The sequence below is a fragment of the Stegodyphus dumicola genome, chromosome 9, assembly GCF_044657685.1.
Source record: "Stegodyphus dumicola isolate Sdum_Otavi_A_Nest chromosome 9, ASM4465768v1".
NCBI lineage: Eukaryota > Metazoa > Arthropoda > Arachnida > Araneae > Eresidae > Stegodyphus > Stegodyphus dumicola.
Genome location: NC_140776.1, coordinates 162,452,545 through 162,524,633, shown reverse-complemented (window position 1 = coordinate 162,524,633; position 72,089 = coordinate 162,452,545).

Here is a 72,089-nt window from a genome sequence, read left to right as displayed (position 1 = left end):
AATCAAAGCGTCCCCATGCCGCAAAGGCATCATACATTTACAAACATCTACGCCTTCTCTGGGACTGGAGCCTAGGCCAAGTATAGTATCTCAAATGGACTGCTATAATGTCCTTAATAAGAACTATAAATTTAGCCTCTATAAGAGTCACAACGGATAAAAGAATCACTTCATATTCGCAGCGTACTGAAAATACTGTTTTACAAAAGTAATATATCGGTTAATAAAAATTTTACAATCAAGACAGAATTCGAATTGAAAACGTGAAAGGAAATGAAGAATGTTCTCACCTCTAAAATGGGTTACACACAAAGCAATATAGAGACGAAAGAAAAAATTTATTATTCCTCATAGAAATGAAAAACGAACTACAGGAAAATACAAGATCCATCAAATTTGCCTCACTAGAGTTTTAAACTGAATAATGATTTTTCGGGATTTCCACAAAATAAGTTAAACTTTCTCGTTTCTCAAATTCAGTTTTTATGTTTTCATGTTGTAGAGACATTAAGTTAATTGCAAAAACCGGAAAGATGAAAAATGAGCAAACGTCTTCGCCGGGAATCGAATCACGGACCTTTCAACACCGGCCCCGCGTGCAGAACCGCTACAACACGAAGGCACGCTAAGAAAGCGGGAGATATACCTTATATACTCCCCTTTTCGAAAGGCGACTGGGATTTTTAGAAAACCCAATCGCCAAATCCAGGGTGTAGAGAATCCTCATTCAGCACCCCTTTCGTTCGGGCGCCACTGCAGAGGCATTAGGTTAATTGGAAAAGCCGGAGAGATGAAAAAGTAGCAACCGCGTTCGCCAGGAATCGAGCCACGGGCCTCTGGAATACCAGCCCAGCGTGCAGAACCACTACACCACGAAGGCACGCTAGTAAAGCGGGAGATATACCTTATAATGTAATCACTTTTCAAGTGTAAAATACGTTTGATGAATTTAAATATTTGACATGTAATTTTTCATGACATTTAGAAGAAGAAAATAATTAAGAAAAATATTTTGTTATAATAAATGGAAATAAGCTTACGAAAATTTATCTTACTTTCGACTTATGAAGACATAGCTGTGCAGTTACAAATTCTGCTTCATATGTACAATCACTAACTCCTTTCTGAAATATTAGAAAGGTCTTTTAAATATTTTGCTTGCTCATTGACAAAAAGGACTTTAGATGTTGTTTTCCTCTTATACCTATATCGCTTACGTGATACAAAACAAACTGAATGTTGTAAGAAATGTAAGAAATTAATAGCTTGACTGATTATGATAAATTATCATTGTTGGATGCAAGTATCTTATCTACTAATATATAAGCGAAGTAGTAGAAACAAGAAAGGAGTTCCTGATACCTTCTTTTAGATCGATTGGTCTTTGCTGGATATGCGTGCGTCTTCTCATTTGTAACAGAAAAGAGAAGCCACTCAATAATAAAGCAGCAACACGACGGAACTCGCGGCAGAGAAAATTGAATACATTATTCTTTCGCTCAAATGCATTAAGATATCACCGTTTTTATTGATATAATTATCAGGATTTACTGATTTACTAACTTATGTGTTGAATAATTAACTTATGAGTTAAAAAGCAATGAATGTAATTACCGCAAAGTATATTTTGTTTGTGCCAAATATGTTGCAAATCTCAGGGCTAAAAGGTGCAGGTTACAAATTAAATAATCACAGCAGGGATTATTAATATAAAGATTTAATATGGATATATCACACAAGCTGAAAAACGTTACATTACTTTAAGAACCATACATATAATCGAGTGAAAAGGGAATTTCTCCACTTAGTTCGCAATTAAAGAAAAAGATAAGAATAATGAAAAATAGTCCAATCAAATGCGGCACTCCTTCTGCCGACCTTCGCCGAGCCATTACGTAATCGTCTTTCTGCAGCAGCCGTCTCCAACATTCTCCCCCTCTTTGAGTCGACTTCAGGTTGGCTCAAAGACATACGGTACCTGGTCGAAAAGATCTAATCCCTGAGGCACCTTGATCACACGTCCGAATCTTGATACTTTAGCACCTTGCAGGATGTTACTAGAGTCATTTGAAGAGTCATTAGAATCTGAATGCTCATCACTAGAAATAGAAGAAATAGAATTAGTAAAAGAGTTATCGTGTATGGGATCAGTGGGTGTTTCTGTTAACTGCACTTCCAATGGAAAGACTCGCTGAATGGGACGAAGCAGCGTACCAGCTTGAGTCTTTAGTTCTACAGTTCTCACCTTGTCTTCTTTCCCAGAATTAGTTTAATGACCTTAGCTAAAAGCCAATGCATCCGTTTTTTGATGTCATCTCCTATTAGGACAATTTCACCCAACCGTAGCTCTGACGATGGATCCTTCTTATTTTGGATCAGAAGGCCTAAATATGCTTTCCTAAATCTATGCCTTAAATCATTAAGCAGTTTTCGGCGATGTCTAGCCTTTTTTCGAAAACCTTTCGAATCGCAGAAATCACCTAAGCTACGATTCTCGATGAGAAACATGGCTGGGGAAAGTGGGATTAAATCATCCGGATTTTCCGACAGATAGGTAAGAGATCTAGAGTTAATTATTGACTCGCAGTCGCACAATACTGTGCACAACTCATCGGTTGTAAGAACCGCGTTACCGAGTGTCCTTCTCAACAGTTCCTTTACTACACGAACTAACCTCTTCCACCAGCCTCTTGAAAGCATATCTGCCGGATTTAAATAACCTGGTACATGGCGCCAACACTCAAAAGGAATAAGACTGTTTATTTCTTTTACCCTATTCGCAACGAAAACTGACCAGAATCAATCCATGCAAATAATTTTCAAATCCGGCAAATCTAAGGCGGCGTATACTGACTGAGTGTACCAGTCTCGCGCCAATGCAACAGGCCATCAATTCTAACCGGGGTATTGTCAGAGATTTTAACGGTGCTACCCTGGATTTGGCTCTGATCAATCGAATTTTGACTCCGACAGGCGTTATAGTTCTAATGTAAACACATGCACCATAGGAGCTCTTACATGCATCAACGAATAGATGCAGCTCTGAATTCTCATTTATCTCTACATATCGTGGAATACTAATTTTCTCAAGGTATTTAATTTCATCCTGCCACTTCTGAAAAGTTTTTTGAATGTTATCTGGCAAGGGATCATGAAATTTTAATTTCATAGTCCAAGCCTCCTGTAATAGTAACTTAGGTAATAAGGGATGTGGACTCAAAAAACCCTGCGGATCAAAAATGTTATGTACCATAGCCAAAATATTACATTTACTTATCTCATTACCCATTGAATAATTAAGATTACATTTTAATGTATCGTTATCCAAATCCCATAAGATTCCAAGAAGAGAAGTTATACCTGAACTACGGGAAATACAATGACCTGGAACATTACTTTCCCAACTCCGTAGGTTAAAACATCCCCAAGCCATTACTTCTGTAGCCTTAACTATAAAAGTTTCTTGCTGTTTGATATCGTGAACCCCAGTGACACAAATGTCAACATAAAACGAATGCTTTAATTTTGGGGTCAATCTTCCAACTCGGCAGGTGAATTATCCAAGAGATGCTCTATCGATGCAGAGAGTTGGAACGGAGGTGAACAAACGCCGAACACTACTCTGCAGTGTCTGTAAATCACAGGTTCTTCAAGAGTTGGAAGAAAAAACCTCAAATAATCTCTGTGTTCTGGGATAATACTCAGCTGAAGAAATGTTTTTTCTATGTCCGATGATAAACCAACGGAATACAATCTAAACCTGTCAATTATATCAGGTATGAGTTCAATTAAATTCGGCCCTCTATTTAAACAATCATTTAGGGATGGTTGACTTCTCTCTCGGGCTGAAGCGTCGAACACCGGCCTTACCTTCATTCTGGATAGTATGCTTTACAACAGGTCTATGGGGCAAATAATAACTCATATTATCAATTTCAGTTTCAGGATGCTTTTCTATTACTTTAAGGTCTTCCCATTGCTTAAAAATTACCTTAAATAGTCATCTAAATGATTTTCCTCATTAATTCGTTGACACATTCTTTGATGCCTTTTAAAAGTCATAGACTTATTGTTAGGTAACAGAATTTCAGATTTAAATGGTAGTGGCAATTCATATCGGCCATCAGGAAGAACACTTAAATTCTCTTTAAATTGCTTAACGGTGTCAGAGCGAGCAAGTTTACGTTTAACATCTTCAGTTGGTCTGTTATGCTGATGGCATCTAAACTCCAGAGTTCAGTTGCGCTAAGATTGGCACAATGCAACGAAACTACATTATTGCACAAATTATTTTGTAGTAATGCTGGAATAGTAGCTGAAGTAGGTTCTTTAGATAAGCTGTTTACTTCACCAATCCGAATTTAGTCTCAACTACAGTTACACCCGAGTTCAGTTTCAGAGAACTGCCAGTAATAATGTCTCCAATGGCATCTGCTCCTAAAAGCAATTCAATGTCATATTCTTTAGCTTGCCAATCGGACAAGGTAATATTTCTTTCTTTTAATTCTTTTAGGGTATTGGGATCAACTACTTTTGGAACACATCCACATATTTTGTTCTGAGAAAGTACTTCAAAGTTATGGTCATAAGTGCCCTCAAAATTTCTTAAATTAACGTCAAACACTAAATGGGAACGAGGACTTGTCTCTCTCCCCCCAAACAAACCGTTCATAATGGTTTGTTTCGATTTAGGACGCAGTTTCAAAAACGCGATAAACCTTTCTGAAAGATAAGATTTCTGAGAACCACTGTCCAAAATCGTACGAACTGTAAGTTGTCTACCCTCAAATACTATTTTTAAAACAAGTGTTTGCAAATACACATTTTCATTAACAGTTGACTGATTAGACAATGCATTACTTGAAATGACAGTAATGTCAGTTTCATTTGGCTTTACAGGTTCGCCAATTTAGCACATTATGGTATAGTGAAATTTGTCACATGTTAAACATTTTACTTTATTTTTGCATGCCCGTGAACTATGTCCAGCTCGTAGGCAGCAAAAACAGGCGCGCTTGTGCACCAAAAGCTTTCGTTTATCTTCTAAAGACATTTCGCGAGCAGAAAAACATTCGGCAGAATTGTGGGATTTCTCACAAAAATACAATGTAAATTTCGCCTACCTGTATTGTCTTGAACATTTACCAAGGCAGCAGCTGTAGAGCAACCTGGATCATCAGCATGTCGACGCGGATGTTCAGAACGTGAAGCTCCCAACCCGGTACGAGCGAGCTTAATCATTTCTTCACTTTGCACTTCATTTCGAAGAAAGCACAAAAGTTTATCCAAAGAACGCGCAGTATCTTGCTGTGACGCAGTATCTTCCATCGAGCGGCTTCTTTCCCACGCACTAAGAACAGTCTCTGGTAAACAGGACTCAACAAGTGGTTCCAAAAATTCTGCAAATTTTTCCTTAGTTCTACCTAGGCTTTCGAGTGCCATAAGCTTGCTCTCAAGTAAATCATAAAGTTCAGCTAAATCTCCTTTGATCCTACCAGCAGCATTTTTCATTACTATGGAAAGTAGATCCCGCACATAAATCTGAACCAAAAGTTCATCTCTCCCGAAGCGTTCTTTAAGTTGTGCAATGACCTTTGAATAGTTTTCTTTAGTAGGGGGAAAATTTGTTACGAGTCTTGACGCTTTAGTATCTGCTACCACACATTGTAAAAGATATTGAAATTTGTCTTCGTCCACAATTGAGAGGTCGTTGTGAATTTTTTCAAACTGGGACCAAAAAGCAAGAAAGTCTTTCGTTTCTCCAGTAAATTTCCTCAATTCAAGTTTCGGAAGCTTCTATTTCCTTTTTTGCTCGGTTGTCGTTCCTTCCGTAACCGAATTTCCCTTCTTTGCATTTGTTACGAAGAAAGAAAATTTGCTTTTACATTTAACTATCTTTTAAGCTGACTACTTGGTGCCGCGACAAAAAAAAAAAAAAAAAAAAAAAAAAAAAAAAAAAAAAAAAAAACCTCAAATCAAAGAAAAATCAAATTCATAATAATCAAAGATCAATCGAATAAACAATCGTATATCATACCTTATCGCTCGTACAGTGGTATTGGTTTAGTACAATAGGGCGCGTTGTGAAGCCCACTAGGGAAAAATCAATAACCCCAATTCAATAAAACTCCATGATTCTTAAAAGCCTCCCTGCTCAAACAAATGGAGGGACAGGACAGACCACTGTAAATTAACACACAAAATAAAACAAGTGCAATTAAAAATTCTAAATCAAACACACTTATTAAATTCTTGTATATATTATATTATTAGTAAATACTTGGGTAACTGATCAGTATCCCCTACCACATATTTTTACAATGAAAATCTGTTACACAAAATTTCAGTTTACAATAATTAAAATTTTAAATTAATAATTAACATTTTTTCACAAATTAAGAAGGTGTAACATATTTTAATTCTCCAAATAAATGGTTTTCGTTAATTAGAAACTAATATTTTCTGACTCACTCAGTAGGTGAAACAAATTTAAAACATCCCAAAACTGGCCTTGAAATAATAAATCACTTCTTAATTTTACTAACTGTAATACCTAATTTATATAAGTAATAACAATATAAACATGTAAATAAATCATTATTAACTATTCCACTATGGCATTAGGGAATACTAAGAGAGAGAGAAAATAATCTTAAAAATTTCACTCACATAGTCTTCGGAATACACAACCTTGAGAGGAGTGTCCAGTTTTCCTAGTTACAGAGGAAATCTATTTCCTTGAGCCAACATTTTGATTACAGTTTAACTAAGTTACAGTTAAACTTTTCTTTTTACACTGTCGAGCTCAAGTCCATTCTGTACAAGAATATCTGGAAATGGGATGAAGTCCTTTTTGTAAACTAACCGCCAGATCAGGGAAAAGTGAAAGTTTGTTCTTCAGGAACATATTTCTGTGTGAACGTTTATGGGACAGGAACCACAGGTGCCGGATAGTAATAACAAATACTTCTACCTGGGAATGTTTATGTGTCTGGAATCTCAGGTGCCGGATACTAATGACAATACTTCTGTTTGGAACTTCCAATGTCAGACATATTCACTTCGGAAATGTCAGATTTTCGGTTTTCGGTGAAGTTATCTGGAGATTCGGGTGAAAAGGGAAAATTTGTGGTAAAAATTTTTTGGTAAATTGCTTTTTACATCTCGCACTAAAGTAGTAAACAGATCTCAGTCAAATGCTCTTTACAGCTAGCGCACGTTTTTCTAGTCATCTCGCAGAAAAATGTTCCTTGCATCTCTTCACAAAACTTTTAAACATATCGCAGAAAATAATGCATCCACTAGAGTAAGGGAATTAAAACGCAACTCAAGCCCTCTTGCTCAGGAAATTCGCAGCAGGGCAAAACAACCCTCATTCTTTTCTGTCTCTTTTACATCGCCACTGCTCTAAATCATTCCATATCAGACTCCAAAGAAAAAACAATAACCGGAGCCCGCTAGAGCAAGACCCGCAAGGGGTCAAGCCCCCACTCTTTTCTCCTCTTACTCTTAGCTTGAAAATCAGAATCAGCATGAATCCTAGCCTGGTGCAAGCACCTAGGAAATCTCGGTTTACCTCACCAAGAAACGCCTCAAAATCACTATTGGCTCAAACAACACCTAAATTAAAAATTTAACCAATCTTAAGGAAACTTGGACGCTAGAAAATATTTTTTGGCAGTTGCAGATCATTGCTTTTATATCGCTGAACTTGTTTAGTAAAAAATTCATTAATTTCGCACAAACCATAGCATATATTTTTAAAAAAAGCGAAATTAATTCGGGCTTCTAGATACACAAACTTGGGTGCAGAACTGCTAAGCTTACACATTGTGATTAACAGGAAGAGAATTTCTTCATTTTTAATAACAAATAGGACATATTATGTTCCTCAAATAAATTATTAGTCCAAAGGGGCTTTGTCCCTGAAGGACTATTGTTTTCGTTTTGCGATTTTGCGTTGAATCATTATAAATGTGCGTTTCACTTTTCAAACTGTTGCCACCAAATGTTAGAGTCTTGCATTACATTTTAAGAAATTAAATAATGAAAAATCTGCATAAATGTAAGTCTCTTTCTCGCATTGTGATAAAACAACGGTACCTAGAGCCATCGAATTTTGAATGACGTAATCCTCCTACGAATATGAGCATGTGGAAGACCAAATTTGAAATTTGGAATTTGTTTTATGATCGATTTCATATTTTGTAAAACTTTAACGAATTTTTGAGTAACAAACTAAACAATTTAAAAGAGAGCAATGGCAACACTCTACGGCGGGGGGGGGGGATTTTTCTTATCTCCAGCGGGCCTCGGAACTGTGTATCGGAAATACTAACGATAGGCTCATTTTAAAATTATTTTGCGACATTGCTACTGAACTGAATTTTTCTGTTAAGCGCAAAGAACATGATATTTAATAAATAAAGGTAAATCACAAAACGTTAAAAAAACGCCCCTTTGGACGTAATTTAAAATCTTAAACCTTTCAGATTTTTTGATTGTTTCTTTCTTTATTATTGCAAAATTATTTAGTATAGGTTAAGCAAACTTTTCTTATTACTCTTGTTACCTAAAATAACAACATAATGTAAGGAAGAAATTGAATTACTATATTCAGCCTATTTATTGTCAGCCCTTACGACATGAGAGCATTTTAATTTTTAGGAAACTCATATAAGGAAATATACTATCCTGTGGCATACTGTTTGTATCTTAGCCGTGAGAAAAATGCATTCCGTGTGTATAAACATATGTGTATGCATTTGTGTCGGCTTAAGCAGTAAAATTTGATCTATGTAATGCATCTAAAATTAATTATTAAAAAATAGTTCATGACTATATGTGCTTCCTGCTTGTTTGTATAAAATAACTCAGAGCTATGTCTGTATATAATCTTATGCCTATGTTTATATTATTCTCGAAATAGTATTTAAGCTTTCTGATCAGGCTGCAGTGGCAAATTTTTTAAAATATATAACTTTTATCAGCTTATGTATAAAGTTAGTGTCAAGTTATATGGCTTTTTTTAACCCATTCTGCTAAATATAAAATCCGAGACTTTAGTATCTAGATAGGGAAAACAAGTGGAACGATTAAACAACTTTCATCTTATAGATTTCAAATTTTATTAGGAAATGGAATTTTTAAAAGCAATGATAAATCACCAAACTTTAGAAGGAACTAGGAAACTGAATTTCATAAAATCATATTGGCGCTCTCTAGCCAAAAGCTGCTTTTAACGTTTGGAAAATTTTAATTATAATTCCAAGAAACCGTACAACGACAAATAGAGTCTGAAGAAGTGATTAAGTTTACTTCTTGATTACGCATAGACTGATGATTTAAACTTAAAAAGTTTTGAGTTTATTTAATTTTCTCTGCTTCCATAATAACAATCACAATGAAACTGCACGGAAACACTAAAGCGATAAACAGAATTCTAGCAAATATTCCGTGTTAAGAAAGAAAATAAAGTTTGCTGAAAAATTGTTCTTCGAAATTCTTTGCTAGAAATAACAAAGTATTTCAAATAATACTAGTTAGAATAATGGGGTAGAACAAAAAGATGTAAATAAAATAAATGAGGTAGGTATGTGAAGCAAATAGATATAGTCGGTATCTGAATATTTGTCTCTTAAATAAAAATGTTAATTATAAACATGAAATATAACTATGTATCAATAGATATAAACAACAAAATTTCCAGTTTTTTACTTTAAAGGTCATTCCACAATTTTAAGGAATAAGTTACATGAATGTATGCTTCACCCTTGAAATTCGACATAAAACATTCCATTTTATAAACAAGTTTTTACTTTAAAGGCCATTCCACAATTTTAAGGAATAAGTTACATTCATGTAATTTATTTAATTATAATTCCAAGATGGATATAGATATTGAAAATGGATGCTATATGTAGCTGTAACCGTATCCGGTCTCATATGCCTTCCAGTAGTTTCGAGAAGTTGAAGATACTAGAAATCTCACTGTGACTGGGAGAAATCTATACAAGACTGGGGTTAACGTCATTTTCTGAGTAGTAGTTGTTTAGTTCAGTTTGAGTTCGGAGTATTGAGATATATCCGTGTTAGCTTCGCTCTTTAAATGCCCTTTGCACTGCGTTGTGTTTAATGTTCTTAGTAGTTTGAAATATAAATAGTAATTGTACTCTGTGATACTGTGAAGAGCTGTACGAGTATTATTGTGGAAAGTTCCAGAACTGTGAGTGTTTCTTTTGACGAAACAATTTTAAAAAATAAAAAATAGCATGCTCTTATCGATTCTGTGTGCATTCAATCTATTATGAGCCCGTACGCATGCAGCAGCATGTTTGCAGTTCTGCTACCGGAAAAAGTTTCTGCCTTTACACTGAGGAAAATTGAAATCTCAGCACCAAAAAGAGTGTTTAGAGGAGTGATACATAAGGAAAACCTTTATTTGGATAACATATTTATTGGATTGTATTTCAAGGTTAGAGGTAAAAGCCTGCGCGACAACAGCCATTTAAAATACGAAATGGAGGGGCAACAGTAACCACTGTATTCGCCACGATGTTGAATACAAAAATGCGAACGTCGTAATATACCGCGTCGTACACGTTTCGTATTGTTACTTTTTTATTCTTCAGGTTCGTACGGGGTTCGTATGGATTTGGAGTGAATAACGACGACACTGGATGAAGTATCGAAACACACTTTATTTATCAATAATTGTCAGGACAGTTCCAAAACACGTTTTACAGTCGTCGATGAACTACTATAAACACGCTGACACGATCAGCGACACAGCCTTCAGGTTATCAGGCTATCACCGTGGAAACAGCTTCCTGCAAAGCACTCGACTCTGCTTTCCGGAGTACAGCTCTCGACTCTGCTTGGTCGTTCTCAGAATTCCACGTACTCTCGAGACTCTCCACGCTACAACTCGCGATGAACTCGACGATACAGAGAGCACGCTCCCGACTCTCTGTTCAGTCGTTTCCGGAGTTCAACAAGCTCTCTCGACGATGAACTAACCGCGATACTCTATGAGACTCTTTCGGTGCACTCGACGACCCACACGGCACTCGCTGCCCGGCTGCCAACTAACCGCGATACTCTATGAGACTCTTTCGGTGCACTCGACGACCCACACGGCACTCGCTGCCCGGCTGCCAACTCAATCGCCTCCGTAGGGATTGACTCGCTAGACGAGACACACTCACTCGATAAGAGACGCACACTTCCTCTCGATGAAGCACACTTTTTGACTGCGGACCAGCACGGTTTATATAGCTTTCGGCTTGTGTTCGGGCACATTCTGGACTAACCGGTAAGAATTCGTTCCAGAAGATTCTCCAACCGTCCATGGTATATAGCCAAATGTCGCCAAATGGGCGATTTTTCGGCAAATGTGGCAACCGTGCCCTCCTTGCTATTTTATGGCAACCCTAAAACTGCTTTGCGGGGAAGCCATCTCACCGCGCCTTTACATTTCGTAACACTGCCCCCTCCCAAGGACTGCACGTCCCGGGCAGTACAACCCTTGGTCAGAAGCCTAATTCGATACAATCAAATCGTTTTGAAACAAACATAAGATATAAATAAATAATAACTAAAGAAACAGATATTTACAGTATGTACAAGTCATATACACAAATTAAACGCATAACAATTTTAAATTATACAAATTAATTTCTCAATTAAAATCTAAAATTAAATCTAATTTCTAAATAAATCTAATTAAATAATAAATTTAATAATCTAAATAAATCTAATTTCTAAATAAATCTAATTAAATAATAAATTTAATAATCTAAATAAATCTAATTAAATAATAAATCTAAAATTAAATAATAAATCTAATTAAATAATAAATCTAAAATTAATTCTAAATAAATCTAATTAAATAATAATTTCTAAATAATCTAATTCTAAATAAGTCTAATTTCAGTCTCTGTCTTTTCATTAAAATATACCGGGTCAAATACTTTTCCACTGCAGTTCTCAGAAGTTTTGCATATCACAGTATGAAGATTCAGTTCTTTGAAACTTTCCATCCACAGAAAGATCTGAAACAGTTTGTTCACCACTCTGTAGTTCATTCTCAGCAAGCATACAGTTCACCTCGATATTTTTAGGAATTGATACATGCTTATTTTCCTCCGTTTCCTGGGAAACAGTTCCGATGTTTTCACCAGGGTTACGAATAGAATCCGATCCTTTACAAACAGAAGTATCCGGGTTTAGAATCAAGTCCTTGTCTGTATGGCACACACATAGTTTGCGAAAGTGGGTGAATTTTCTTGCAATACTGGAGCGCACTGCTTAAGCTGCACATAGGCTTCTCCCATCTCTGCATCACATGCACTTTCAGATGTTTCAAAACTTGCTGCCTGCGACTTCGTAACTTCACTATCAGTTTCAACGAACTTAACAATCGCATTTTCACGTTCTTCCACTTCAGGCACTTGGGAATCAAAATCTTCATTCCCGTCTTTTATTTCTTCATGTTTTCATTCTTTTTCTTTAAACCCGTTAGATATTTTATTGTTTATTTCTGGATCTTTCTCAGGCAGTTCGTTAGCTGCTTCTTTCATTTCTTCCTCCTTGGATTCTCCAGATGCCACGACTGTCATTTTCACATCTTCTTTTAAGGCTCCCGTTTCTTCTGCAAGCTCCACTTTCAGCGGTTGGAGTTGCTCTCGCACTTTTTCTTGGCCAAAATTTATTTCTTCCCGCTGGGCTTTCTTATTTTCCATCGGCTTTCATCTCTTTCAGTGCGGTTTTGATCTCAGCTGTCATCTCTTTATATCGGCTTTCATCTCTTTCAGTGCGGCTTTGATCTCAGCTGTCATCAATTTTTATATCCAGCTTTTATCTCAGCCAGTCCGGCTTTCATTTCAGCTCTCATCTCGGCTAAGACGTCCATCAAAGTCTTCGTTTCTTCAGCCATGCCTTTCCTCTGCAGGCGAGTCACTAGCATTCACTCCCAAATCCCACTTCTGAAACCAGTTGTTACGGTTTTTTTTCTTTTCTTCTGACACCAGTTGTTGCGTTATTTTCTTTTTTTACGTTCGTACGGGGTTTGTGTGGATTTGGAGTGAATAACGACGACACTGGATGAAGTATCGAAACACACTTTATTTATCAATAATTGTCAGGACAGCTCCAAAACACGTTTTACATTCGTCGATGAACTACTATAAACACGCTGACACGATCAGCGATATAGCCTTCAGATTATCAGGCTATCACCGTGGAAACAGCTTCCTGCAAAGTACTCGACTCTGCGTTCCGGAGTACAGCTCTCGACTCTGCTTGGTCGTTCTCAGAACTCCACGTACTCTCGAGATCCTTCACGCTACAACTCGCGATGCAGTGTGCCATCTCTTAATTGACCAATCATTTTAACCAAACTCGATTATAGTGTTTCAGCGACTCTGACTTACCTACAGACCGAGTAATCGGAAAAGAGTTCAATGCTAATTTATTTCAGTATTTGAAGAAAACTGTGTTTTATCATTTAATTTGAAGTTATTTCTTTGTAATATAAGGCTGTATGTTTTAGTGTATCATATTTTGTAATTTTACGCCTGTTTTACCTTTCATAGCATTATCCAAATTTTAAGTATGTTCATCTCAACTTTCATCATTTAATTGCTTCTATTGATTTTCCGTTGTTGTTTTAAAATTGTGATTGTATGCAATTAACGTACTGTTTTGAAAGTAACTTGTGTTTATTTGACATGTGTTTGGCGCTAATAAACTATCGAGTTTCTGCGCCATTATATTATTTATCACCACCACCTTGGCTGTGTTCTCAAGACTTTTTCAAGACAGGGAGGAAAAACGAAAACTAATTTTTTATTTACACGTAAAAGTTTAAATCTTTAAACTCGGAAATTACATGAAGGGGTATTTTGACAGAAATGTCAAATAAAAAAGAACAAGAAGCATCGCTTTAGTTGAAACTCCCATTTCTAGTATTCTAAAATAATAGCAATGTTGCAGGAAAATTGTTTATAAATATGATTTATGAATAAATATTTATTAAACATTTTTTTCAAGTAGAGTGAACCATATATTACTGAATATTTTCCGCGACCTTCATAACAATTCTTATTATCAGATTAAGTTCAAGTGGTACCTCTTTGTTTGGGCTATTAGATAAAATTTGGCTTAGCACAAAAACTTATGATAATGATAGCAAGTTAAAAATTTCTCGGGAAAATGTAGTTACGTTTCGAAAGATTTTAATAAACTTTATAACAAACTATTTTTATTGAAAATGTTCAAAAAAGGTTTTAAATATGAAATATCCATTGATCTAGCTAATTTGATGTAAATATTTTAAAAGTATTGCTTTATTTTGAATTTTAAAGTTATTCATACAAAAAAACCTACATAAAAATTGTGATTTTTTTAAAAATTTTCTTGCTGACTTCTTAGCGCAAGGTCAAATAAAGAGCTGCGATCCAAACCATTAAAACCCTCCAAGTATTTACCCCTGTCTTTCTGGAACATCCATTAGTTACTGACTTTCTGTTGTAAACAGTAGCGAAGCACTTAAAGAAAGAAAAGCGAATGAAAAATGTTGAGCCTCCAATCACTACTAGCATCGTTTTTGCTTTATCTGGAATAAGCTACCCGACAGTATGGTGACAGTGCTTTGAAAAGACAGAAAGAAAAAGGAATTTACAGAGAAATGGATAACGAAAAAGATTAGGATTGCTTTGAGCAATAAAATCCTTTTTGGACTCTCGAAATAAGGGAAGCGTAGCCTTAAAATACAATCATTCAGTAGCATCGCTAATGCAATTATGGAAACTTACTGAGAGTTGAGCATATGGTATATACAAATCAATAGATTACGTTATTATATATATATATATATATATATATATAATATATAAATAATTGGGATAGTCACCTTAAGGAATAGAATGAATTCAGAAAATAACACGTTGCGAATATAACATTATAAAATGCTTTCCAAATTTCAGTCTATATATAGCGATATTAGAAAACTGATAACTGTTGCAAGAAAGGAAGAACAGGTAAATGTCTATGTACGTATAAAAAATTTAATAAAGATGTTGGATAGAGCAAAAGAAGAAAGAATACTAATACTGAGTTTTGAGCTTTAGAAATAATATTGCTGAGTAAATAAACAGTAAATGTATACAATCTGTGAACACAATATTTTCGAAGCAGTAGCCTATGCATATAGACCTAGGATGAATCAACTTTTAAAAAGAAATCAGAGGAATAGAAAAACAAAGTGCAGTTTATAAAGAATAATTTTATTATTATTATTATTATTATTATTATTATTATTATGACAGGAATTTGAAATTTCTACCGTGCACCGTTTCATCGAGAGCATCTGCTCGTGATATACATCAAACAGAAATGTGATTTAGTAAATAGTATATTATACTTCTACCTTCCCTATGAGCGAGATGGCGTGTAACACTTAATTTTTAATTTTTGTTTCTCAATGTTGATTTAGTCTTTCTATTATTATTCTTTATTTTACTTATAGTTCAGATTTCTTTCGCTTGCCTTATTCCTCTTTCATAGCTGTTTCTATGATCAAAAGGAGTCGACTACGATTTCATGATTATTACAGATTGTATACAGTGACTGTAGTTAATTAATTCGCAAAATATACAAATGCATACGATAAAGAATATGGGAAATGAAATTCCAACTTATATAACAATTTGGAATAGTACTTTAAAATTCATATTTAATTTGGTTTTCTTCCCCTTCTATTCTGAAATTAGAAATTTACTTTAAAATTAATTCATGTGTATATAATTCTTATAAAAGCTGCTTAGAAAGCTACACCCCTACATACAAACACTTTCTTTATTACTTACGTAACAATGAAAGGGTTTGTATGTATTTTCTTTGTTGCTTACTACGAGGGCAATCCCCCAAAAAAGGTCTCCTATATTTTTAGATATACAAAGAAACATTTATTTTCTATAATTGCTACATCTCTTTAAAGATTGAAGAATGCTTTATTTTTCAACATAATCGCCATTTCAATCGATGCATTTTTGTAGACGCTGTGGCAGTTTTACAATGCGCATGTCATACCAGCTTGCCGCCATGCGCTTCAGGAAGTGTTGACCCTCATCTTTCCAAGAAGTCCAAGAAGTTGTCCTTTTCGTCTCCATAGCGGCGAAGAAATTCGCGGGAAGAATAAACCCGTTGCTGTTTGTGGTCTTCTGTCAACATACGCGGCACCCATCTTGCACACACCTTCCGATATTGCAACTTTTCCGTTAAAATTCTGTGGATGGTGCTTCTGAAAACCTCAGGAACCAAAATGCAGACAGCATCTAGACTGATCCTCCGATCTTTACAAGTTCCTTAACTTTCGCGATTGTCTCATCGGCAATTGACGGCTTCCCACTCCTTTCTTCGTTATGAATTTCAGTACGACTGGCTGTAAACTCTCTACACCACTTGCGAACTTTTTTGACATCCATGTACGACTGTCCATACACTTCCGTCAATAGGCGGTGAATTTCAACCGGTTTAACGCCTTTTGCATTCAAAAATCGAATAACTGCGCGCCACTTCGCACTTGGCGGTAACGTTTATCGGGAGCTCCATTTCGAATGGCTGCCAAGCCAAGCCTGAGCATCCGAGCGAAGCGCCTACGTGCTTATGTGGTAGTGGAGAAAGCACCACTCACAACAGTGTTGCCAACAACCGTATTAAAACTTTCTCTACGTCCCCAAAAAATAGGAGACCTTTTTTTTTGGGATTGCCCTCGTACATACCCCTTCTTTGTAATTTACGTAACAAAATAAAACATTTTAGACAATAATAATGATAATTTTCATAAGGCAACACTTTCATTATTCAATAGAGACTAAGTTGAACTATGTCAATACCCGAACTGTAATCTGCAAATTTCTTCTAAGCTTTTCGGTCCTGATAAAACGCAGCCTTCAGGCTTGTTTTCCCATACGTTAAATACGTTATGGAGGTGTTATCGCTGAAGAACGGACACCATTTGACTTGAGTATTTTATACTCAAGAATGTTTAGTCAAGACTGAAGAAGCGTTTGATCGATCCTGAGTATTGGATACTTTTCCCATCATGTTTTACGTCTTTTCATCTAAATATGATTGAATTTGTATTAGGAATTCAACAAAATGTAATGACAAAAAAATTATAGTAAAAACAACTTGGTAAGAATAGATTTAAATTAAATTAATACAAAGTAAAATTGATAATTTTATAATAAACTCTGACTAAAATTTGAAAGAATGGAGGCCAGAATAATTACAGAAATTTTTATACAGTGTAGCGTTTCGCCCCTCCAACTTGCACGCAACCAAGAGGTGACTGTTGAAACTGGATAAATGACAGAGTCTTTCTTGTTAAGGGTTTAAGTCAATTTTTATTCAACGTAATAAATTACAAGTGCGTGCTCTTGACGCTCACAAACTACGCCAACTCGGCGGTAAAATAAAAATAATAACCTGAAAAGAAACTAATGACAAGATTCTAACTACGAGGCTCTCTAAAAGTAACTAACCTCACCGCGTTTTACAATACCGCTGCTAATTCAGCAAACTTGAAGATCACTTGAACGATTAACAATTCTTCCAGGCAAGCACACAGGCCGAAACGCGGGGTTCTTCAATTTCTGGCTAACTACCTCCGCGCTCGTGAAGTAAGAACAGCACACCTTGAACTCGTTTCCTTTCTATTTAACTCCGCTGATAATAATACTTCCGCTGATAATTTGAATCCTTGCGCGTTCTACTAAAATTTACATACTCTGGCATTGGCAGTTCCAGGGGAAAGTAAGGCTTGACAGGAAAGATAGTTTAAACTTAAAATAAATGTTAGTTAAAATAAATATAAACCCTACAACAGTTTAATTATAAAATATACATATCTTCAAACTAACAGGGCTTCCTTTTTTTACTCTCATTTACTGTTTCAGTTAAGCTTAACATTACCTGTTAGTTTAAGAATTAAATTTGATATCCAGCTCCAACCTTTTAAGAAAATAATTAACAAATTGTGTATGTACGTTAAGGAACGAGTAAGAGGGTCTTACTGAATTTTAGACTAAGAAAAATTTAAAAAAAAAATTATTATGGAATTTTCTGATGTCCTCTGACATTTATGCAGGCTTAATTTAGAGGTCAAGCAACAAAAATCAGCGTTATATTTTCAGATTTTCACAGGACCAGTGGATGATGTTTTGAGGATGATGGTTCGGTAAAACCATCGAAAATAGTCCTGTGAAAATTTGAAAATATAACGCTGATTTTTGTTGTTTGACTTCTAAATTAATGCTTGTTCGGCGTGTTATTGTATATTTCTTATACAGGGTTTATACTTGTATCAAGGCTTACACCATCTACCTCCTCAGAGATCCCTCTCTCCCTTAATGAATATTTTTCCCCATAAGACTTGTTCTGTAAAAAATTTCATTTTATTAAAATTAATTTACTTTAGTTTGTGGAGTAGCTTATTATGTTAATTAGTCAGTTATTATTGCTTACTTTCTGGTATACTCAAGAAACTATATAAATGTCAAATCAAAGGAAGTATTAAACTATATCAACGATTTTCGGAAGTATTAATACAAATTCTGGATATTCAGACTTAATGCAATTCACAGTCCTAATGATTTATATGAAGATCATGTTAAAATTAACTTTATTTTTACTTTCAATGGCGAGCACTAGCCAATTATAGTTGGCCACTACTAAGGACGGAGGCAGCGAACACTTTATTATACACTTTATTATGGAAATATAATAGTTAGGATACTGTTATCTGATATGACGTGACAGACAAGTTACATCCATGTCTTCTCCAGGATTCGAACGAGGACCGAACCTTCAGTGCGGCAGTCACAGTCACGAATCACGTTTCGATCTGGACGGCGAAAATAGGTATATAAGTATACAAAATTAAATTAACTGTGAGCAAATACAGTTGTTGCATAATAAATAAAATTCAAGGAAGAAGCAAAAAAAGAAAAAGATTTATATGCATGTAAATGCATTAAAGGATAAATTTAAAATGCAGTTTACGAAAGAAGATTAGAATAAAACTGAGAAATATTGTAGAAAGATCGCTGCCTTTGAGAAAGGGATTATTGAAAAACATTGTCTGCAATGCAAATGGTAGCAAGTATTTGGTACTCTAGATGATACAGGATGATTCAATGCATTACACTCGAGCGAATCACACATAATGTGTAATACACAGCAGAGAAATATTATGGAGGATTTGAACGTACCATATCCTATGAGAATGAAACATCATGCACAAATATTGCTACATGCGACATGCGACATGCGACGGGGGACGTGGGCACCACCCCTTTACCGTCGGTTAATTGGTGTAGCGCCACGTCCACCAATATCTAGAGTTGAACCTTGAGTCTTTCAAAAGAGCAATTACATGGCCATACAAGGGCTGTTAATATTTAGTATTACATTCTTGTTTGCTGGTTAACATATTCTATGGATAACGTGATTTACAGAGTTACATATTGACTTTGTCTCTCATTTCCGGCATACAATGCATATGCATTACCTGAATTACATTAATCTTACATTGCGTTGGATTACTTTTGTGTACAGTTACAGTTTTTAGCTGTACATTTCAATAAATATACCTACATTACTTGTAGATTGCATATAAATACAGTTTGCATGTACAGTTACATATGCCAATATTACATGTGCCTTGCGTTACATTATTTTTATATACATACATAGTCAGGCACGCCTGCTTCACATATTACTTAATTTTACCTACACTGCTTAACCTTAGGTTACATATACTTGCAGTTGCATATAGATACATGCAGATGCATTCTGATTAATTTTTTAGATACAAATATTTACAAACATAATAGTCTTACAGGTTACTTACATTACATGTTATTTGGGTACTTATTGCATAATTTTCCAGTACATGAAATAGACATTCCAATACATACATTGCTTTGCGTTAGACATCCTATATCCCTTATTCATAATACAAAACATATATGTTACCCATGCATTTTTATTAAACATTTCTGCATTTATATTGCATTACTTTAAACTGCATAACTTACTTATACATAGCTTACTGATACACAAAAATATTTACATATATTACACTCCCTTACATTACTTTGCTTACAGATATATGCACTTTCATACATTCGTTATGCCTACATTATATATCGGTTCATTATATATGGTCTTACGGTATAATTTGCCGAAATTTATTTACACAGTACATGCACATTGTTAAATGCAACTGACTTTCCAGGTATTTTAAATTGCCATTTAACAAATGGAAAACACAGGTGGTTCTCTCATCACCTAAAAACAAAGGATTTATGTAAGTATATAAAATCACGAATAAGATGAAATGTATGAACAATATTAATGTTAATCAGTTTTTAATTGGACATGGTAGGTTACCGTTCTTTTTCAACCGATTTAATCTGAAGAAAAATAAACTATGTAATAATTCTCACGTTGGATGGCGATGCTGGGAATTTTTTGGTTAATTGCGGTTTAACAGTCCTATTAGACAGATTTCTAACATTACGATTTTAATGTAAATAATAAATTTAATTGTTAAATTTTTAAATCATATACCACTGCTCCAATGAAGTTTATTAATGAAAATAGGGTGCTTGAAAGAATCTTCTGTTAAAAGTGAATTCTGTAATTGTATGGGTTTTAGATATCTGGCGTTCTATCTTGTGATTTTGTGTTTGTGGTTCCTGTTTGTAATTTTGCGTTCGGTGTGCTTCTTTGTTTGTAATTCAGTTTTTTACTTACTTGTACGAAGTAAAAAGGAAGTATTGTAATCGCGAAAAGTTTCAGACAGCATATTTCAACGAAAATATCCATTTTTACCGCTATTGAATGCAATTTAACGATGTTTTTGCGTGATATCTGTACTTAAGGACAGAATAAAAGACTCTTTAACACCAAATATATATATATATATATAAAACTGCTTCAAAATGAATTCTGAAGCGAATTTTTCGTGGCGTCTGTACGAACGTATGTACGTATTTACGTACGTACGTACGTATCTTGCATAACTCAAAAACGTTGCAATTTTGTATATAGGACTGCTATAACATGTAGATGTGCATCTCTAATTTTGGTTGTAATCGGCCGCACCAAACGTATATAAATATATTTATATATATATCCACTCTGTTACCCGGCTCAGTAATCTCAGTTTCTTTACTTTTATATGTTTGTAAATTGTACATTTTTTGCTTTAAAAATGATTGAATTATGTTGTTCCTATCTTCCGGTTAAGGTTTTTATGCCTTTAGTAAATCTGTATGGAATATGTTTAGAATTATCAACAATTTTAAAGTTGTTTAAGTGCCACTAAGCCTAATAAATTTTTTGATGGCTGCCATTGCTTGTTTACATTTTAAACAGCAGAATAGTGGATTTGTTGCGAATCTAGAGAAACGTAGCTTCGCAACAACAAAGATAACGTCTTCATTTATTATTGCGAATTAAATCATGCTTAATCCTTTCTGGGATTTTTTCGAGGAAATAAGTGTTTAAGATTTATTTCGTAATTTTTAATGCAGATATTTTGAGGTTTTATTTATTTTGCCTTGTCGCGAAGGGAGAACTAAATTAATTAAATGAGAAATATTCAATCGTCTGTGAAAAACTGTTTTTGTTTGTTTGTTTGTTTTTTGTTTTGTTTGCTTAATTCCTTTTATACATCGTTCTAGCTTTATTATACTATTTGGGTAGAACATGTGGCAACGATTAGGTAATTCTTTAAATGCTATCAATTTTGTGCATTCTGAGTTATAATATGAACGAAATATAATACTGTTAAGTGAACCTAGCGGCAGAGTGTCGCTATGGTAAACAAATAGAGTGAATTTTAAAGAATGCATTTATTATATTGTGGCTCATGCGCTGTCGGCGAAATAGATTTAATTTAATCCAATAAGTTTAAATGAAATGCAAGAAAAATGCGTATAATTTAATATTCCGTACAAGGAAGTCATGTGGTGTACACATCAGTTTTTTTTATTGTTTGGATGCGGCTGCTTTGCTGGCTGCCCTCGTTTGTGGAAAGACAGGGTCCCTTCTTTTGAGCCGTAGGGACACCAGTGTCTAGGTAGGCCGAGGGAGTTTCCAATTCTTACAATACTTACCAAGACATTGTGTGATAAATAAATATCAGTATTACGTGTTTCATGATTCTCATGGTCTCTCAGAAATAAAACTTTAATGTTTCACGCTTTTTTAGGATGTGGCAGGAAACAAACCATTCCTTTGAGGAGATTACGCTATATAATCACAGTGGGGCATGTAAATATGAACAGGGACTTAATATAATAAAATATTATAGAACTGCTAGTAATATTAAAAATAAATTAAAAATATAAAATAGAACAAAGAAGGACTAAATATTAAATACACAGGGTTATTATGGAAGTATACATTTATGCCAGCATTCCGCTTTCTGAAAAACAAGCTAAGGTTCAAAATAATACGTAAGTATGAAAGATGTTTAAAAGCGAAATTAATTTTAATATTAAACGTAATTTAATAATTAATGTAGTATTTCTTTATTGTATGAGTTGTTATGCCCTTTTGTATGTTTCATGATTTTATTGAATCAAAAATGGCAATTAATTCTTCAAATATTTAACTACGTCACGTAATCCGATTGGTAGATAACAAAATTCCAGTGCATTTTATGAAATAGGAAGATTCTTATTTCTTCAATAAGTTTATGATTTACGATCCTACTGCAAGTTACAGCACAACCATTGACAATGACTGTGATCCTATTTATACACTCCGGCTGCAAGTTGGATAGAATCCTTGACAATGCCTATGAGCTCGTATAACAAAAATAAACTTTCCTTAGGACTTTTTGCTTTTGGGAGTATGCTATAGTTTCGTATGCCTAGTTCATTCTATTCTTACAAGGAGGTAAAGTAGTTTATACTTGGATCTTGTTTATTTGCCAACACTTCTGACATCTGCAGACAATTGCTTGGCAAATTCGCAAACAATCCCTTATTATCCACGTTGTGTCAAAGATTCGCGTGATAGATAGTTTTTATTGCAGCTAATCAAGGAAAAACCATTTCGTTCTTTTTCTCCTTCTATTCCGAAACCTTCGTTTTTTCCATCGATAAGGCAGGAAGAATACTAAAGAATTCAATTTTGGGCTACTGGATGTTTAAAAATAATCTAAAGATTGTTCCTATTTTAAAAATAAAAGCAAAGTTTTCTCATGTAATATTTCATACAGATGATATCCAAGCCCCCTTATTCATTTTTGGATGCATTTGCAAATTATTAAATAAATTAAAATTCCAAAAACATTTGAAAGTTATATGAATCTTTTCAACATTTCTTTTGTCCCATAGTAACCATAAGAGGAGGACCTAATAGTATACGTAGAAAATAAGCAGATTCTTGGTCATCATAACATCTCCACACACCTTCAGTGGAATTTAAGGAGGATTCCTGGAGATATACAGGAATGTGGCATTATGCAGTTTGGAGGACGTGTTTAGGAGGTTAAAGGGATATTCCAGGATGTTGTGAGGACATAATAACTAGAATTTCAAATCATGATAACATCCCGCATGCTGTCGATAAGACCTAAATATAATGCTCTAATGATATACCGATATGTGACACATTCGGAAGATGTGTTTAAGAGATAACTGAGATGTCCTGAGGATGTAGTAAGTAGGAATTTTAAATCCTGATAACATCCCTTAAGTTGCCCATGGGACTTAATGCTGTCCTGAGGATATACTGTGATTTAATACTAAGCATTAGGGAGGATGTGCTTAGGGGTTTAGGAGGATATTACGGAATGCCCTGAGGGTATGCGCTTATCCCGTGAGCAACGTCATCAGGATATCCCAAGGAAGTTTTTGTGCTATGTGGAATTAATATCCGATAGATTATAAAACAATTTGCAGAATAGACTTTAAAATTAGCATTTAAGCGAATATTCAGTGAAAAATAACTTTTGGAAATGATATAATGACGGGTAAAAGAATTAATGCACATTTGTTAACATATACTGAATCATTACAAGCATATTGCTCCTTTGATTTTTGCCCTTTTAGATTTTGCTTTTGACATGTAAAGGCAATTCTCATCTTTTTATTATATTTTGTTATTATATATTATTACTATTTTTATATGTTATTACTATTTTTATATGATATTAATATTTTTATATGATATTAATATTTTTTATATGATATTAATATTTTTTATATGTTATTATATGTATTTTGTGTTAGACGATGAAACTGCGCAGAGCGCTATAGCATTTTTGCGTTTTATTCTGAAAAGAAATTCAGTGTTTCATTACTTATATTAGTAATATTTTTAATTTAAATAAGTTAAAACTAATATAAAGTTGAATTACTCAATAAGGTTTTATTATGTTTCTAACAGAAGACTGCTGGTTTGTGACTTATTAATAGACCGTAAGCTTAAATAATTTCTTTTAGTGTTAAGTTATAAAATTTAAATAGGTTCTAGAGTCAAATTCTACAAATGTTTTCCCTTCATAGAATCTTTCTTTACTCTCTTAAAATTAAAAATAAATTTTTAGTGTTGAAAATTTGAGTATACACTCATAATATTGCTAAGAAATAATTACCCGAATTTTTTTTAGAAACAGCTGATCAATAAACGTAATATGTTATTCCTTATTTAATACTCTTCCGAAATACAGAGATTCCCAATAGCCATTACACTAGGAACGAACTATTTCGGTGCATAGCAATTCTTAAAATTTTGTTTGGCAACACTGCATAATAAGAACTTTCCGTAAAAGTGAGATTTCACATGATTCACAAGATGACGCCAATTCAGGAGAAGGCTTAGCGTGCGCTATGGAAGGAAGAGCTCAAATAATGTGTTTTCTTGAAGCAGAAGTTATTCGTCTTGAATAAAAATATTCCATTATGCTAGCATAGATAATGAGTGATACTATTATGTTCGTCAGCATTTGCAAAGGTATGAACAACGGCTTCCAAGCAATCCCCAATCTGTAACTGCAAAGCAGTCATAAAAGAAGGTGCTACTTCTGCAAAGCAATTAACTATAAATAATTTTACAAACTACACCTGTGAGTTTTTGAAATGCTGAACTTTTCCAACAATTGATGCAATTCATTTCGAATGTGAAGCAATGTAGAAAAGTATTCCCTTTCACAGGGAAAATAAATTAATTCCAAATCCAAATTATTCACCTCATCAACCTGCTTGTGCATGGAGCAATAGGTCGCGACGTCCCTATTAATGGGAATTCCAGAAACAAAATATATTCATTTACAGCAAATTTTGCAATAATTAATCAAGTAAGAGAATAAAAGAGAGCATAATGAAGTAAAAGACCATAAATTAAATAGCTTTGCAACTTAATGTGGAAATTCTCTTCGGAAGAAAGTAGAACCTCAGAATAAATTGAAATGGTATGATAATTACTTAGTAATTGTAATCATGCATTTAGCATAATGAAGATTTATGCATCAAAACCGGGTTGGTAAGCTAAGTTCTGATAAGGCAAAATTATAAAATGGCTTAAACTGGAAAGTAATTCCAAACAAATATGCAATATGAGATAAAATATGCAGCATTACAAAAGTGGAGGGCACATTAAAATTTGCAATGTACTTCAAGGAAGAATGAGCAAGGGAATTAAAATGTGCAAATGAGGCGGTAGCATTATTATTACAGAAAATTCATATTTTAAATCCTTCATACATTTTCCGTCACATTTGCATGTGGTTATACGGGAGAAATAAAAGAAAATGGTAAGGCAGACAAAACTGAACACATGAAATAAATCTAGTCTCTTCAGTTTATATTGTTTAATTTAAAACAATATAAACTAGTTTTATTGTTTCAGTTTATATTGTTTAATTTAAAACAATATAAACTGAACAGACTGAAATTAATAACTTGATAATAATTAATAATCAATAATATTTGTATAATTACCTAAATTTTGCATTATCTCGAAAAAGGTATGCGCTATAAGTAATAAAAAATTCTATCAATTTTGTTTAAGAGAATACAACTTTCCTGTCATGCTGCCATGCTTCGTGATGTCACTGCCTTGCCTCCTGAGATTAAATCGGGCAAGTTCGTGCAGAAACTATTAGATTAGAAGAATTATGACGTCGAATCAGAAACCCACAGGGAAGAAGCAAAAATTAAGTTCTAGAATAATAATTCTGAACAGGAATTTCTTTCTCAGAATTTTGAATGTTTCTACTCGAAAATTCAAGATTTATTGCAGAATGAGATGTTTGCTGTTTTTTATCATAGCAAAAGTTGATAAAGTTTACCTTACGTGCTATAATATATTGTGATATTTTTTGGTGAAACCGTGAAGCCAACATCAGAATGATTTTGCTAATAAAAATTGTGGCAAAATGCAGGTACTGGGACACCAATTACATGAAACGTTTCCCGTCCCAAAGATCTAATAAAATTATGCTTTTTGGTCATTATTTATGTTTCTAATTAGTATATCTAAACTAAGTGGAGTAAAGTAAACTATAATATATGAAAATAATTAAAATATTGTTAACAAAAACTAATTAAGTATCTTATGTTAGTCTACTATATTTTATTTATTCCAAGAGATATATATGACTCGTAGCACTGTTCTTGCCCTAAAATTAGATCAAATAAATGGGCTGATGCTTGTGAAATGCTCCTCCAACCGAAAAACTACTATCTTATGTAGATTAAATGCAGTCAGCTACTTGTCCTTTGGATTAACATTTAAGTGCAGGCATTTTTTTAATTACTGATGATTATATGTTATTTATTTCTTTTAAATAAAGCTTGCAATGCACGGCTGATTTAAAACTATCTTAAAAGTATAAAGGCAGGTAAGACAATAAGCAAATACTATAAAAGAATGTGTGTGCAGAAATGACGCTTTGAGAGTACACAGGACGACTTGGGACAACGCTCGGAAATACACTCATGTCCATAAATTAAGGATAAGGCAAAATCAGGCAAAGGAAGAGTTAGAAGCAAAACAAATTTGACTTATTTGTAAAGCTTATTTATTAAACAAAAGGCAAAGAGCAAAAAAAAGATGCTATATGTTTGATATTATTAAAAAAAATTAGCGATTTTTGTCTCCCTGGAGCAAATTACAAAAAACAACTATTTACAAAAAACCAATATTACATGGTTGGTATAATTGTTAATACATTGTATGTCTCCCAGACGATGCAATACAGTCCATACAACGCCTAAGTATGCTGAGTATCAAATTATCGATCTGATTTTGGAGGACATTACACCACTCAAAGAGCAATGCTCTCCAAAGTTCCGGTAGACATCTAGGTTGACCGGCTGCAACTCGTCGGCCAAGCATGTCCCACACGTGCTCTACTGGATTCAAGTCCGGTGAGAATGCTGGCCAGTCCATACGGGTGATATCCTCCGACTGAACGCATTCGCTTACGATGTTTGCAGGGTGAGGACGGGCGTTGTCATCCATAAACACAAATCGTGCACCCATGGCGCCCAGAAACAAACGTACATGTTGTTCCAGAATGACGTCTCGATAGATTTGGCTTGTCATGGTTCCAATTTGAACATGCAGGTCAGTTCTGGAACCCAAGTAATTCCATCCCAAACGAGCACTCCTGCACCACCGTAACGGTGTCGTTCAATGATGTTTACTTGGTGGTAACGGGTACCTGGAGCTCTCTATATGAAAGTCCGGCGAGAATCAGATTGCAAGCTAAACCTGGTCTCGTCAGAAAATATCACACAAGCCCACTGTGGCGGTGTCCACAATGCATGCTCTCTACTCCAGGCTAACCGCAGGCGACAGTGAGTTGCAGTAAGTGAAACGCATCTGACAGGTCTACGAACATATAGACCAATCTGCCCTAAGCGTCTGTACACGGTCTGCGTTGAAATTGTCGTACCAGTGGCTGAAGAGAGCTGACGAGACTGATCTGAGGCTGTGCTCCGCCTGTTTCTTTTGGCAGTAACTGCAGAATACCGGTCCTCATTCGGCGTTGTATCTCTGGGGCAACCTGTGCTGTAACGTCTACTCACATTACCATCATCTTGAATCGTTGCCAAAGCCTGGAGATGACACTTTGGGCAATTCCAAGTTCGTCTGATACTTTCAGTTGAGTACGCCCACATTCCAGACGGCCTATAATTCTACCATGTAGAAAATCATCCAAATGCGTCCTTTGTGTCATAACTATTCGGTTAGCGCCTGCAAACGGTTATAAAGCGCCTGCAAACAATTTTACTTCTTTGCCTGTATGTCTTATATATCACTCTCTTACACTCTCGTCATTGTGACGTACCATCGGTGTCATCTGGTTACTTCCTGAAATTTCCATATGAATCTTGAAGATGTGTGTAGTGATTTTACAGGTGATATATTTATTTTACAGTTCGATTTCCGCGTGACTCCGAATTATCCTTAATTTATGGACATGAGTGTAGATCAACTGCTATAAATTATAGATTCGGTAATTGTGCATTCTTTAAGTAGCTGCTGAATTTTAGTCTCAGTCCTATGGATAAAATGCATGTCAGTGAGATCATCATTCGTGTACTGAGGATTTATGCCAGAAGAACATTTTTAATGCTTACCTTACAGTGCCTTGTACTTCTTAAATGCGCTCTTTCTATATATACATTCAATTACAAAATCAGCTGCTTTCTTTCCTCTTTACTTTTGTTTATATTTATATTTATAGACATTTTAATCATCCTGTATATTATTCAGTTTACATGTCACCGAAATGAAAATATGAACGAAAAAAATGAACATTTCTGAAGATAAATTTTGCTGAAAGAAAAATTGTTTCTTTTCTCTTAAAAAGGTGTGTATGGTGTATTTGTGTGTATTTTAATTATATCAAAGCACACTAGGGCTATCTGCCTAAGGGGAAGGATGCCTTCGTGGAGGACTTTCTAAGGGAAACTGGCTCGTACACACGTTACACATGGGGAAAACCACGAAAACACCCATGCAGCCAGACCGTTCGCGAGATTCGAACCTCAGACCGAACAGTGTTCAGCGACTTTATCGCTCGGCCGCTGGTGGGCCCTCTTAAAAAGGAAAATAGTAATAATAATAATAATATTTCAATCTTCTTTAACTTCATATTCTTTGCTGAAATAAAGTAATCAAAAATTAATAATGGAATTCCTTTTCAGTGTTCATTAATGTAACTATACATATTCGACCTTATATATACTTGGCCTTATTTAAAAATATATATATATACTTGGCCTTATATAGAAATATATATACTTGGCCTTATATAGAAATACATATATATTTGGCCTTATATAAATATAGAGATCTTGGAAATGTACCAAACAGGATTACGTAATATACGTACGGTTTATATATCTTGTAATACATGTACGTCTGCAACCAAGTGAGCAGACGTCTCCCACTGGTTGAATCTACTCCAATTTTTATCTCATCGTTACCAGGCTGAAATGCAATTCCAGACCTTCCACTTCACAAGAATACCCAGTAATGCACACACTTAAAAGCGAACAAAATAAGTCGCTTGTTATAAAGTTATAAAATGGCTTGTTATAAAGTTCGTTTTATTTACGTCATGAAGACATGCATAGGGTTTGAAGACCTAGAATTATTAAAATGAACAGTATATTCTTATTTTTAACATTTAACATCGTGCTGTTTATACATCTATCTACCTATCTATCTATATATCAAAATATAGATACATTACTAATATATCTATATTAACGAATTTTTCAACGCACTTTTATAAATAAACCTCGTTAACTAACTATCTAAAATTGCCAAATATATTTTAAAATATTATTTTTGGCTACATCTTAAATTCCTTTGCTACAAGGAATAACAAATTTAAATTTTCGTAACAATATTTAGCTGCAAATTTATTTTATGAGTATAAAAAAGAAGAGAACCAGTTGCCCAGCCGATGGTATAAAGTTTAGCCTCAATCTAATGTGTCTCAAGGTAGCAACATAATTGTCATCTATCTCTTTGCCTACCTCTAAGTCTACCAATCGAAGATGGTGAGAATTTATCACCCCATTTGACTTCTTGTATTAGGAGGTTCGAAGAAAAGTTTCTCGAAAGCAACCGCTATAACGTTTTTGGAAATTCAACTCTCTTTTTCAGATTACTAGACTATACCAATGGTTGAGCAACAACAACGCATGTATTACGTACTACCACTGTACACTTTTTATGTTGTTTTCAACACAAAGTTAGAAATGATGCATTTTAGACCGAAACACAAATTATGCACCGACATAAGCTTAAAACTAAGCATACGCGAATTATGAAAAGATAACAAACATCCGATTTATGAAAAGAAAATTACATCGAGGAAATTTTAAGTGCTGTTTCAAATAGCACATGAATGAAAAGAAACTGAATAATACTTGCTATTAATAAAAATTACAGTACAGTTAATATAAACATTTTTTCCCATCTTGTGCTCTAGCTGTTTATAGGCCATCTCGGGCTCTAGCCGTTCGACACTATTAAATCCGAAACCGGTGGTTTCTTTATTAAGGAGACACATAATAGGTGAGTCCCCGTTGCCTCCGATGAAGGGAAGGAAAAATTAAATTCATGCCTTCTCCCCAATTCGATCCCTAACTTAGAGTCACTAAATGCCTTTCTTTTTGGGCGGCTTACTAGAAACATATTACTAAACATATCGCTGGTATGCAGTGAGAAATCAAACAACTCATTTTGCCACTCAGGTTCTTAAACGTTTTTTAAAAGTATGTTCATCTAACTATATTCCGCTAATTGTTACTTTATAAATTACCGACATGACTTAAATCAATTTATGCAAGCAGAGAATAAAATTCAAGAACAAAATGTCTGTCTTTTGGTAAATAAGAATTTAAAATCCAAAAGGCAGTTGTTTTCTCGAATGTAACCAGTAGCATTTAGTCGATCTGTTTTAAATGTATAAGTATCAAAATCAAATTCTCTAAAACAAGAAACCTAGTTTTAGGCTTAGATTATCATTACAGAAAGGGTATTTACCAACACCTCAGAAAGCAACGAGACATAATGCAACCCCTTATGAATACTAAGCTATTCCCAATGCTAATATCTAGATAGATTCTTACAATTTGAAGCAGAAAAGCCACTCTTCACACCACAAAACATGAGTTGCAATTAAGCTTGGCGAACTTTTCAGATAAGTTTCAAGAGTTTTCATTTACATAACCTTCTGAGCTGTGTGAATATAATCAACGTGAAAAAAGCAAAAAGAGACCACCGTTTAAATTAGGCTTAACTATTATCAAAGCGTAAAATAGTGTCAAAATGTAAATTATTTCATTAGAGTAGATTATATTATAACTAGCAATACACGCAACTATGCCTGCAAAAAGTCTTTTCCTTTCCTTTTTTTCCATGTTTCTGTCATGTTCTAATTTGAAATTGAAAACGTATTTAATGTGCTTTTATGTGGAAAATGACAAAGATAGTAGTATTTTCCATACTGCTTTGTTAAATTGCATATTCGGAATCAAATTTGTATTTTTGTATTATCAGAAATCCAACTGAAGCTTTTAAATTTTATGAACAGAGATTACAAGCAATGAAGTGAAGAATTATGACGTTACTATGGGAACGCCACCGCCTTCGGGTTTCTTGAAGTAATGATCATCGATATCTGTTACAGTAGCCGATAGAGGAGTTAGTAATCTGTCTGACCTCCATTAAGCCTAGATGAAGTTTAATTGCCCGTTAAGGGTAGCATGTCCGCACGTAGAAGCGTAATTTATATTTTCGAACCGCATGATTTCTCCAACGCTTCAATGCTTTGCCTAGTGCTTTTACCGCAGTACCGCCACTGTTAATAAATATTATTGATAGAGCTACATAAAGTGATTCTAGTTCAAAGGAAATGTTTCTAGGCATCAGAGGTAGATCGTCAACTCTGATCGTAATACTCCTGAAGCGTGAATCAAAGTTTTATATACTTTCTATTTTGAAACAAATATTAAATATTGCCTTTACCGTTTTTTTTTTTAGCTTAAAGTGTAACTGCTGATAATACTCTGTGATACTATGTGATACTGTACTCTGTGATACTATGTGATACTGTACTCTGTGATACTCTGTGATACTGTACTATGTGATACTATGTGACACTGTACTCTGTGATACTATGTGATACTGTACTCTGTGATACTATGTGATACTGTACTCTGTGATACTATGTGATACTGTACTCTGTGATACTATGTGATACTGTACTCTGTGATACTATGTGATACTGTACTCTGTGATACTGTGAGATATCATCTGTTCTGGGTGTATATTCAATCTATAACGAACCAAAACGCACGCAGAAATATTCACATTTTTTAGTTGCTGCCAGCTTATAACACAAATTCATCCAGGAATGAATGATGGTATTTACTAGGTCTGAGTAAAATATGTGCATTTTGCTAAATGGATTGAAAGTACTGTTGTTCGTTTCACTTACTCAAAAACATCATGAATGAAACTGCAGCGCTGTTTGGCATATTGGCAGGAAATTCAGTTGCCATAGCCTTTGGTTCGGGTTCGAATTTTTGAAAACTAATGGATTTTTGTAAATACTTAACGAATTTTTGACATGGAAGCAATTAAAATAATACAGAGTAGAAGTCCTCTTGAGGAATCAGTTGTGATTGATGAAGGGTAGAAAATCCTTGAATCCGTTCCCCCAGAGTGTTCTCAAGCAAAACTGGAAGGAAGCTGAACAAAATCATACTGTCGAGTAGTGCTTGAGGTTTGCAATCTTTCCTCTCTTAGGCCCACGATGAATTCGTGGGCTTGATCTGATTACGAGGCATAGCTACAAGAGCGAACACAATTGCTAAGTAATGCGTTCATCATTATATCGACATGATATGCTTCATAACAATATTTAAGTTATAATCACACATTGACAAGAACGTGTGGTGCGCATTCTTGTTAATATGGGAATGGTTGCATGTGTAATAACTTGAAGCGGTAAAAATTATCAATTGTTTCATTGTGAACTTTATTTTTGACACGACCCAAAGTAAGAAATCTAATTCGATAAAATCAAATTACCTTGCGAACCACAGGATACACTCAGTTTTATCAATCCAACTGCCTAGATACTGACAATGCAATTGATCTCACATAAGCTTCGATATGTGGGGCGGGGCTTCCTCTTGGTGGGGAAAATAATTGCAGATCAGCCCCTTTCATCTCCGTTTGCTCGATTTGAGATAACAAATGTGATAGGTAGCATTTCCAAGCTGAAATAGATACAACAACAACAAAAAATGGGAAAAGCAGAGATCTTGTTGCTCATTAGATGCACTAGACAATGACCTTAAGAAAATCTGAAAAGGTAACAATAATATAATATTTTATTGCACAATGTATTTTTATAATATTATAATTTTGTAAACCATTATACATGATACTTTTGACAGATTGAACCAAACCATTAAACTTTCCATTCATTTCATATAACATATACGTCCTAATAAATAAAAAATAAATCGTGAAATAACATTGCACTCGTATGTACTCGGAGCATCTGTATATTGGACAATATGAGAACTGAAGAACAACAGGACATAGTATAATCTCAAAACCTCTCTATGCAAAATACAATTAGGTCAACATGAGTGCGTTTTATAAACTTCTTTTATTTTTAAAAATAAAGATGTAAGCTCCGTAGGTTGAACTTTCCAGTTATTATAATTTTGATCTTTACCTTAATTTCATTTTTCCAAATTCCCCACCAGAATGAAAATTACATTATAATGTATTTAAACTGAGGGTTTTTGAATCTAGAAAGATATATAGTTTCTGACACTCGCGTAGCATTGTTAGAGTTCTGCCAAATTTAGCTAAATGTAATTATACCAGTTTTGCAAATTTATCGCAGTCGATTGATTTAAAACTCACGCACCGCTAAAATTCGGTTGAACTAACCCATATTATATGTTAATTTCTCTATTTAGTCTTAGACTACTTAAATTTTAAATTTTATTTGATTGATATCGTTAAATATACTTCGCCACAAGTAGGATTATTTGCAACACAAAGTTGTTCCCTTAATATTTAAAGTTCTGTTAAAAAAAATTTATTTAAAACCTTTCCAAATCTTGTCATGCTATTTTAGACATAGAGATAACATACTGCTTGTCTGGTAAGGTTGTAAAACTAACGTTCCAGTATCAGACTAAGTAGAACCTCATAAATGTAAACAAAGTTCATTTTTGACCTAAAATACATTCTCTTTCATCCTTTTAAAGTTCTTGATACTCGTAGTTGCGAGTGGATTTTGTTACACCAAGGTTTTCATGATGTCGTCAACGAGCTCTACAAATTTTCAAAGAGACTTCAAGATTGCAGTTTCCGGCTCAGAGTTTCTGCAGTCACTGTTAACACAGGTTTACGCTTGCTGTCCAAAGTATGCATTTATAAGTACCGTGGACGAGAAATTGAACTCAGCACTGCTAAAATCAAGCTGAGCTCTTGAAAACTTGCAGTAAGGACAGGAATAAAGTAAAATTACAGCCTTCTTTTATATAAAGTTGGAAGAAGAAGTTTATCCGTCTTCCTGCGACTTTTCGTTTAATTGAAAAAACTACATTATTTATGAGACGCAAACATGCACATATTTCTCAGCTGCATCTGGGTAGGTTCTTACACTCAAGAGGCATATTATTGTGATTTGTCGGAATCTCTCTATCATTACTCAATAAACTTTTGTATAAAATGATATTTCTATAAAATTTGAGGTTTACATTTTCTCACTCAGTTGTAGAGAAACATTAATTAATAACTGATGGCAGTCACATTTTTCTTCCAAACGTAATTTACTTACGGAGCTTAAATATAATTTTTTTCTTAATTTATGCAACCGATATATCTGCTGTTAGAGATTAGAAACTGCTACGGGAAAAGCAATGATGGTTTGATTAAAACAAAAGATAGTATTTCTCTTGAATCGTTTAAGCCAATCGTAAGTAGAATACTTCACATATATACAAAGTGATAATTATTTCGATGGGTAAGAGAAAGTTCTTTCCAGCCAGTTAAACTTTGCTTTAGAAGTTTCAGGCTTATTCTGTGAAATGTCTGGAATTTTTCACAGAATAAATCATACAGCTCTTCTCAGTATCACAGGGTACAATCATTAATTACAAAATAATGCAAAAAGCCTCAATTACGTGAATTCGCATGCGTGGATTTAAGTATTTGAGGCTCATTAAATCATTGGTCATGCATGATCTCTTAATATCTCCTAAACTCTGAACTAAAACTGAGTACTGATGCTGTCCGTGCTTTGTACAGGTGACAGGGGACAGCAGGACAGGGCACCCGGACGGCTTTCTATGACTACTCGGGTATTACCCTGGCCCTGCAACCATCTAGAGACTTCACAGTTGTAAGACGCTTAACAGATGTGTGCTCAATACATGCCACGTTACATCTACAGTATTATATGCGCACTGTCCATTACTGTGCTAATAGCCTTTAACGGCACGTCGGCTCGTGGATAACTAAAAACAGTTACATTTCCATGCTACAGATACACATACCATTGCTGTCCTAGCTACTTTAGTAAGCTTTGAGAATCGTTACGCCAATTATGTTTATTGCATGTGCCCTATTCCGGCCTGCAGAGGTCTATGCCCATTTTTTCTAGCTTGTCCATTATGCTTTTAAGCTTTTGCCGCGTGCCTCGATGTTTTACGAGAAGGCATTTGAAAGGCAGAACATTGGTGGTTGGGAATTTGATGTGCCATTCTGCTGTTAAGGGGCACTACGTGACATAATGGTCTGGTGAGCCCAAGGTGTCACAAACACACATATTAGTTGTTGCTAGACCCCTTTCTGCAAAGTACGTCGGAAAGGGGCCGTGGCCTGTTATATATCGCGCGAGGTAGGGCGCTGAGATGAGCCGGTCCACCTCTACCTTGGGCAGAAACTCATATGCTCTGCGGCCGGTCCCATTCTTTCTGCCAGTTTCCAATGGCGGTCTCCTCTATTTGCCTCTTTAGGCATGACCGGGGCAGGGGCACCTGAATCTGCTCCGTTTCCTCATTTTAGGCAGCCTCCTTAGCAAGAGCGTCTGCTGCTTAATCTGTGCTTTGTACAGTTTTTCCCCTTTCCGTGCAGAAATTTCCAGTGCCTTTAATTTCTCGAAATTGTTGTGAGTCATACATAGTTACAGTTATATGTGGCCGGATACAGTTACATTTAGTACATAAGAGTCGAACCAGTTATAATTATATAGGGGTTAGACCGAAATGTCGCAAAACGGTCGACAAGTTTAGCAATGTTTCGCCAAGTTTGGTATCAATAATTATAGTAGCCAAAGACATCGCTAGCTTGCGCTATAGCCAAGTACATCATTGCTAGGTAGGCTTGACCTAGTAACCTTATTTTTCCAGCAAAGCTTTGAATCTTGAGTCCTTCTGTAATACATTATACCGGAGATACTACATATAATTTCACTACAATATAAAAGGTATAATTATGTGTAATTTACAATTACATATAATTTCAATTTACATATAATTTCACACTATTTTTATATCTGTATACAAAATTTAAAACAGAATTAAGTTAGAGAAGTCTCAATCGATTAATGGAATTTTCATACCCTTTCTCACTTAACAGTTTAATCAAACATTTCATCACAAGAAAGGATAACTTTCACTTATCATATCCATATGGGATAATTAGCAGATTTATCATCTTATGTAAAATTAATTTAGTTATGTTAGCTAAAATAAAATCATACATCAAAGGACATGATTTTGCTGACTCTTCAAAAGTTCGGAAAGACGTAAAGACGGGATGAAAAGCATTCCAATAGCTGGCCTTTCAAAAAACTTCCGGATATTAACTGACTACAGTAAGAATTATAAAATATAAGAATAAATATGTACAGAAAACCAAAATACAGTTGCTTCCTCAAATAACAGTGTTTATAAATTACTTATAAAATTTTATTGATTTGTACAGTAAATAATAGGCTGCATACCGTTTTACTGTAAGCAGATAGTAAATCACGTAGCTATTAATTCAACTATAAGCCAAATAAAATAACTATAACAAAATTATTTGATGCGGTTTAATAACAAAGAAACTAAAAACTTTCAAGTAATAATTAGCACGAATAATAAAACATTTCTTTTTGATTGCATTTTCTTCGAGTTGTGTCGTATGTAATTTTCTTAAGGAGTTGTCGGATATGTTAGTGTACCTGACAGCATGTCAAGGACTGAAACTCCTGTGCTATAAATTTCTGTTGCATTACCCACAATGCTTTGACAAAGTTAGGCTAAGCTACAATGAGTACAAAGGAGACAGCGACAAATTTTTGTCTCTTGTTTTTTTAATATTACATTAACCTTCTTTATTTATTTACTAACATAACAATAAAGTAAACCTCTGTAATATTTGCTGGCACATTTTGAAATAAAAAGGAAAAAGTATAATAGCGCAGTCAAACAGGTAATAGTTTGATAATAAAGTTTTATATGTAATTTAAATTTGCAGTTCATAGTATGGAATTTGAAAGGAATCTTAATGTCTTGTGATATTAAAACGTTCTTTTATACATGTTTACATAAAACGAAGCCTTATTTTATTAATATTGCAAACAATCTGATGAGGACGCTACATGACTTCCTTGTACCACCTATTAAATTGTAGACAGTTTTTGCTGCATTTCATTTAAACTTATTTCCTTGAATTCTAACTTAATTAACGGATTCCAATTCGATCCCCCAGATTACATTCAAAGTTAGATTTAGTTATTTGTTGAATTCATTTTCTTTTAATGAGAGCCCACCAGCAGCCGAGCGGTAAAGTCGCTGAACACTGGTAGTTCGGTCTGAGGTTCGAATCCCGCGAACGGGCTGGCTGCATGGATGTTTTCGTGGTTTTCCCCATGTGTAACGTGTATACGAGCCAGTTTCCCTTAGAAAGTCCTCCACGAAGGCATCCCTCCCCTTAGGCAGATAACCCTCGAAGCTTTGCCGTAATTAAATAACCTAAACTTTTAATTAGAAATTGCCAAAACATTAATATTTTCGTCGTTTAAAACACTTCTGTAAATAGTAGTACATGACTATGACCAACGACTGCGAAAATACAGGTAGATAATTTTAAGCCGCTTACAGAGGTCAGTATGTATATATATAAGCTAAAAATATGTAAATCAAACTTATAACTTAAATTAGAGGTATTAACGTAACTCCCTCTCTCTAGTCTAAAAATCAACGTTTTTAGGCTGCGTTATTTCTAGATCATTGCTGATGGTGTAGCTAATTAGGAACTTGAATTCAAAATTTTGAAAACTGGAACCTTTCTAACCTAAGCCTAAACCTACTTTTGGTGAACCTCCATAATGGATAACTGCTCACTTTAGCTTCTACCTCTGCTGTTGTTTGGACGCTATTTAGCTATATTCTCTTCCTATCGCAATAATATCAGATATGTAAATATTCTAGAAATAGTCACGAGTCAAGGAAATTGTGGTCTCAAATGTCAACTGAAATAAAAATGAAGATTTAATCTGCCTCGACTATTAAGCTTGCTATTTATTATGGATTCAACATTTTTAACGTTCTACGCAGTCAAAATTCTTCCTTTTCAGCATGGATCTACATTTTATATCAACATTTGATACTTCTTTTTCATCACAAGTCGTAATAATTTTTGAGTTATGGGAAGTGCCTATAGACATACATACGTATATACGTACGTACATGTACGTATATGCGTACGTATATGCGTACGTAAATGAGTACAGACTCGCGAAAAAAATTCCATTTGAGTACATTTTAAATCAACTTTACAATTCATTTTGGAGAAAAGATATGTTATTCTGTTCGCACATACAGACGCAAAGCAAAAAAGCCGGCGAAATAGATTTAACAGCGGTCAAAGTCGATATTTCTGTTTAAATATGAATACGTTCATTACTTCGTACGGAAAAATGGAAAAGAAATGCTTAAATAAGTTATTTCCTCACCTAACAGCTCTTTTATTTAAGGTGAAGTAAAGTTACTTTCTGGTTTGCTCAAAGCAGGTAATAAGGTTTGTCCAGTGTTATATGTTATCTAATATTTATTTTAACGCCACAGTACTCGAAACTGTATATGTTACAGTAAACTTACGTTTCACATTACATAAAATAATAAGCTATTTTTAATTTAAGATCGAAAGCATTCTTCCGCAAGTAGCTCAACATCGTCGTAATGACGAAGGAAACGCGTCACGCATATTGTTGTAAAGAGGTCATAATAATAATACCGTCATACTGCAAAAGCCATACTAAGGCAACATGAAATAAGTGTTTATTTGTCGAATGTTAGAATCTTAATATTAAGAAAATATTGTTTACATACTGAATCATTGAATCATAGAGGCACAACAAGCCTTCGCTCAAACTCATTGTAATGTCTAATTACGTAATGCAAAGTTTAATTTATTAAAACTTAAATATAAATTTATTAGATTTCCAAAGTTGATTTCCTGTTAAGAGCAGGTAAACTAAATAGAAGGTTTTAAAAAAAATCTATCTATCCATAAAGCTATTTGGGAAAAATTTTTAAAAGTAATTAATTTTTCTATTTAGGAGACAGTTAACGTCAAAAACATTAGACGATAGATTATGCTAAGAAGCTTATTCCCTTACTGTTCATCCTCAGAGTTCAGTTACAGACACAGAGAAAAACAACGTTTTTTCCTATAAGACGTTTATTTTCAACTAACTATTCTTTTCTGTTAAGGAAATATGATATACTCCGAAAAAGAATTTTTTTTTTTTAAATATCTAAAAATATCTCAAGTCTTTCGCTTCGAAGAATAGAAGAAATAGACTATAGAAATATATATGAAAATAAATAATCACAAAAGAAATGAAGATTCTTTAATCCTTTTACATATGTTCGCATTTTCATGTGTAATACGATACGAGCATATTCTCCAGGAATGGAAGAAAAATTCGAACAATGGAACTGATGAAAGAGGTGCGAGAGTTACTAGAACTCAATCAAAAATGTAAATTATATCGAGAGCTTTTCTATTCAAGTTTCAAAAGGATGCTACGCTATGTAAGGGTTGTTAGGCAAACTGCATTTATATATCAAAATATAAATGCTTGATTTTTCTACCAACGTTTTATAAAAATATCTTATTATTTTATTCATTGTATGCCGCTATTGGCTTTTTACATGTATTTTTTTTAGTTAGATAAGAAAGGCTACTCCCCCTCATGATCTGTTGAAAGGGGGGATTATATCATGTTAATTTAGAAAGCAATGTCAGAAGTATTATTTCTTATACTTTTCATTTTATGTCCATATTTCAGTAATGCAGTTTCATGAACATACAGTACATGATATATACATGATGTATCGGTAGATTGAAAGACTGTATCAAACTCAGCAAGCCTACGAGAGTCTCGTGTCCCTGGAAAATATAGTAGAAAATATCGCAGATGAAAATGTTGCGAAGGAAGCCAAAACGTCGTTCTACAAAAGACGTAAAAAAAGACAAAAATGTCGTCGAAGAAAACATCTTGGAAGAAAATGCAACAATAAATTTTGCAGTTCTAAACTATCATGGTATGAAACAACGTCGTCGAAAATTAAGCGATTCAAAAACATCGCAGTTTTATAGCTGTGCTGTAAAAAATGCCTTAAAAAATAAAGCACCTGCAAATCACAGTATGATGATAACATGGCGAATATGTTTTCAAGTTTTAAAAGTTATAAATTTCATAGTGATTTGGAAATGCAAGAAGGAATGAAGAATATTTTTATCTCTATATTTCTTATTTTTTTTATTAATTAATAACTTTTTGCTAAAAAAGGCAAGAAGCAAGCATTCGAAAACTGAAATGGAGTAGAAAAGTAATCCTACATATAGCAGTTAACGGAATTCTTGATGTATGTACTTAACTGATTAACAAAGAGAAAGAAAATAATTTTACAATTCGATAATGAATTCAACAGTTTTAATGTAGTTAAGCTTAGGCAGTTACTTATCTTCTCATGTCTAATTTTTTAGATAACATTTTTCATGAAAACCTGCAATAGAACTCCATGCAAGAGATTAATTAAATGACGCCTTTGAACGCTGAAGTTTCCTACTTGCATTGTTAGCAAAAAATTATCCATTAATCCAAAAGTATGAAATAGAGAAGAGGGCAAAATATTCCTCATTTTTACTTGCTCTCAAAATCCTTTTGCGAATATACATTTAGAACTTCTAAAATCTAAAAAATAAATTTCTGTAATGTTATCATCATGTGATAATTTGTAGGTGTTTTATTTTTTCGCTACTATATTTTTTATGGCCACGTTTAAACCTGCGATATTTTTAACCGCTTTATTTTCTACGACAATGTTAACCAAGATATTTATGAACTGCAATGCTTCTCCATTGCATTTTTTCTCCCATGATGTTTTGTATGACGATGCAATTTTTTTTTCTCCGAGATGTTCCCTTAGCCATGTTTTCGCCTTAAAGTTTTATAGACAATCGTAGAAGCTTTCTTTTTTTAAGATATAAAGTACTTTGTTTTTCATTTCTGCGTGTCTTTGTAGAGCAGGGGTGCCCATCCTTTTTTGTCCCTAAGAATGTCGCCCATTCTAGAATATATGTTGGACGGTGGGCACCATTTACTTTTTCAAGGTTAATTTGTAGTTTGATAGAATTAATAAATACATGCACATAAAAAAAGAGATCGGTCGTATTTCGCTTTGTGCTGGTATCTGTGTTCGACGTAATTTTTATTTCATTAAAAACATGAGAAAACTTTCATATACAATTTTATTGAAAATTAAAACATTTTTATTGTGATCGCACAGCCACCGGCACGTGTTAAACGATCTGCGAGCGCCATGGTGCCGCCATGGGCATATGATTGGGAACCTCTGTTGTAGAGTTATTGAAAGGCACTACTAGCAAACGGAACGCTTGGAGGGTGTAGCTGATTCTTGATGATTCGTGTATTCGAAAAAATTTAAAGGTCTGATGAGTATAGCATGAACTAAAAGGTAGTGGAAGGTACTTCATTATCACCAATATATGCCGAATGTCTAGAGCTTGAATCCCGGTGAATGTAGGGCAAATTTTTGATTTTTCTTATCACTTATTTCGAAACGATGACTCCACAAGCTGACGTTTTTTAAATATATACCTCCGTTGATGCTTTTACAGTAAAACAATCCTCTCTAAGCTGAGGACCAACGTTTCAAATGGATTTAGATATCTGAAGGTGTAAAATGGCGTCATAGAAAGGTTATGTTCAAGTAAAACTGATGTTTATTTATGTGCTTACCAATACTGCTTAATTTCAAAGACAGGAAGGATTGACGCAGAATCGACACGAGAGAGGTTGACTGCGATTTATAACTAAGAACTAGATGTACTGTATAAAGCACAGTACTGCTGTTTGCTTTAGCGATCCGACATTATGTTTCCTCCAGTCCGAGACAACCGCATCATTATTATTAATTTCAATGTCGAAATATGACTCTGTTTCTAACTATGGAACAGACATTAACCTTAATTTTCTATATATGTAAAAAAGTATTTTTTACTGAAAAGTCATTACCAGAAACAAAAGTTGAAGAAGAGAAATATTTAGGTGTAATTTGTAAATGTGAATTTATATGAGATCAGAAAATAAACACGCCAAGTGAAACATAAAGTTAGTAAAATTACAACCTTGAATTTGGAGTCGATTTATGTCAAGATCTCAATCGATTTCGAGAGCAAACTGGTACAGATTTCTACTCAAGGTTACTTTTTTTCTAATGTTATGTGAATTTATATAACAGGTAATATCACAACTAATGCGATTTATACATTACAGTTTGTTTCGAAATAATCTATAGTAACAATAGGAAAGTTTGTGCAAGAGTATATGTGTACGTTGTGTGTAGCAGAGGTAGGAAATTTGGCCTTAATGAGATTGGTGCGCGCATTAAATCTGAGAAATTTGTTTAAGAATTTCATTCAGAGTTTTTAATTACTAATTATTTCATGTTGAAAGGATTTTTTTAAAGTTTTTTGTCTGTATCTTCTTTGTCAGCGCGTCATTTCAAATACGGCTTAGATTCGTGGGCCCAACGTATCAGATGTAATACGGGAGCAAAGTGCTATGATGAACCATCATATGATAGCATATAATACGATGAAGCGAAAAAATTTTATTTAAGATTTTAAACGCACATAAATAATGCAAAATGCTGGGAAAACTAACTGGATACAATCTCTAGAGTTTCTGTCATCAATATCATTGATCATTTTATTCTACGAAAGTTTGTGCGACGCTAACGACTCACGTATACCATTTAGAAACTTTTCGCACAGTGCAAGCGGTTTAAAATTTCTGTAGGTATGGAAAGGCCTCGTTATCGATGTAGACCTCGTTATAGATAAAGCCTTAAGTTGGATATCGCACCTGCGAAAACAGAGGACGAAAGCTTTGCGAATAGCGAATAACCTTAAAAACATGCAAGTTTCTGATTGGAGACTAAGACCGCATGTTCTCAAAATAATTTACAATACGATAGTGGAAAAAATATACTTAAAATCAAGATCTTAAGTAGCACACAATGCTCGTTCGCCTTTTCCATTACCAAAGCATATCGCACTACAGTGTCTGCAGCTGCCACGGTTCTAGCAGGCGTAATACCTCCTCACATTAGGACAATCATGGAGTCAGCAAAAACAACCGTCACAATGCTTAAAAGACGGGCAACTTACAGAGATCTTCATCTTAATCCAGCCAATTATGAGCGCAAGAGGTCGATGCTTAATGTACATCCAGCGCAACATGGAGCAGGTATTCATTCCCACCCAATGATGCTCAATTGCCAAATATTTCGGAAAATGCGATTTGTGTATACAGAGACGGTTCCAAACTCGATGGAGGAGTTGGATGCAGTGCTGTAATAAAATGTAACAATGAATGAAGTTTTACAAACATGGAAAGGGCACTTCGAATCCGGAAATACGGTATTTCAAGCTGAAGTGGCTGCAATTAGGCAGGCCATCGCAGTGACGGAACAATATGATAGGCACACATTCCGCATCTTCACAGGCAGCCTTTCTGCTAATTATGCAATCCATAATTCCTACCATTCCTCTACTCAGATAACTGATATCCAGGCTTTGCTTAGAGAGAGAGAGAGTCGAAGGATCTCCTGGATAAAGGCACATTCTGGATACCAGGGAAATGAAGAAGCCAATGAACTCGCCAAAGAAGCAGCAAGAAACATCAGTGCCCATTCTGCTACCTAGATTTCATCTTAAGAGACAGATCTGGGACAAGGCATTAAAATATCGGCAAGAGGAATGGGATGCAGCTTCTCAAGGTAGAAGAGCTCATATATTTTATTATAAAGTTTCCACTGATCGACTTATCTCGGCACCCTTTGTTGCAAGATTTGTAACGGGCCACGGCCCCTTTCCAGAGTATTTCTGTAAAAGAGGATTTGTCTCATCTAACCTCTATGTGTGCAGTGAGGCGGGTACTCCAGACCATTACATAACAGCATGCCTAATCATAGAGACATGGCACATACGGCTACCAGTTGATAATGCACCATTCATGCGCTTCTTCACTAAGCGCAGGCAACTAGTCGTTAAAAATTACTTTTTGATTTCCCCAGCTTTGTTACCTAATGACTAGAAGTCTGGGTAGTTATATCAAACGTCTGTTGTTATATATATCTGTAGAGACATTTGGTTATTTCGAAGAAGAAGACATAAAAAATGAGCAATGCTCTCACCGGGACTCGAAACACGGACCTCTCGAATACGCGCCAAGCGTACTGACTACTACACCACGAAGGTATGCTAAGAAGGCGGGAGAAATGCTTTATATATCAAATGTCTAAAGCAGCATTTCAATACGATAGCAATCAAATGATTGAAACGAAACAGTTTGTCCTTTCTTAATATCCAGATGTACCTAAAATCTTATGCTTTTTTAAAGGAAAAACTCCCTGCGTGTGTTTGCTTAAGGATACAGTACTCTTGACTTCCATTTACTAAATATTGCTTTTCTGAAGTTCATATCAATATTGTGGGATGGCATCGTTCATTATAATCAGATGACGCGACAAGCTGTGAAAATAAATCTTTTACTTTTCCGATGATAGATGTCAGACGATTCCGCCATTAAGACGATGACGCGATTAAAAGATGTTTGCATATTAAAGATGATTCCTTCTCTTCATCTGTAAATAATCTCACCTATTTCCTTCTACGTATGCAATTATTTTGTAGTTTGTTGCAACTATGCATGTTTCATTAAATATTCAAGTTATATGTAAATCGGACTAGTTTATTAGCCCCTAGACAGCCACATCGGAAGTAAGTTTACAGACATCATATTCCTAGACAGTAAGTACCGATTCTACAATATCTTTCTCTAACATCATCCATTGGCCCTCGAATGCTTTGTTGTTATAAGTAACCTATTGTTGCTTTTTACAGATATAAAGGTATATTTTGGAGCAATAAACTTGAACAAAACTGCTATTCCCACAGCGGGTCTCGGACACCAGATCTTCCGAATGTTAGCCCAAGGTGCTTCCAATTACAGCAGTATAGTACGCGCTGAGGAAGCAGGAGGTGTTTTATATTTTCTCCAAAAGGGGACTCATACACCTTAAAACCCATAAGATCTTCGAATATGTGACTGTTGCAAGAATTGGGATAATTTATTTATTTTAAAAGTAATTACTTCCAACATTTTACAGCCGACTGCATAATATAGCTGCTTTCTGAAATAGTAATCAGAAAGTTTGTGTTGCCACAAATATTTTTATCATTTAATCCGCTTTGTGACAAAAGTTTTCGTCATGCTTCCACCTTGCGCGCATAGTTTAAAACATTCCATTGCATAATTTGATTCCACATTTAATATGTAGCTTTTATAACATTTGCAAACTATTGTAAAAGAAAAATTCTAATAATTTCATGTTAAATTTTTTATTTTATTTGAAGTTGAGTTTATAAAATGTATTTTATTAAAAAAACTGTGCCGTTTTTGCACATAAAACTTTTTAATATTAAAATGTTCATCAAATTTTTAGCTCAGGTAGAAGATAGTGCCCATATAAAGAATTCCATCAACTCTCAAGTACGTACCATTAGCCATTTTTAAAATATGCGCGCAAGGTGGAAATATGACGAAATATTTTGTCACAAAGTGGATTAAATTACAAAAATATCTGTGGCAGCACAAACTTTCTGGTTACTAGTTCCCAAAGCAGCTATATTATGTAGTCAGCTCGGAAAGGTTGGAAGCAATTGCTTTTAAAAGCAATAAAATATCCCAATTCTTGCAACAGTCACATATTCGAAGATCGTAAGGGGTTGGTTACAGCCGAAAACATCGCGGAAAAAACATCGCGGACGAAAACGTCGCGGAGAAAACAACGCAAGGCGAAAACGTCGTGCTACAAAACATCGTGGGAGAAAACATCGCAAAGAGAAAACATCGCAGTTCTAAAACATCGTGGTACAAAACATCGTCGTTGAAAAAAATGCGGTTCACAAACCTCGCAGTTTAAAAACATCGCCGTCGAAAATATCGTGGTAAAAAATAAAGTATCTACAAATCATCGCATGACGATAACATCGCAGACATGCTTTTTTCAGGCTTTAATAACTGTAAATGGATATTCCCATAATTATTTGTGAGCTCAAGTGATGTAAGGAAGGATAATTTTTATTTTCACATTTTTTTATTAACTAATAAATTTTTGCTGAAAAAATAAGAAGGAAACTTAAGCATAGAAAATTAAATGCAACTTAATAGATTATATTTTTTATGAAAAATTACCTGTAAAATCTTTATAAAAATTATTTATTAATGGTCTTTGTTAGTTAACTACGTCGATTTAAAATTCTGTTAAGTGCTATAAGTTGCATTAATTTTCTATGCTTAAGTTTTCTTCTTATTTTCTCAGCAAAAATTTAATATTCAATAAAAAATATGAAAGTAAAAATTATCCTTCTTTACATCTTGCGCTCACAAATCATTATGGGAAGATCCATTTACAATTATTAAAAACTGAAAAAGCATGTTTGCGATGTTATCGTCATGCGATGATTTGTAGATACTTTATTTTTTAAAACGATATTTTCGACGACGATGTTTTTAAACTGCGAAGTTTTTGGACCGCTTTATTTTCGACGACGATGTTTTGTACTACAATGTTTTAGAACTGCGATGTTTTCTCTTTCGATGTTTTCTCCCACGATGTTTTGTAGCACGACGTTTTCGCCTTGCGTTGTTTTCTCCGCGACGTTTTCGTTCGCGATGTTTTTGCCGCGATGTTTTTGGAGGACACCAAGGGGTTTAAGGTGTATGAGCCCTCTTAAAGATACAGAAGGGGACGAATAATAGTTCATTACATTTCAGTTGTTGCCATTGTAGTCTGAAGATAACAACTGTGCTGTGGCCGGGATTTGAACTCCAGATCAATTACATAACAGAGGCACGAGGAAAGAAAGAAAACTATTCCTTACATTTCCCAGTTTAGCAACAGCTAGTGTTTGTACGTAATTATGTCTTTAGATAATTCTTAGAAAAGAGACACTGCTAACTAATTTTTCTATTAAAAAAGCAAAATTTCCATGTGATTTAGCTTCCATTTTTCTTTTTGTTGGATTTTTCCAAAAATATTACAAAGTTGCAGCAAAATATACCCTGATCTTGAATGGTATTATTCAGAAATAATAAGTTCCTCAGCTAAAAATAGTGAACGTACTTTTATATCTTAATCCTGTTTTATTTTAGTATGAAAGAAGAAATTTTGAAAAATATTCTTGATATTCGAGAGAAGATTAAGTTTTGCTGCCAAAAAAGAATAATCTATCTTTGAGAAGCATATCTTGTGGTATAAATAACTTCTCAGAAAACTGTAACTATTTTTTTTTATATTCGCATTGCAAAAAAAACGTGTGTGATTCTAAAGCTATTTACGAATTCTGAGCTCGAAATAATGAAAAATTGTCCTTATTTGCATTGTTTTACTGAAAGAAAACTTAAGACATTTATAAAAATAAACTTGACATATAAAAAGAAATACTTTTCTTTTTACTTCCACGAACAGTTTTTTTTATTATTATTCACTATAGAGCAGAAACTATAATACCTACTCAGCTCATTATATATAGCTCTTAGCATTCCCCGGCTCACCAGCGGCCGAGCGTTAAAGTCGCTGAACACTGGTAGTTTGGTCCGAGGTTCGAATCCTGCGAACCGTCTGTCTGCGTGGGCGTTTTCGTGGTTTTCTCCATGTGTAACGTGTATACGAGCCAGTTTCCTTTAGAAAGTCCTCCACGAAGGCATCCTTCCCCTTAGGCAGATAGCACTTGTGTGCTTTGCCATAATTAAATAAACCAAACCAAACCTTACATTCCCCAACTTTAAAATAATTTCTAAACAAAATTTAAAATATCAATAAATAAAATTATGTAAAGGGCTTTAAATAGTGTATTCTTATTACTTTGAAAGACGTACTTTTCGAAATTTTTCCGTTAGTCTAGATCAAACGCATAAAAGGATTCTTTATGGTATGTCTTTTGTGTACTGGCATAAAAACGCTTTATGTATTTTTTATTGTAAGTTGCTTGAAAACATATTTAACTACTAAAAAGCCCTTTTATACTACAAAACTATATTTAGTTTCATCTCATTCCCTGCAATTTATTTTTAATCCACAGTAAAAATGCATAATTTTTTATCATATTTTCATCATAATTTTAATACTTCATAGAAAGTAGATTTTTGTTGCAAGAAACGTAAGAAACTATTCTAATCCTTGCTATGATTCGATACACGGATAGTTAGATTTGTTAACTATTTACACCACGGAAGAATGCACGGAGACATTTTAAATAATTAAAATGTGTTTTATTAATTTAAATAATTAATAAAACAAATTTTAATTAAAAGTAAACCATTTCTTATATGCGATAATTAAACTAATGCTAATTATTACAAGCATTCATTTAATAATTAAAATTTTATAATTAACAGCAGAAATTTAATTTTTAATTAATGTTTTTATTTAAATTAATTCTACTCTTTTATAAAATTTATTTTTATCTTATATAAGCAATATTTACAAAATTGGCAAAAAAGATATATAAATTCTGAAATCGAAAAATTTTCATCTACAGAAAAAAAAAAAAAAAAAAGAAAAACTGTTTATGCAGAAAATATTCGATACTTATGAAATGTGTTAATTTTGCTGTCCTGCACCCTGGTTCGAGAAAACATTTTTAAGTAAACCTTGCCTTCTAAAATATTCAAATCTCATATAAGCAGATTATTTAAATTTTGTCATCGAGTTATTGACTTTAAAAAGAGCAGGTTCTTCCAAAAAGTCATTAAAAATACATCGACGAAACATTTGCTTACAATTTTAAACACAAAATTCTTCTTTTACAAGCAAAAGCTTTTACTAATACATTAGTTTTTTTTTATTTTTTAGGTACGACAGAAAGGAAATCCTAGAATCTGGTAAGGCAAATATTTAAAGAAATTAGAGTTTCTAACTAAATTAAATCCTAAAACAAATTGCATTTGAATGAACCAGAACAAAATTAATCACTAAATAAAAAATAAATCTTTACAACATATATTAATATAAAAACATCTACTAAGTTATTTTCAAGTTATTTAAAGGTTGGAAGAAGAGGAGCTTTCATCATTTAATTAGACGAAATATAACACAAGAAATTCACAGAGCAAAGTTTTAACGCAACCAGAACAATAGTTTATTTACCAGTGTAAGTTGGTCACTATGAATATGCATATCGGATCTGTTAACATTATATTTTTAACAAAGTGCGTACATTGTAAATTCATACATAACGGATAGTTTTACCGCACGTCTCATGTTCTGGTTTCTTCCACTTCTTATCAAAACTGATCTCGGCATTGTTGAATGAGCGAAAGTTCCAAAGATCAAGAGGTGACTTTTATAAATTAGGCGATGTTGTTGTGTAGCAAAATTCATTTAATTATTTTAATTACTGCTTATCAAATTTAATTTATTAACTATTCTAAATCTTTGCTACACAAAGCGTATTTCTTTTTATTAATTATTTGTAGTGATTTGGTTTAATTTTAATTGGGATTTTTTTTGTGCGAAATATTGGTAACTTCTTTTCACTCGTTACTTGCAAACGCGCTGAAACACACAATGGAATTGGGTAAATTTCCAAGTAATAAACTAGGTTTTTTGTGACTTAATTTAAGTTTAACTCTTAGTATTTAATATCACTACATTTAAACATCAATTTCTATAGATACACATCAAAAGTATGCAAAAATAGAGTAAAGAAATAAAAATTAATTTTTGGCAGTTACAGAAAAAAAATGTCGTACAGGAGCAGTGATATAAAATATTACAGAGCATGCAATATTTTACTACAGCTTTCATGCTTTTATTTATCGCCCCTGAAAAGGTTAATGGGGGCATTTGTTCACGTGAACATATTTCATGTGAGCTTTTTACCGTGTGAGTATATTTCTAAGTGAGCATTTTTCCATATGAGCTTTTTTCTATGTGGGCATATTTCCTTGTGGGCTTTTTTCCTGTGAGCTTTAATACATGTGAGCATCATTCTGTGAGCATTTTTCTTGTGGGCTTTTTTATTGTGCGCATTTTTCTGGTCACCAATTTTTTACGTATGAAAAGAGACAAATATTTTGATTTCTTCCATTTATTTGAATCAGTGCATAATTCTGGAAAAAGCATTTTCCCCTGTCCTTGCAGTTTTTTATTTTATATTTTAAGAACCCTATAAAAACGCCGAGTTCCATCACTTCTCGATGAGTTAGATTTACATTTCAGATGTTCCTGGGACATCTTCGTAAATCTAAATGGATCAAGCAAAGAGGAAATGATCTTAACTTACATGGGAATTATTTAGCGTTCTTGTACACAGAAATGATCAAATTGGCCTTTTTTTTTTAAATTTATCACGTGCTCCTCTACAGGCACTACACGAAAAGGGAAGGATGCCCCGTGGAAGCGTTTCTAAGCGAAACTGGCTTGTATCCGCGTTACACATGGGGGAAACCACGACAACGCCTATGCAGCCAGCCCGTTTGCCGAGACTTAAACCCGGACCGAACTACCAGTGATCAAGGCTTTTAACGCTCGGCCACTGGCGGACATCATGTTAGATGTAAAAATATATTTAGCCAAATTGGTTTAGCCTTGAGCATAAAGAAAAGATATTAGAAGAGTGAGAGGGGTGATGAATGTGATGACATACGCAATTGAGTCATCAGAGGTACAGTTTAACGGAAAATGTTGAAATTTAGGGTCTAGAAAGAGCTTAAATTTCCGGACATTCCATGCTGTAGCTTAAATTTCTGGACCTTCCGTGCATATAATTCAATCACTTGTGCATTAACATATTATACTCCGCTAAATTTATCAAATAGACAGGGCGGTATTTATGAAGATTGAAATATAAGAGTGGGATTGAACACACTTCCTTCGCATTTCCCGTTGAACTCTCATTAAAGACGCGTTGGGCTGGAAACTAAATAGCGAATAATGTGTTCACTGTAGTTTTTCCTCATGAAACAGAAACTATTTTCTGATTTCTGACGAAGAATGCAAATTTACCATTAATTGATTTCAATAAAAGCAAAAGTTTAATGACTACGACGCAAAAAGATAGTTACTTATATTGTTATCAAAGATACGTTAAATCAAATTGTAGTTTCAGGTGATTATTTATTTCAATACCGCATTGGCATTTCTACTTTAAATCAAACTCTGTTCCCAAGTTATATTAGATAACACCTTGCAGTAGAAAAAAAACGGGACAATTCTATATCTTTCGTTCTATTAGACCCATAGTCGAAATTTAACTGTCGTTTTCCATATCTCGAAAGGGCCCACCAACGGCCGAGTGGTAAAGTCGCTGAACACTGGTAGTTCGGTCCGAGGTTCGAATCCCGCGAACGGGCTGGCTGCATGGGCGTTTTCGTGGTTTTCCCCATGTGTAACGTGTATACGAGCCAGTTTCCCTTAGAAAGTCCTCCACGAAGGCATCCCTCCTCTTAGGCAGATAGCCCTAGTGTGCTTTGCCAAAATTAAATACACCAACACCATATTTCGAAAGCGCGATATACTACAATTATACTATATAGCATTGTTCTAACATAGGTATTTTGAGACAAAACAGGACTTATTTCTGAAATAACATACCAAATTTCGATTCTACGACTCTCATTATGCAATATTACTCAATTTTGTACTTTTTGGAGTGAAATTTATGGAGAAATTAAAAAAAAATTATTTTGACAATTTTTTTAGTTTTATAATAAAAATAAGAAGAATTCACTTGACGAATTTCTTAATTTATAGCAACCGACTTTCCTTTCCATTTTTTAATAGTACAGGAGCGTAATAAGGTCATCTTTACAACTTTAAAATAATTTGGTACTTTTCCGTTTCGCCGGCGCAAATCTCGCCAAGCAGACTTTGTTGGCTACAACATACAGTATACACATAAAAAATGTTAATTCTAAGAATTTTTTTTTTATTGTATAGGCATAAACATTTTAATATGGTTTAAAATTTTGTAAAAAGCCAATAAATAAAGACAATAAATTTGTAAAAAGACATTAATTTAAGAATTTACTATGATTTCATAGTTCAAAATCCTGATTCGCCGGTTCGTATCACGTGACCCCAAGTGATCTCATCTCACGTAAACTACGCTACTAAAATTTAATTCGCTCAGTAATTATCTACATTAATTTTAAGTTAAATCTTAATTTGGAATACAAGTTTAAATGCAAGAATTATTTCAATTCGTACAAATAGCTTACTCAGAAATTATGTAAAACCGCAGTGCATTACTTCACTAGTCATTAGAATTGATGAATTTAACACTTGATTTCGCCTTCGGATGAGCGGTGTAATTGCGTTCTAATTGACTTAATTACCGTGAATTGTCTTAGGGCATAAAATTTAAATATCGTGTAAAAATTCTATATTATTGTATGCCAGTATTGAAAGAAACAATCTGATAAGAAATGGCTTCAACTTGTTTTGAAACTGAGGCGTAAAAGGTTACCAGCGAAGATATTCCGTCTGGCATCAGTTAAACCATTATTGGCGACTTTATCGTTTGCGCCGGCAAAACGGAAGAGAACCAATAATTTTAATAAAGCTCGTAAACCACATTTGGAGTTAATATCGCTTATAATAAAATATGTCAAATTTCAGAACGTGCCTATATGTAAATTCACGTATATCGTAGGAATAAAAAAACTTTAATTTTTGTAGGTTTGCTTAGAAATAAATATACTTTAAGTGGATGACTAAAGTTCTATAGATTATTATTCAAAATGTTTATCCAAATATTTATAAAAATTATTTAAAAAAAAAAAAAAAATCTGAAATGTTTCAGATTTTAAATTACGTCCAAAGGGGCGTTTTTTAACATTTTGTGTGTTACCTTTCTTTATTAAATATCATGTTCCTCGCACTTAAACCATAAGATCCAGTGCAACAGCAATATCGCAAAATAGTTTTAAAACGAGCCTATCTTTAGAATTTCCGATACAGAGACTCACGCGCTGGAGATAAAAATGTTTTTTCTGCACAACGTTGCCATTGCTCGCTTTGAAATCCTTGAGTTTGTTAATCAAAAATTCGTCAAAGTTTTAAAAAATAGGAAATCGATCATAAAACAAATTTCAAATTTCAAATTTGGTCTTCCACATGCTCATATTCGTTGGAGGATTACGTTATTCAAAATTCGATGACTCTATGTACCGTTGTTTTATCACAATACGAGAAATATACATACATTTATGCAGATTTTTCATTATTTAATTTCTTCAAATATAATGCAGGACTCTAACATTTTGTGGCAACGGTTTGAAAAGTGAACCGACATTTATGAGTCCGACGCAAAATGCCAAAACGAAACTAATAGTCCTTCGGGATTCAAATCCCTTTGGACTAAAAATTCATAAATATGGGTGAATTTTACTTGGAATGGAACTAAATTTCCAAATATAAAATGATGAATAAAATAAGTGTAATAAAAAAGATATTTTAATAAATATATAACAAATTCAATTAACCCGGAGCAGCTAAAGTTTCAGAGCTAATTGTTTAAAAAATATGAGAGCGAAATTTACACAACTTGTCATTCTGGCATAATTTGAGTAGTAGAATCGACGTATGAAAAAGCATTAGTGTGTTATTTAAGACAAAGTCCAATTTTGTGTCAAAATACCTATCTTACAAAATTGCTGTATATAAATCTAACATAGATCCTAAGTTGCTGTTTCGAAACATGGAAAACGCAAATTTTTGATAATACGTTTAGTAGAACGGGAGATATAGAGCTGTACCATTTTTTAAGCAAGTTGTACTTTGAAACATCAAAGAATCACATTTTACAGTGAACTTAATGCAACGCATTATTAAAACCAACTATGAGTAAACCGTAAGTCAATAATGCACCATATGAAGACAGTATGAAGCTGCGATTCAGGTGGAAGAAGCCAAGACCTGTGAATACTGGAGGATCATCTTCAGCGAAGGACTTCAGAACAGCAGCTGTTTGTGATGCGGGATTGATGCGTACTTCTTCCTCATATATTAATTTTAAGGTCTTCTTCAGATCCATTCTCTTCTCATAGACTGAAGAAGCACGCAGAGTCGTGAATATAATTCCAATAGAGCAAGATGACAACATAATTATAATGCGCAAGTAGAAAGCCTTCTTGCCAATTAGTAAAAAATTGCTACTTGCGAGAATAGCAAACATCAGAATGAAGTAGAAAGCAATTGATAAAAACAAAAAGATTGAAAAGCATTGCAGCATGAAATCATGACACTTTCGAATACGTCTATACAGCAAACATTCTTCCGTTAGTTCGCTTCTTAAGTGTTTCATTCTCAAAGATCTATTGAAAAGTACAATCACGTCTCCAAGACAAGCACAAAATGTGCAAAAGATTAAAGTCTGTATGTTGATAACAGAACACGAAGCAAAATAACTGTATGCGTTTACAAAAAGGAACAAAAGGAATAATGCAGTCTTACTTTCTGCGAAATGTAATAGTTCTTCTAGTGATGACGGACCTTCTCTTCTTATTACATCGTTGTAAGCAATAAGTAAACCGTATATAAATGGTAATGCAATTGATAAAATGCAACAATGCAGAACAAAATTCAAATATTTAGATCCTTCATAGCTCAGTGTATTCATAAGCTCTTGAATGTCCTCCGTTAAAAGCTTTAAATCCTCAATTTTGTATTTTAGCATGTACAAGCTTATTAATGGTAGTAACATTAACAAGGTAATAGATATTGCAAGCCTAACATCGAATTCTTTAAGTACCTGACATGAGATTATGATCATACATAAAACGGCTATCAGATGGAAAATACCAAAAAGCACTTTTAATATATTTTTCCTTTTGCAAAGTTTACCTTTTGGTATTATACACATGAAAGTTAACATTTTAGTAATTAATTGCAATTTTCTATTTTGTATAGAAATATCCGCATTCAGATTTTTCGGGAGAACAGTGATAACATGCATATTCTCTCTTTATAGTTTTAAAAGTAAAAACGTGCTAAAAATCTTTAATTTCTACAGAATAAATTATCAAGCGTACGGAACTATATTTTGGAACGATATTATTGAACGAAGTAAATTTTCTCATTTCTGTATAACATCTTTTTATCAGATTTCATAATTCGTCGAAGACAACGTTCTTTTAGATTTTGTTGAGCATTAATTTGTTTGCCAGATTTCAAAAAGATTCCTTTACACTTTCTTGAAAGATTAAATCTTTCAAATTTGTTTACTTCTACTATATTTTCTGCAAATTTTCGTAGTTTCACTTTTTCTACTAAAGATTCATTCCGTCTGCCAGATTTCTGAAGTCATTATATCCTAGTCAGACTCAAATTTGTATACTCGGTATAAACGTATTACGATTGAAATAATTTAGGTGTCCCAGGTACGTTACTGAAATTTATAGTGCATGCTTGAGGGAGAATTTTAACAATTGTATTGCTCTCTTTCTGCTTTGAGATATGCTACGTCCGTTTTCATAGTAATATATTGATATAAAAAACTTCATAACTTTTGCATCGAATTTAAGGAAAGCTACCTAAATTTTCTTCAATATTGATTGAATAAATGATTGAAAGGATCTAACACAGTAGTTTGAAGCAATGGTATCCAAATGCTGCCCTCTAGAAAAATCATAATTTGAGTTACGTTAAGAATATAGCGTTGCTGTAGAAACCTCAGTATAAACAAGCAGCGCAAACAATGCTTCAGTTTGATACATTGAAATTGCAAACAAATTACGGTAATAACTGAATTAAAATATTAAATTGTAAATTCGTATCTTTTTTACTTCTTCAAAGTATTGTATGGCGATTAACGAAACGCAACATTCTTATTTCCGTAATGTAACAAATTTAACAAAGTAATATTGCATCAAAAACAAATTCACTTTCCAATATCACTTCACATTTGAGAACTGAAGTGAAAACAAAAGCTTTCGTTTTGGATAATAACAGGTTTATGCTTAAGAACTGCTTTCCCACATGCATAAGAAAAAAACTCGATTAAAATAAGCTGCGACATTCTTTTTTCTATCATTTTCTAATGCACGGAATTTGAAAAGTTTTCGGAGTACTAATAGACATTCATATGTAATTTAAAAATTTATGTGAATTACAAAATGGCAAAAAGTGAAATGTATAGAATTAGAAACATTACTACTTTTCTACTAAGAAAGTAAGCGATGAAATAAATTAAGGAATAGTTACCAAAGTAAGTAAAGAAGCTCTTACTGAGATTTCATGGCTTTAGAGGAAGCCATTGTAATAGTCCTCTTAAATTGCAATAAGCATTTTATGGCAAAGAATAATTAACGGCAGGTCTGAAATCGCATAACCCATACAAGTTGCAAATTTAAAACTGCATTTATTAAATATGTATGTATGTAATTATTAGTAATTTATTAATACGTTATTCAATTAAAATAAATAATGTGTTAATAATTAATTTTTAATATGTATGTACTTAACGCATTTATTAAATAAACATGTACGTATTTTTATGCATAATAAATTTTACTTTTATGGGTAATTTATAATAGACTAAGAATTAAAAAATGTCTAATTTAAGGTTTACTTATTATTTTGTTTGCATCATTAGAAAAGAAAATTTTAGGTGCTTGGGAATATCACGTGAAGAGAACGACTTAGAATATCTGTATTATATATACAGTATAATTGTATTATGATATTACAAGAATTTTGCAACTTCTAAAGCATTAAATTATTCATGTTACATATTCTAAAGCATTAAACTAACTTAAAAATTATTGTCCTCTACGCCTACGCTAACGGTTAATCTAATGGTTATATACCAAAATCGCTTCTATTATGGCTTAACTATTTATATTATAAGGCATTTTCTCCTTCCTTTCCACGTGCCTTCGCGTAAAAACTGGACGTACCCCCGAAGTGTTTTCGGAAGGTCCAGAGTTCGAATCCAGGCGAGGGCAATAGCAGAGTTCTTCACGTTTCAGCATCGAAAATACCTATTGACCCTACACATGGAGGTAGGAAGTAAGAAGGAGTCGCCCTAAACAAGTTTCTCCGTACCCTGCTCTGAAGCACCGGCGATCCCTACGTGGTGACCAAAACATTGGGTCATTTACCATTGAGTTCTATGGGATTTGACGCGTTCGGGTGTAAATATATTGTAATTACGTCGCAAATATACATATAAATGTATATATTTTCTTTTTCTACAATACTTCAGAGTCCTAAGTATGTGAAAACAACATATTTTCAAACAACATTTCATTCTGAACGGAATTAAATGCTATACTTTTCACAGGACAGTTTTCTCAGAATGGTTTAATTTGAATGAAATATTTTCACAAGTTTTCGTTAATTACATTAGAAAAAAAATTAAGGTAATTCGGTTTTATTCGGTTAAGGTACAAAAATTAAGATCAAAGTTTATTGTATTATCAATATTAAAATTATGCATTATTTCTTTTCTATTTATAGAGCTTCTTCCTAAAATACTTTCTTAAATACGACATGATTTTTTGGCTTCTTTTAAATCGAAAAATGTAAGTCAATTTATAATTAATGCTCTATTCGGTTCATTTTAAATTAGAGAATTATTAGGAATTAGCGAAATACTTATTTAAAGGAATATGTATTATATACTTAATACATATTCCAAAACTCTTTATTACGTTCTTAAGTGCGCATCTTATAGCATTTGCTTTACAATACCTTTTAACAGATTGCTTTCCAATACGAACAATTCTTGCTTAAATAGTTTTATAACGTATTTGTCAACAGGATTTCAATTTATGTTTACAATTCAATATTAAGGTTATTATATATTTAGATAACATTTACAATCATTATAAATTAGATACATTTAATCATTAGATTTCTTCACAGTACTATCACAGTTGTTTATAAGTGAATAAATTCTTCATTTCAAATACATTTATAAATAATTTAATGAATATTTAAGTATTTTGTCAAAGGCAGATACATGCTTTTTGCAAGCACATGCATAAATACCCATACATATTTCCTATTTATCATTTCCGGCATGTGCAAATCTTTAATTTCTGTGCATTCACTATATTTTTCGTGTAAAGTAATTTACACTAATTTAGCATACACCCGAAAGTTTTACATAAAAAATATATATGAATATAATTTGAATGAAAATTATAAGTATTATTTTTAATACCCACTCAAAGGTCAGTTTTTCTTCAAAATTCCCCCACGATGGCATCTCTCTCTTTAGGCAGATAGCCCTTGCATGCGTTACTCTATTTAATAAAAACTTAATCTGACCTATGTGCCTAATTACAAATATTTTAACATACATAATTTTATATTTACATTTAGCCATCAAGTTTCAAACTTTTCAAATCTTCTAGAAAATAAATTTTGGCAGATCTCTTTTAGCAATTTTCTTAAAATCTATATTTTTGTAGTGCAACAGCTTAGAATTTTATAAAACAAATTCATAATCAAAATCGCTGTTGTTAGTTATCGAAAAATAACCAAGATGTGATTTTTGCGTAAATGTCAGTAAACTATACAAATTGCTATTATCCATCACACTATGAATGTTTCTTTCATGCGAGAGTGTCCCTTTTTCGATTTCTATGGAACTGTCGTGTGTCGAAATACTATCAGAATTTTGTCAAGCGAGCTTCTGAATGTAAACAAAAAACACCCCGTCTGGTGACCCAAGCTTCAAAGCAGTGCTTCACTTCTAGCGCGGAATGGCCCCTCCTCCCTTTCCTACCTCCATGACCCTACAAGAGGCACCCGAACTAGAAGGTGCTGGACGATAATTCAACACCCCCGGGATTTGGCGGCTGGGTCCCCTAATCCCAAGTCACGCTTTAAAAGGGGGTAGGTATATTTCCCTCCTTTCCGCGTGCCTTTATGGTGTAACTGGAAGCGCGCTCGATGTGTATTCGAAAGGTGCGGAATTCGAGACTCGAAAGAAGTGAACATTTTTCACGTTCTAGCAGCGGTATAACCAAATGACTCTACAGCATATATGGTAAAAATTAAAGCAAAAATCTAATACTATGCTTTATTAGCAATGACTTATAGTAATGTAACTAAAAGTGGTAATAAATTAAATTATGCGCTTTTTTTGTCGATTATCGACTAAAACTACGTATTGATAAACTTAAGTGACGATTTTATTACAACGAAACCTATTCGGATTTACAACTCTCTTCGGTCTCGACAGCAGCCAGTTAGGCTCCCAAAATGAACTCGTCCAGCCATCTGCTGTTCTTAAGTTTATGCTCTGACAGCAGTTTTCTTCAGAAGGGCGAGGTTCCCATTTAAGATCACATTCTACTTTAAAATTATTCCCTTTGCCATAAAACGCTGCTCAACCCTTTCACAGCGAAGTCGCCCGTATCGCCCGTACATTCAGACATCGGCAGGTGAACCGAACGCCAGTGTCCGCTTTCTACCTATTGCCTTCCCCCATCGCGTTAGTACATGGCGCATTGTTTTCGGGAGTTTATAAAAGAATATATCAATTATTCTTTTGAAGCTACTAAAATAACTGTCTTTTTTGAAAGCACGTTCCCACAGCTTCGTTTAGCTATTGATGCCCGTAGTGCCAGTCCTATCCTAAGGGGTAAATTCGCACTGCAGGTGAAACTGCAAAATAGCTCCAAGGGTGAATTTATCAGCTATCGATAACGCTGTAGCATTCTACTTGGCAGAGGGAAGGAAATCCATTGCATGAGAAATTCATACACACGAGTGTTTCAGATGTATGAGGGAACAGATTTTGGCCTCTTCCGGTGCGAAATTTCCTCTGAGCAAGCATGCGATGTGAAAAAGACTGTAATAAAATAAATTAATGCAAAACTAATGTTAATAAAATTTGCATCAGAATATTATAAATATTTATAAAAATGAATATGAATAAAATAGTGTTATGTAATGTAAATCAATATTGCCATAAATATTTGTCATTTTTTTTAAACTTTAAATCACTAATCCCCATTATTTAAGCGCCAGAGGTTTTGCAACCTGTACAGTCGCAATTGGCGGCAGAATTTAGAACCCACAAGGGAGAACTCCAGGAGCAAAAAAAGCCTAGCGCCGGGCTTGACACCAATATCTGCGTTAACAACATAGCACTTTGTGTATTTTGCAATGTTCATTATTAATATTATTATCACCTTGACACTAATAGGTATGCTAACAACGTAACATTTTGTGTATTTAGCAATGTTCATTATTAAAATTATTATCATTGATTTTATTACCTTATCAAGAATTAACATTTGACAAATTTCCTTAACAGATGTTTATCAAAATGGCAGATTTCAGAGAAAAAGTCTTCAAAACTTTCCTGAAAATTTCCTAAATCAATTTTTCAATAAAAATGGACATCCGTACTACAATTATTTGGAATGCTAGGAAACAGCTAAAAGAATCAAACATCATTTTGGGGAATGAATTACCTTTTACTGATAATTATTATAATCAGTTAAATAAAATTAAAATAAAATGTTACATCATTTAATACCTGTGCGGGAAGAGGATACGAAAATTTTCTTAAAATGTATTTAAAGCTGAAGACAAGAAAAACCAACAAATACTTTCTATCAAACCATTAGTTCTAATTTCTAAGAGAGATGCATTTCAAAATATCTGAAGGATACTTATGGTTTTTCTTTAATTATATTTGTACAGTATAAGACGATGTGAACTGTTATATTTCGCCTATTCTGACGTACAGTGTGATAAAATATGCTATTTAACAGATGTCATAGAGAAATTTATCATAACTTCAAGGTCTACGATATGAAAGAACACACTATACCTTTACAACGGAATTTTTATCTATTTCAGAGATCTTTTCTATAATCCCTTTCTTTTTTCTTTCATTGTGCAAAATATCATGGGAGATTAGATTGTTTCATTGTAGAAGAATGCTGTTTCTTTAGAATATGAATTTAAATTCTGGAAAAATCAGGTGCCATAATTTGGTTATACCGTTTCATAAACTGGTAAGATAGACATAAAATTCATCTTTTTCTCGGAAATTTCCAAAGCGTGCACAGTTATGCAATAACAAAAGTTTTAGTGTAAGCTATCGACTAATTTTTTTAACTTTCCATGTACCGGGTGGCCATAATTAAACTGACAGTGCTCACAGTGTTCTGTAGCGCGATCTATTTGCGAGAATGACTTCGCATTTTGTAGGAAGATTAAACAAGACGAAGGATTCCGAGAAAATAAAATTAGTTCCAAAAGTCACTGCTAGGGGAATATTTGGCGCTGTGTAATCGAAAATAGAGTATTAACAAATGCAAATTATTACGGAATAAAATTTATCGTAGGTCCATTCTTCTATGAGAACATTGCCCCGAGAGGACCGGAAACCTGTTCTGTTACCGGAGAGAAATATCGCCACACGTTGAACAGCTTTGTCATTTCGGCTCTTCAGCAAAGACAATGCCTGGGGGAAGTCATTTTCATGCAAGATGGAGCCCCTCCACACGTTGCTGTACGAGTGCAACAGATGCTACGACAGAAATTCACAACAGAAAGAGTCATTAGCCGCTACATTCCAACTGCATGGCCACCTCGGTCATCTGATCTTACCCCATGCGACTTCTGGCTATGGGGTTACCTTAAGTCCAAGGTCCATCAAGGAATGGTCCAGGACCTGGCTACATTGAGGGATAACATATCACGGACTGTACGGGAGATTCCTGCAGGCATGTTACTTTCTGCTGTTGTGCATACTGTGCATAGAATGCAATATGTGGTCCACAACAACGGCACCCACATTGAACCTCATTTGAATGCAAAATAAAAGGTAATTTCCGTATTGATTTTCTATTTCCGACACTCTATTTTGTATTACACAGCACCAAATATTTCCCTAGCGGTGACTTTTGGAACTAATTTTTTTTTTCGCGAAATCTTTCGTTCCCCGTCTTGTTTAATCTTCCTACAAAATATGGCATCATTCTCGAAAATAGATCGCGCTACAGAACACTGTGAGCACTGACAGTTTAATTATGGCCACCCGTTATACTCGTATACTACTAAATCTGTTCGCGTGTGTCTGTTTAATAGTTTGTTTATGGCATTATCTCTTCCGAAACGGCGGGGAGATGAATTCTAAAGATTAGTTGGAAGCCATTTCGACCATTCTCACCCTCGTACGACTTTAATCAACTGAGATATTAATTAAAAACTCTGAAAACGCAAATTTTCGCACTCATTTTTCTGAGTGGAAACAGTCTTGAACGTTGGAGATAATCTGCTTTTTTTTTTTTTTTCGAAAACTGTTGCCACTGAGTTTGTTAATCAAAACCTTGCACGTTTTTCTAAACGTGAAATAAAAGTAGCAGTTCCAAACATTAAACATATTGTTATTATATAAGGTCATATTCCAACGTTGAAAGAATTACATGATTGCATGTGACGTCATTTTATGTAAAAAATATTTCGTTAAAGTTCGCATTTTAAGTAAATAGCTACTGTCTGCAACATTTTTGTTTCAGATTACGATAATTGACAGGATATGTTATTGCCGTGTTAATTCTTTTATTGATACCGAGAAAAAGTTGTTACATTGCATTTAATTTAAATCATGACGTCATACGTATTAAAACTAAGTGTCCACAGATTTTGTTTCCGGATTTGGCAACAAAAAATTTATTTTCGAATTGGTTATTGCTTGGAAAGAATGAACCAATCTCATTCATATTGAAATGTTTTTATACATTTGCATTTCTGGAGTAAATAGAACTTATAAAATTTGCTTTGGCTGCATCCAACTCGTTTTGCACGCTGGGCTGCACCACGCTTACTCGCTAGTCTTTAATAAAATTTGTTTCTTTTCCTAATTCTTCAGCCATTCCATGGTATCAACCAATAACATACGTCTGCTCAATCACCATTTACTTTCATGTAAAGGATCGAATTCTCGTTGGTCACTTAAACTAATCTGGATCCTACTAATGCACCTGGCGACTTCTCGCACAGGTGTGAAACAATACCAACATAGAAGAAGGGGGAAATAGTTCTGTGGAAGAAAGGTTAGTTTTTGCTAGACATTGCACCTAAGACTAGGGAGGCTGTTAAAAGGAATGACCCTTGAATCTAATCCTTAGGATCAGGATCGAAATTTCGCTCTTAGCAAAAATGCTTTCACGCAGCCTCTTGTTTTGAAAATACAATTCCATGTGTTTTTACCATTTCCAGAAACTCTTAAAAGCGATTTACATTTGTCTCCCTACATGTCGTAGATCCTTATATATACAATCATTCTTTCAGTTATTATATAAAACTTAGAAAAACTCCTAGATTTCGAGAACAAGTTATTAAAAAAAACTATGCCATCTTAAATAGTTAAGAAATGTTTTACTCTAGTTTCATCATTAAACTGTAGGCTTTAACAAAATTTCTGACCAAAAAAATTAACTAAAAATACAGCTGAGGTAACATTATTTTAAAATAATGAACATAAATTTCCTTTCCGAGCACATTATTTTAAGCCTTTTTCGTTATTAAAGGTTTTTTTTTTTGTTACGTGCGACAAGAAAACGTATCTTAAAATTTGGAAAGACAGATGTTTAAACCAAATAGGATTTCAAACAAACGTAAAAATACAAACTGCAGTTGAATGAACCAAAGTAGAAGATAACCAAAGGTAAAACACTCTTCAGAGGCTATCTTAATATAAGAGCATCTATCGAATTATTTTCATGTACCTGACAAGCGTGAGACTCTTTCGCATCGAAGTCGCCCCAAACAACCAAACATTCAGACATCGGCTGGACGCCTGAAACGCCTGAATAATTTCCTACCCAGTGGTTTTCCCCCATCACGTTACTGCATTACTCATTGCTTCCAGGTGTTGTTAAATCACATGTCAATCATTCTTTTGAAGCTACTAAAAGTAGCTTCCTTGCTTCCTTTGTTCCTTCCTTTCCTTTGTTTACTGTCAGTGTTTAGCTTTTGACGCCCGAAGTTGAAATCCCGTCCCAAGGGGGAACTTCACACAGTGTCAAAGCGTCGAAGAAAGAAGTTCTCGCTTTACTTAAGTAAGGCTATTGTTAGCGCTGTAGTATTCAACTTGTCATGGGGGAAGGAAAAGCATTCCAAGAGAAATTCTTAGATACGGGCGTTTTCGATGTTTGGGGAATTGAGATTTTGCCCTCCCTCGATGCGAAAGAGTTAACAGAAGAGAAGGCCTATTTCAACAGCAAAGTGAAAATATCCGGCTATCCTCATCTAGTTACTTCAACACATGAAATTCGTGAAACAAATGTCTAACTCAAGCAAAACAGCAGTATGGAGGTCATTTACCAACCTAAACCAAACACTGTGCACACGTATTTTGAGTTTAATGATAGCATATGTTAAATAAAATGCGTAAAAATCGTAAACTGATATATATCAACTAATATTAACATGCGTCCGTATACCAGGTTCTCTCGATTCTTGTCAAAGTTTATATTGTCATTGTTGACTGAGTGAAATGCTCAAAGAACAAAATCTAACTTTAGTGGAATCGTGGAATGTAATGGTATCATTTAGTGGAATATAATGGTATCACGTTAGTCTCAGAAATACGTCTCCAAAGAACTGAATGTGCTATCTGAGTCTATGAGGAAGACTTGAAGGTAAAGTGAGTGTTAGGCGATGTTCAGCAGAAAAGTATTTCAACAGCTAAGGTAACTTTTTCAAAAGGCACAGGAATCCGTTTGCCAGGTATCTAGTAATTTGTGTCTGGCTCATTCGCACACTATGTCAAACTGTTATTCACTCTTAGTTTAGTCCAGTGGCTTGACTTCATTAAATAATTCAAACCAGACGTGAACAATAAAACTAGATTCAAAATTAGTTAATGTACTCTTCGTTGAAAACTCACTCCTTATATGTAAACGGGTTCGCATCGCATTAGAATATGGAAATGGCATAGAAAGCACAATTTTCATCAAGTGCTAGTATAGCTCTAATGATGAACAGGCATATGCAGATCGACACCTTCTATAGAATTGCTTTTTACCAGCAAGAGGTACAAATCTGAATCTTGAACATTATACTTCTCTTTTTGAAATGTGATATTTCAAAAACTGATGCTTGATACCGACACACGATAACTCATCAGATTATTCATCATTAATCATCATTTTCATCGAATTCGAATTGTCTGTGATTTACCTAGACCAAAAAAAAAAAGTCAACAAATAGCTGTAGCCATCTAAGGCTCTCATATTTTATTAATATATAAGATTCACGTTTTCGGTAAAAAATGGCAAATAAGACGTTAGGCAAATAATACCCCTATTAGCATAGCTTTTCTATAATGTAGTTTCGGAAGAAGAACTGAGCTGTAGTGGATGCGTCTGTCCAAAAATCTCCAGATTTCTGTGTAGAAAATTAAACACAATTATACATTCATAAAAACGAAAAGAAAATTAATTCCTACAAAATAAATAGAGGAATACTTCTATTGTTACAAATAATGCGTTAGATATAATTTCAATTTCATATAATATATTAAAAAACTCTTCTCCATTCCTTCTAGATGTAAAGATTTTTTTCCCATATGCCGATTAGGTGCAATTTGAAAACATCAAATCAGCAACACTTTAAAACAAATTCATTGAGATGTGTTATTAAGACCAATTATGAGTAAACTGTAAGTCAGTAAAGCACCACAGGAGGACAATATGAAGCTGCGATGCAGTTGGAACAAACCGAGGCCTGTAAATACTGGAGGATCATCTTCAATGAAGGACTTCAGAACAGCAGCGGTTTGTGATGCGGGGTTGCTATATACTTCTTCCTCATATATTAATTTTAAAGTTTTCTTCAACTCCACTCTGTTTTCATAGACTGAAGCAGCTCTCAGAGTTGTGAATATAATTCCAATAAAGCAACTTGGCAAGGTAAACATAATGCCCAAGCGAAACCCTTTCTCGCCAATTGTTAAAAAATTGCTACTTGCTAGAATACCAAACATCAGAATGAAGTAGAAGGTAATTGACAAAAACAAAAAGAGTGAAAAAAATTGCAGCATGAAATCATGACACTTTCGAATGCGCCTATACAGCAAAATTTCTTTCCTTAGTTCATTTTGCAAATGTTTCAGTCTCAAAGTTGCATTGAAAAGTGCAATTATATCTCTAAAACATGCACAAAATGTGCAAAATATTAAAGTCTGTATGTTGATTAGTGTAGATGTAGCCAAATAACTGTAAGCATTCACAAAAAAGACCAAAAGGAATAATGCAGTTTCGCTTTCATCGAAATGTATTAGTTGTTCTATCAATGATGGCCCTTCTCGTCTTATGACATCGTTGTAAGCGATGAGTAAACCATTTATGAATGGTAATGCAGTTATAATAATGGAAAAATACAGAAGCAGATGCGAATATTTAGATTGCACATAATTCAATGTATTCATAAGTTCTTGAATATCCTTCGTTAAAATCTTTAAATCTTTCATTTGGGATCTCAGCTTGCATAAACTAATTGATGGCAACATCACTGCTAGCAATGTAGCAGCCGCAGGACGAACATCGAATTCTTCAGCCAACCTAGCTGACATTACTATTAGAAACAGAATGGCAACGATATGAAAAAAGCCAAAAAGTAACTTACATACATTCTTCTTTTTACAAACTTTACCTCTGGGGATTATAGAAATGCATTTAAATAGTTTTTTAATTAAATGCAGATCTGCATTTCGTATAGAAGTTTCGCTTTCTATATTTTGATGTATCGGAAACACAACTGTAGCATACATTCTTTTATGTTTATAGTTTTAAAATTTCCAAGTCAATAATATTGCCTTGCTACGGAATAGTTATACTTAATCATATTCTTGAGTCCTTGAAGACGACATTATTTTATACTTTACTAAAGATTTATTTGTTCTATCAGATTTCAAAAAAATATCTTTACATATATTTGAGTTTGAAGGTTAAATCTATTAAGATTTATTAGTTCCCATGCACAGTTTATTTGTAAATTTTCATTATTCCTAAGGAACGAATTTTTGCTGTGCTTTATTGAAATCATTCGATCTCCCACAATTCAGATGCACTTATTTATATTTCCTTGAGGTTCAATATTAGATAGGAAAATTATACTGATTTCTAATGTATCCTCTCGGAATTTTCGCAAATTCTCAAAAACGGCCTTTCACTACACTGTTTGCCATATGACGAAAAACGTTATATCTTCTTCAGGTTCAAGTTTATATGTATTATATATCAACATAGAAATATTTCGGATGTATCACATATCCTCACCGAATTTATGATGCATACTTGAAGAAAATATAAATGATTACATTGATTTATTCTTGCTTTCAACAGGTCCTGTATGGTGCTGTACTTTTCTCAGAACTGAAATATGCTGCATTTGCTTTGACTGTAGTGCTTTAATAATAGTTTTTAAACTTTCCAACTGATCTTAGTGCAAATAGTTAATATTTCTTATCAGCTAATCCGTAATATCAATTAACTGAATACGTTAGAAGATCTAACGATTTAGTTATAAGCGAATGCGAATGACGTCCAAATGATGCTGTCTAGAAAAATTCTTAATTGATTTATGCCGAAAACATTGTGTTGCTATAGAAACCTGAGTATAAACAAGCAGCGAAAACTTTGCTTCTGTTCTACATTACAACTGCAAACAAATTAGGGTAATGGCTGAATTAAAATTATTAACTGATCATTTTTAACTACTTTAGTTGATATTATAAAACATATTCACTTTTTTATTTTATTTATTTATTTATTTATTTTTTATTTTTTTATTTTATTTTATTTTATTTTATTTTATTTTTTTTTTTGCTTATTTATTTTACAAAATAAAGTATAGAACATCAACGAACAGCAGTATTTTAATTTCCTTAATGGTTTTAACAAAGTACTGTTGTTTCATAAATATATCCAGTTAACTCTCTCGTTTTTTAATTAAAAAAGGAAACAATGATTTTCATTTCATAATTGAAGAAAGAGATGATTTCATGTTTAAAAAATTGACTTTTACAATCTTTTGAAATAAAATCGAATGAAGAATCTGTCATTTTATTTTTCGCATTACTTTTCAACACAGATAATTTTAAAACAGTGCGGAGTAATTACAGGTATTCATAGCTAATTTTGACATTTTGCAGAATTAAAAACAATCAAAGTGTAGCAAAATATATAGAATAAAAAATACATTTAAATAATTTAAGGTACTATTCCGTTTTGAGGACCGTAAAAAATTGCAGCGAAAATGTATGCGCAAAAGCGCCAAATCTAGCAAACGCGCCCCGCCAAATCTAGCGTACGCGCTGATTTCAGATTGCGTAAGTTTATGTAGTTCTATATTTCTTAAGACGACATGGAAATACTAGTTTAATTTTTAAATCCTTTTTTTGATTTTAAATTCTTTTTTAATATCCTATGGATTTAACAATTTGGGAATTGACCATGACGAAAAGTCGCCAATAGAATTTTGGGTAAAGTGCAGAATCACCCACTGTTTGAAGCGTTTTTAAGAATTGCACATACTCGGCATCCATGTGCACATCGACCTATTTTCACTTAAAAAAAATCCCAGAATTGCACAAAAATAGCAGTGCGCACACCCTTGGCTTTATCTATGTACACATCGACCTATTTTCACTTAAAAAGTAAAATAAAATTGACAAAAATCCAATTGTTTTTATGATTGGAAAAAGCGGCAAACAAATAAGTGAGCGATTCTGCACTGTACCGAGAATATTTTCAAAGAAAAGGCATCATTCATTATAGAAAATTACGTTTGAACAACCAACGAGATGAAATTATGCTTTAGCGATAAGTCGGTAGCGAAATAGCGATGCAGGCATCCATTCAGTTATGTTTTTATATAAATTTTTCAGTTTTCAGTTTTTATATAAATTATAATAATGATCTGAAATAGTTATTTACTCTTATGCTTCCATTCAGTCACGTTTAGCCTTTTTCATATAAATTATAATAATAAAAATGTATTATATGAAATTAACCTTTCATCTAGATTAAAACATCAATCTTAAATAGTTATTTACTATTATACTTCCGTTCTTGCTGCAATTATTAGGGTTGCCGCAATTATTTTTGGCAGCATTGGCATCAACAACAGTTTGGCGATTTTTTACGGCCCTCGAAACCGAATAGTACTTAATTTAATTTAACTTGTAGGGTTTATATTTATTTTAACTAACATTTAATTAAGTTTAAGCTATCTTTCCTGTCAAGCCTTTACTTTCCCCTAGAACTGCCAATGCTAGAGTATGTAAATTAGTAGAACGCACAGAGTATTCAAATTTTTAGCAGAAGTCATTTGAGTTAAATAGAAGGGAAACGAGATTTGTAAGTGTGCTTCTTGAATCTCGAGCGTGAAGGTTGCTAGGTAGAAATTTAAGAACCGCGCGTTTCGACTTGTGTGCCTACTTCGGCAGTTAGTTGAATCTTTCAACTTCTTATTCAGAAAGTTTGCTGAAATCTCAGCTGTATCATAGAACGCGGTTAAGATAGTTACGATCATAGAGCCTCGTAGATAGTGACTTCGTTAGTTATTCATCCTGTCATTTATTTTTAGTTGTATTATTCTATTTTTGTTTAACCGCCGGGTCAGCGTAGTTTGTGAGCGTCAAGTGAACGCAACTGTGATTTCTAAAGTGAAATAAAACGGGAGTTAAACCCTTCTTCTTCTGTGTAATTTCCAGTTCATAGCAGTCACTACTACTATTGCTGACAAGTTGGGGCTTCCCAACATCATAATTTTAACATGTCCAAGTATATATATATATATATATATATATCTTCCTGTCCTGTTACACCCTCTCGTTCAGCTCTGTATTTGTGTTCTTACCTAATTGTAAATTTTGCATTTTTGCCTTTAAAATATGTTATATACAGCATTTTAAGGGTTAAAATCGTACTTAATGTGTCGAATAGTTTAACGCAAAGATTTCCAACCATTTTCTTGCAATGACTTCTTTTTAAAGAACTGCTTTCTTCATCGAAACTCTTACATTTTTCTCTATAATATACAACACGTAACTTAAATGTTGTATCAATAATTGCATGTAACTTAAAAAGATAAAAATTAGATCAAGAATATGCACAGAAGTTTCGAAACAAACGGCATATTAGATTTATGCTTATTATTTCCTGTGTTACTATTATTTAAATTTTACAAATATAAAGTTTTCTGGAAAAACAATCCCAGATTCTAATTGCACGAAAGTTCAATTTTAATTAATGCGATTGTTGCGTCTTATGTATTGATGTAATATTTTTTTAGTATTTAGACAAAATTTCTTAACTTAAGTCTTAAATCTTTTCTTTCGAAAATATTCAGCCTCTATCTGTTCGGAGCTGTTGTAGGATACGTCTTGGTTCAGAGCATCACGAGACAGTATATGCATCACCGTATGGTATTGTCCGGTATGCTTATTCCTGTCCTGTTTTTTGGTTTCCGATCTAGTTATGCTGTCTTCGTATTTTCTTGTGTTCTTGCGTTTTACTTTCCTATACTGCATAAAAAATTCATACTTTTTAAAATATATTAAATAATTTTAGAGTACTGTTCCCTTATATTTACTTTCTATGATTTCTTTTCACTACACGATTGACCTTTATATCAATAAATAAATAATTATCAGATTTATTCATAAATTTCTGTAAACTGTAGAGACATGCAAAGAAGGCTGGAGAAATTGATTATGCAGAACAATTGCCATTGCATATTTGGCTATTCACTCTTTGACCATAATTGAACCCTTTCGGAATTTTAAGTTTAATACCGATCCCGCTGTAAACCCTGATTCAAAGCAAATATCTTTTGGTTGGGAAATTAGGCATGGTTTGTCTATTGATATCATAGCATTAAAAGATATATAGTACTGTTACGAATTTGGTATTTAAAAAGCTAATGTTAGTTCAATTATAAATTAAATGGTTTTATTTCTCGCGCAGTGCAGCGCGTGCCGAATATTAAAAGAAAGCTAAGCCGGAAAATTGAAAATACAAGAGCGCGTGCATTAAATAAATAAATATCTCTTTTTGATTTCGAGAAAGTACTGGAAAATTCTAGCACGTGATTTTAAAATCTTATAAAAGGAGGAAAACATCCCAGTTTGTAGTAGTTGCTTAGTTTGTTGTTATTTAGAAAACTGCTCTTGTTGATTATAGCGAATTCGCGGATTAGCGTTCTTTAGCTGTTTTGAATTAAGTTCTATTGGACATTTGAGTAGTTAAAAGATAACTACTGTGAGATATTGTAATACTGCATGATAATTTGAGAAAATTTAAGCATTTTTGTTGTGATAATAATAAATTTTTATTCCTTTTTCATCGG